The 72,089-nt window shown below is 42.2% G+C and overlaps 1 protein-coding gene across 2 annotated transcripts; it reads right to left on the bottom strand.

Annotated features, from left to right (window-relative positions):
• Positions 1-15,779: 15,779 nt before the first annotated feature.
• On the bottom strand, positions 15,780-62,937 carry RNF182 (ring finger protein 182). 2 transcript variants are annotated; one of them, XM_040249291.1, is made up of 3 exons: positions 62,892-62,937; positions 22,295-22,447; positions 15,780-19,053 (listed from the first exon to the last, which is right to left on the bottom strand). In XM_040249291.1, the coding sequence occupies exon 3, from the start codon at positions 18,841-18,843 to the stop codon at positions 18,094-18,096; it is 750 nt and encodes a 249-aa protein (XP_040105225.1). In that variant the 5' UTR covers positions 18,844-19,053; positions 22,295-22,447; positions 62,892-62,937; the 3' UTR covers positions 15,780-18,093. The 2 variants fall into 2 exon arrangements, with proteins under 2 accessions (XP_040105225.1, XP_040105224.1); XM_040249290.1 differs by lacking the exon at positions 62,892-62,937 and having other exon boundaries at positions 22,295-23,777.
• Between the last annotated feature and the right edge of the window lie 9,152 nt (positions 62,938-72,089).

Raw genomic sequence — 72,089 nt, 5'->3', positions numbered from 1 at the left:
AGCATGTGTTGTAGATACACTGACCATTTGCCCCAGAGAGAAACAACCAAGTGATGGGAGCAAATTAATCCTTGTGAGTCAACTGCAAGGAGGCGTCTGGGGACTGAGTGACTCATGATCAGAGATCAATGCCTTGGGAATAGATGGCAAACAGATTTCATTTCCAGAAAGCCTGGCTGGATGCTGATGAGAAATTCTGTCCCTCCTCTGTAAGGTGGCCTTCCTCCAACATCCAGTGATGAGATCTAGCTGTCTCCTGTAGGAGCAGATTCTGTATTTTCACCCTCCAGGCCTATGAACAATGTTATGATCCCCTTTCCCCTGGCAGCGCCAAGGGGACTCACACATTCACATAAATACTCACCGAGTGGTGCTCGTTCCAGACCAGCCCATGCTCGGCGCTGCGACTCAGTGCCCTGAAGGAACCTGGGGAGAAAGCAAGCCAAACACACTGTCTTCACCTGCTGGCATCGGCGCCTAAGCTGACAGTTCAATGCGTTTTTCGGGATTGGAGAGATCGAAGCCCATGCTCTGGCACTAGGTATTTGCTTGCCAGGGAAAACTAGGCAAAAAATTCTGGAGGAATTTCATAAAATCTGACAAACTGATTGAGAAATGTATTTGTTGTTCAGTTGCTCCGTGTCGGACTCTTTTTGACCTTATGAACTGCGGAAACCATTTTAAAGGCGATAGCTAAGGTTAGGGGTCCTTCACAGCAAGAAATGAGATCAAGAGCTGTTTGGAGCTGTTGTGATGAAAAGAATGTGGTATCATGGAACAACAGAGTCCAAGAGAAAGCCAGAAATAAACACACCAATGTGAAAAAGTGATGTAGGACAGAGATTTGTTCTTACAAATTTTGTACTGACAAAATAGATCAAGAAAGAGATTTGTTCTTACAAATCAATCAAGAAAGCATGGACTCTTCTCAAAAGCTGTTGAGAGAATTGATTATTTCAATAAAAAGTTAATTTCATTGGGACTTCCCTGGCAGTCCAGTGGTTAAGACTCTGCTTCGACGGCAGGGGGCCCAGGTTTCATATCTGGTTGGGGAACTAAGATCCCACATGCCACATGGCATGACAAATAATAATAATAGTAATAATTTTATTGATCAAATGGTCCGATTCTGTCCCCCTTCTGGATCCAGAATGGGGTTGCACTTCCCATCCCTTCTGAAGTTAGATACACAGTCACAAGACTTTACAGCCTCTGAAATATGACCAGCGGACAAGCGTTACCTTCAAGGACAGCCCTTGGTGGCCAGTGTGTGACCTGCCACGTTCCCCTCCCTGCTTCCGGGGTTCTGGATGCCCCTGTCTAGACAAGCCTCCATCAGCCTGGGTCCCTGCACACTCAAGGTGGACAACAGCATCATGAGACATAAACTGGGGATTAAACCTCTGAGATTTGGGGCATTTGTTTCTTCAATATAATCTAGCCTCCTCCCAACTAACACAAAAATAAGCCCCAAAATTAATGACCTAGGTGTGAAAACTATACAATTTTTAGAAAAAGATACAGGCAAATATTTCTCTGACCTCAGAGTACAGAAAGACTCCTTTTAAAGGTTTTTAAAAATTATAAACCATAAAGGAAAAGATCAATGTATTTGACTGAATCCAATTTAAACTCATCTGTTCGCCAATATACACCACAAATTGAAGAGATAACTAAAAACTGTTAAAGATACTTTCAGTCTATATAACCAGCAAAAGATCAGTTGTAGAACATACATAAAAATACTCCAGAGATCAACACAGAAAAGACAAACAGGCAAAATATGTGAAAAGACAATAAACATATGTAGTGACTGGGAAAATGTCCATTAAAGTGATTTAAACCACTTCACACTGGTAGTTTTGGTAAAAATTTTAAATATGACAATATCTATGATTCCCAGGAGTATAAAGAAAAACTGCACGGAGGAGCAACTAAGCCAAGTCTAGAGGCTGAAAACATGCGTACCTTTCAACCCAATAATAATTCTGCTTACTGTATTTCCCAGGAACTCTTGCACGTTTGCACAAGGAGATGTCTAATCAGAAACATTCAGGGAATTTCCTGGGGGTCCAGTGGTTAGGACTCCCTGCTCTCACTGTCGAGGGGCCAGGTTCAATCCCTGGTTGGGAAACTTAAGATCCCACAAGCCACATGTGGCAGGCTTGTGTTTAATGGCAAATAATCAGAAACAATTCAAATATCCATCATCAGCAGAGTAGAGAAGTAATTTGCTATACATGCAAAGGAATACTACACATCCGCTTGTGACAGTGTGGATAAATCTCAAAAACACAACATTAAACAACAGCGAAAACAATGAAGTCGCACAAAGTCATGTGGTATATGTGCCATTTATACACAGTTTGAAAATACACACACTTTAATAATCAAATACATAGACTGTATGTGTACATTAAGAGTTCTGAAGGGGGCACGGAAATAAACCCAATTAGAGAGGTATTGGGGTCAGGAACATAGGGGGTTTCTAATGCATATGTATCATTTTAATTATTGAGAAAAAATGAAACAAGTACAGCCCAACTTTAGACTGAACTGAAATTGGACGGAGCCGGGAGGTGGTTCACACATGTTCATTATGATATTCTCTGTACTTTTCCACTAATGAAATTTTTTTCATTTATGACTTCCTAAGGCTTCGTAATGAGCAAATGGTAGGATGAACCGCAGATCAGTGTTTTATTCACCTCCCCACACTTACGTTAATAAATGTACAGTCAGTTATCCCTAATTCTAACATTTCCATACCTCTCTCACATACGCCAGCTCTGGAAGACCCTGGGTCTCAAATTTGGCTCCACATTGGCATCAGCAGCACTCCTGGCTTCCAACCCCAGAAAGTCTGATTAAACCTGTCAAGGATGTGGCCTGGGCAATAAGAGATTTTAAGGCTTGCAGGTGATTTTAATGTGCAGCCAAAGTGGAGGAAAAAAAAATGCTTTCAGAAAAAAAAAAAAAAAATGGAGAAGAAAACTCCGAGTTTAGAGTCTGTGGGGGAGAATGGATACTTGTATATGTATGGCCGAGTCCCTTCACTTCCCCTGAAACTATTACAACATTGTTAATTGGCTATAGCCCAATACAAAATAAAAAATTTTAAAAAAAAAAAAGAATCTGTCGGGGAGAACCTCAGATCTATGACTGTTTTATAGCCTTGGGCAACTGCACTATCCATTTCTCCATCAGTATGAAGGGGATAATATCATCTATTTGGGGGGGTTGCTAGAAGGGCTTCCCAGGTGGTACAAGTGGTAAAGAATCCACCTGCCAGTGTAGGAGACACAAGAGATGTGGGTTCATTCCTGGGTTGGAAAGATCTCCTGGAGGAGGAAATGGCAACCCACTCCAGTATTCTTGCCTGGAAAATTCCATGGACAGAGGAGCCTGGCAGGCTACAGTCCATGGGGTTGCAAAGAGTCAGACAACACTGAGCATACATGCACAAACACACTCTCACACACACATACACACAAATTCACACACACACACACACACACACACACATGAAGAACTAAATAAGAATGACGTGTATAAATTACCCAATACAGTATCAGAGTAATAGCAGTAATAAGCGATTTTTCTCCTGAGGATTGAGAAATGAAATTCTAATCTATTTTATGGAGGTAGAAATTATTACCATCCCAGATGATCTTATAAGAAATGAACACCAAGCGGATCACTCAGATCCTGGGAGAGGAAGGAGCATCGTAGCACCACCCTCTGCCCCAGCTCCAGGCTTCTTCCCTCTTCTTCAAACCTGGGCCCATGCCATGAAAAAGCCTAACGTCCTATTGCTTTCTCAGCTTTTTTCATTTAAATGAGTGCTTGGAATTTTTAAAAGCCACAATTACATGTTTAGGCCCAAAATACAGCCCTTCGGCCAATGACTTGGTCTGTTGATTCCTCAACACTTCTTCTTAACTTGTATCCAATTGAACACAGGGTATATGGGAACTCTGTCTACAGTTGTCTAAGTTTTTCTAAAGGGAAAGTTTATTTAAGAAATAATTAATGCCACTCGGAAGCTTGCCATGAAACCTTTCTAAGAGTCTCCATCCCAAATCAACAAAAAGCTGAGATCTAAGAGTGTAGGGGAAAAGGAAAAGCAGCTAGTCATGGAGAAATAAGCCTGGGTGTTAAAATATATCACGGTATAAACATCATCAGTAGATTACAAATGGCACAACTAAAAAGACTGGAGAGAAGAGCAAGTAGGGGGTTGTTGTTTAGTCCCTAAACTGTGTCCAATTCTTTGCAACCGCATGGACTGTAGCTCGCCAGGCTCCTCTGTCAATGGGATTTCTCAAGCAAGAATACTTAAGTGAGTTGCCATTTCCTTCTCCAGGGGATCTTCTTGATCATCTTGGGGTGATCTTCTTGGGATCATCTTCCAAGTCTCCTGGACTACAGGTGGATTCTTAACACTGAGCCACCTAGGAAGCTCAAGTAGCAGGTAAAGGTAATACAAGCTAAATAATTCCCCTCTTATGGGAATCAAGAAGTACTGTGTAAAATAGATTTAAAAAAAATTTTTTTTTAATAGTTAAAAGGGAATACCTCTAGGAAGTGCAGGTGGATTTGGGAGAAGAAAACTTTTATATTTTACCTGGTAGCATCCTGAATTTAGCTGCTAGATAAAGATATTAGGATAATTGCTGTGGGGACTTCCCTGGTGGTCCAGTGGTTAAGAATTCACCTTGCGATGAAGGGACACGGGTTCGATCCCTGGTCTGGGAAGATCCCACTTGCTGTGGAGCAACTAAGCCTGTGCACGACAACACTGAGCCTGTACTCCAGAGCCCGGGGGCTGCGGCTGCTAAAGCCGGTGAACCCAGAGTCTGTGCTCAGCAACAAGAGAGGCCGCCGCAGCGAGAAGCCCAGGCCCCGCAGCCACCGTAGACCGCGCTCACGCCAACTAGAGAAAGCCCGAGCAGCAACAGAGATCCAGCACAGCCGAAAACAAACACAACTAATTAATTTTAAGAACAAGTCACAAGAAAATAAAATTACACACTGTAATATATTTATATATATATAAAAGCACAATGTAACTTTAAAAGTGCAGAAAATTACTTAATTGCTCAACAGAAGATCTCACCTCTGCTTTAGTACTGCTTAATATATAGCATGTTATCATTTTGCAACCCAATGTTAAGCAGTAATTGGCTGATGTACCAATGTGTCAAATGCTTTTATAGGCAACAGACTCCAGCCTCACATTTACCTGAATAATTGAAAACAAATGATGCCTGGCAAATGCTTAATTATTCCTGAATTTCATATGAGAACAATGTCAGCATCTTGCAAAATAGAGTTTGATGAATAGCCTAGCTGCAGTAAACCTTTTAAAAGAAAAATACTGACTTTGATGATCTGAGATTTTCAGTTTATGAGGTCATTAATCATGGGAAGTGTTGTGTCTCCTTTCTGCTAGAGAGTTATTTTCTACCCTTAGGGCCATAGAATGTTTATTAGACTTAAATAACAAAATGGTTTCCGCTCATGGCTATTCAAATTCTACTAAAAATAATTTCTAAACCAGCAACCATTTCCCCTATCTCTCTGTTAAACATAGGAAAGAGTAAGCTTTTTAAAAATCTACCAGGCTGCCCTGTATAATTTCTCACCCCCTAATGTAGTGAGATGATAATAACACCCATTGATTTTTTTAAAAAATCCTTTTCTTTGGTGAGACTGCTACAAGGGTGAGTGTCTCACACAGTTTTGAATTTCAAGAGGACTCATCCATCTTTCAGGAGGAATCGGTACAGGACAGTGCACGTGCTTTCTCAAAACGCTTAACCTTTATCGTGTTGTGTACCTACTTCAACCACATTGTAAGAAAAAAGTTCTAAGATTTCCAGAACCCACAGAAGTTCATTTGGAATCACCACAGCTACTAAACACAGTGAGCACTTTATTCGAAGCTTCCCCAAAGCCTGCAGTAGGAGCGAACGTCAGAGGCATCAAGGAGAAGGATGCTAAAGAAAAGAAGCCAGTTCATGCCAGAAACAGAACCTTGGAAGAGCTCAAGAACAGAGGCACCGTCTCTGAGGATGGAGTCACAGAGTTGTCTGAGAGTTAGCACACTGGAGAAGGCCATGGCACCCCACTCCAGTACTCTTGCCTGGGAAATCCCATGGACAGAGGAGCCTGGTGGGCTACAGTCCATGGGGTCGTGAAGAGTTGGACATGACTGAGCAGCTTCACTTTCACTTTTCACATTCATGCATTGATTGGAGAAGGAAATGGCAACCCACTCCAGTGTTCTTGCCTGGAGAATCCCAGGGACAGGAGCCTGGTGGGCTGTTGTCTATGGGGTTGCACAGAGTCGGACACGACTGACGTGACTTAGCAGCAGCAGCAGCACAGTGGAAACTGGCCTCCCAGGTCTTCGTCTCCTCCTCCTATTGGCTCCTCCCTGGTCTGCTGAAGACCAAAGACCGAGGCTTTCTTTCTAGAGGAGTTGCATCAGAGTTAAGTCTGTCTCTAGAGGCGCCAGGAGCACCTGAGGGTGGAGGTAAGGAGTCCTACAGAGAACAGAAGTATTAAATGATAGGCTACGTATTGAAAGCGGTGTCTGACACCCTCCTCCCCTTGCTCATCTTCCCAAACACTGGCAGCCAGCATTTCCTCTGTGGAGAAACTCATCAACTTAAAAGAAAGACCTAGATGGAGTGATAACTGAGCATCCGGAGGACCATCCCCAGAAGCCCATCAGTTGACAAGCCCCAGCCACGCCTACCGTTTCCAAACTGCGTTTTTAGCTCCTTGCTAAACTGAAAAGACAGCCGAGGTTCAGACAGAGGAAGGATGGTTCTCCATGCAAATCTGAGACCAAAGGAAACAGACAAAACTAACTTGGAAGAACCAGACAATAGGGGGAACAAAAGAACACATAAGAACTCTAGGATGGAATATTCTCTCTAAGGGAAAAAGATGCGGTGTTCATGCAATGAGAAGAGAATGCCATTTAAAAAAAGAAAAGAGACATTCAGAGACCAAGAAAGCATTCTAAGAAATTTTAAATGATGGCAAACAGAAATTAAAGAGAAAGGTTGATAGATAAAACTGAGCAAAATTCTAGGGAATTAGCTCAAAAATGAAAGAGATGTGAGAAGTAGGAGAGACAAGACACGCAAACCAGAAGATCCGATCAGGAAGGTTCAAAAGCCGACAAACATGAGTTCCAGAAACTGGAAGGGAAAAAAAAAATAGAAGGAAAGAAATTTTGTAAAGACGAATATGAAAGCATTTCTAGAACTAAGGGAATAAACTTTCATACTGAAGAGGTCTACTGAATACCTAGCACAATATATGGGGGAGAAAAAGCATATAGAACAGATTTCTCACGGTGAAATTTCAGAACAACACGAACACACACACACACAAAAGCAGCTAACGGTTGCCACAGTGGAAACAGAAAATACCACATACAAAGCCTCAAAGATTAGAATTCTTAGAACTTCTCCACAGCAAACTAGGGTTGCAAGGCAAACAAGCAGCCAGAGAGAATGATTTCAAAACAAAGCATCGATCAGGCCGAAGCCTAGAATAAGGATATTTTCAGACTATGAGGACTTTAAAAGTTATATCTTCTGCCTTTTTTCCCCCTGCAAGCTGCTGGAGAAGGTGCTTCATCAAAAAAAATGAATAAACCTGTGATGACATAAATGGAAAGGAAACCCAAAAAAGGGGGGATTTATGTATACGAATAGCCGATTCACTTCACTGCACAGCAGAAATTAACATAACATTGTAAAGCAACAATACTCCAATAAAAATTAATGGAAAAGGAATAAACCAAGAAAAAGATCCCAGGCTATTCAAGAAAAGAGGGTTCCCAGGATAAAAGGAAGTCTCTGGATGACAGCTGTGCAGAAAGCGACTTATCTAGTCACTTTCCCATCTTGATGGGATCAAGATGCTAAAGGGCTCCAGGAGAGTCAGCAGGCAGATCATCTATCCTGCTTGACAGGAAGGAAAAGAAAGTGAAGTTGCTCAGTCGTGTCCGACTCTTAGCGACCCCATGGACTGTGGCCTACCAGGCTCCTCCATCCATGGGATTTTCCAGGCAAGAGTACTGGAGTGGGTTGCTATTCCCCTCTCCAATCCTGTTTGACAGGAAGGAAAGATTTTTCAGTCTTCAGAGACTCTGGGGACGACTCAGAGAAAGTACAAGTACAGAGAAAGCAATGTAGATTTTTTAATGAGGCAGTTAATTCCAGGGAAAACTAAAAATTGAATAAGAGAGGAGTTGGTGGTTGCCAGGGACTGAGTGGTTGGGAAAACAGGGAGCTATTGGTCTATGTCCAAGATGAGTAAGAGCTACAGACCTGCCCTACCACGTGGTGTTTCAGTTAACAAGTCAGTATAATTAAGTTCATGTTAAGCGTTTCTATCACACACACACACACACAAAAGAGGTGGGACAAGAGGGAACTTCTGGAAGTGATGTTGTTGTTTAGTCGTTAAGTGGTGTCCAACTCTCTTGCAACCCCATGGACTGTAGCCTGCCAGGCTACTCTGTCCATGAGATTTTTCCAGGCAAGAATACTGGAGTGGGTTGCCATTTCCTTCTCCGAAGTGATGGACATTTTTATTACCTTGAATGTGGTAATGGTTTCATGTTGAGGTCCTTTAACGGACCGGAACCTGGTGGTCTGGAGTCAACAATAAGAAAGTAAAGGAGAGAGAAAGAGAGGCTTATATTCCTTGGTTTATGCAGAAAACCAATAAAGTTCCTGACACAGGGCTTGCTCTGTTCACAAAGGCCTCAGGCGCCCTCTCCATGGGGGAAGGCGCAGAGCACCTTCTTGAGAGGTTCTTAGAAGCCCGGGCAGGAAAGTGAAACCAGAGGGCCTCTGCACTCCAAAGAATTAGCCTGAGAGAGAGAGAGAGAGAGGGAGAGAGGGAGAGAGGGAGAGAGAGAAAGCAAGACACGGGGACCAAAGCTCTGATGGAGCAAAGGTGTTTTAATCAACATGGTGTGGGCATATACACTGTAGTTATTCTCAGCAAAGATAAAGATTAAAATTCCAGACTTACAAAACATAGGCGATCCAAATTAGAGAGAGAGAGTTGTAAACAATCACTTTTACCATATGGTTCATAAGAAGGAAGGTACTTTTATGAAAAGGAAGGTACTTTTCACCCTATTGAAAAACTAATGAAGGAAATGCCTGGATGCCTCAGCCCCGGGAGAGGCTTGCCTCTCAATTCCTGAATATTCAGGAATTAATAAAGAACAGAGGATTCCTGACAGATCCAAAACAGCACACAGGAAGCCTCCTGTTAAATGCTTCCTGACAGTTTCACATAATATTTTTCTTTGCCAGTATGGAAAGAAGAGATGGACGTGAGGGTCTCCATGCATGCATGCTGAGCAATGTCATCGCTTCAGTTGTGTCTGACTCTGTGCGACCCCACGGACTGTAGCCTGCCAGGCTCCTCTGTCCATGGGATTCTCCAGGCAAGAATACTGGAGTGGGGTGCCATGCCCTCCTCCAGGGGATCTTCCCGACCCAGGGATGGAACCCACGTTCCCTACATCTCCCGCGTTGGCAGGAGGATTCTTTACCTCTAGCGCCAGCCGGGAAGCCCATTGAGGGTCTCCAGATCCTGCTAATTTGTCACCTGTGTACTAACCTTTCACCTCAATACCCCTTCCTTTCTCCTAATGACGACAACTATCTGCTTGCTTGTGTGTGATAAAGCTCTCCGTTATCTACTTTATGGATGAGGTTTTGGTACTCAGAATGCTTTGATCTTACTCCTCCAGAACAAAGAAGGAGGTTGAATAATTCCAATGACTATTTCCTGTCTTTATTACATATTTTTAAACAACTAGATATGGCTTCTAGGAAAAAGATAATGTCTGTCCAGCTGCACATTTGTTGCCCATAATTTGATAATCCATGCGGAAAACAGAAGTTGGCTAATGCTGACTCCACAGCAGGGACATGTAGGGTAAAAAGCAGACAAACTTCAAAGGCCTTGGTTAGAACTTGGCTCTAATGCTCGTCATGTGACTCTTTCGACCTTTTCTCAAGAGTTTTACAATCTGTGAAATGAAGTAGTTGGACTGTAATCTTGGAAATCTTTCCAGCTCTAACATTCAATGATCAGAACTTTAAATCTGGTGCATGTTTTTCAAAATTTGGAACCTTAGATTCCACTCTTTGAGAATTAACTGGGGAAGTTTCATAGGCTCAAAAAAAATAACCAGTGGTTAACTATTCTGCTTGTGCCCTCCTTCGGCACATATTTAGCTGCTTCTCTACATGTAGTGTGCAGACTGATGCTGGGTTAGAGGCATAGTTTGAATGTGTCATTTCATAAAACTTTGGTAAGAATGTAAATTGTCTAATTTGGAAACAAGTTGAAATTGTGGACATTTTACTGCCCCTGCTACAACCAGCCTGTTCTTGTCCTCTGATGCATTTCATCATTCAACTTGGACCTACAGCTTAATTATGACTCTCTTCTTGACTGTTTTCATAATTCATGTACTGGCTCCATGATTTACACCTGTAGTCAGATTCCATATAACTGTTTTATCAATTTCCTCGTAAAAGTTTCACAAAATGAGCACCCATTACACACAAAATCAGTAGATGTTTGGAGGAAAAAACTTTGATGGTTTCATAAGTTTGAGAAAACATTGGATTTACTCATTAAGCAGGTTTCTTTATCTGAGTGTCTAAGACGCTTTACTGGGCTGACGCTCAGTGAGCATCTCTGAGAGGAAGATACAGGGTGCTCAGCAACTCCAACGTGCACAACCAGGAAGTCCTCCCTTCCTGGACCACCTACCTGGATATGATCCATGTCATATATTTTGAACAACTGTTTTCATAAGATACTCTTTTTAAAAACCATGCTTGTCGTAAATTTTTTTCCCATAAAGTTTGACATGCATGGATGGCACATCAAAGAATCAAGGAATATTTGTACATCACGAAGAATAGAGAGTTAATAGTATGAGTTAAATAATGAATCTTTTGGCTTCCCTTGTGGCTCAGCTGATAAAGAATCCGCTTGCAATGTGGGAGACCTGGGTTCGATCCCTGGGTTAACAAGATCCCCTGGAGAAGGGAATGGCTACCCATTCCAGTATTCTGGCCTGGAGAATTCCATGGACTACAGTCTATGGGGTGCAAAGAGTCAGACACAACTGAGGGACTTTTACTTTCACTAATGAATCTTTAGGTCATTTTATCAAGAAATTCTGACAAGGTTCCCACTTGGGATATAAAGCTATAGTATGGAAGAGGATTGGGCTTCCCTGGTGGCTCAGATGGTAAGGAATCTGCCTGCAGTGCAGGAGACCCAGCTTCGATCCCTGGGTCGAGAAGATCCCCTGGAGAAGGGAATGGCTACGCACTCCAGTATTCTTGCCTGGAGAATTCCAGGGACAGAGGAGCCTGGCAGGCTACAGTCCATAGGGTCGCAGAGAGTTGGACACAACTGAGCAACTAAGGCTTTCACACTTGCACACGTGGAAGAGGATTAAGCAACCAGCTCCTCAAGAGCTGGTGTGCTGGCGCTGCGTCACCCCACCCTCCACTGTAGGAACAGGAAACCCCACAACATTGTGGTGCGCTGTTGCTCCCTTGCAGCTAGTGATTACAGCTCGTCAAATTACGAGCTGTGAATCATTTCCTAATTTTTAAAACCCTAACTGAAAGTAATATGTGTGATGACAATATATTTAGCCATGGAAATACACAGTCCTAGCCAGAATACCCTGAAAAAAATCACATCAGATGGAAGAAGTGTCCCCAATCAGTCCATCATACAGCTCAGGATAATCTCCACTGCTTAGTAATGGCAAATACTGTCCAAGAGGAAATAATCACCCGAGACAGCTGAATCCATCATTCTTTGAGAAGTCATAAAGATAGTTGTCAGAGGTCACAAAAATATTTTTAAATGGTACTTAAATGGACAATTACCAACTGGTGGGAGACTAATGTGGTTCTCTTTCAAATCTTTTTCAAACTTCACACAATGTAAAGACTTGGTATGCATGCATGCGTGTGTGTGTGTGTGTGTGCACACACACACATGCGTGTGCAGGAGACATGGCGGGGGGGTGGGGGGGTGGCTGTGAGGAACAGTATGTCCTCCCATGAATGGCATTACAGAAATCAGAGGAAATGGGAAAAAAGGAAAAGTGCAGGAGGTTTTGGCTCAGCATGTTACAAAAACAGATGTCCATTTATTGACTAATAACGTTATTTAATATTAAAAATAACATTTCATAGCAGAAGTGTTACTTTAATTCATTTTCCACATTAGATGCTAAGCTTTCTTATCTATAGATATGAAACACCAAAGGGCTTAATTTATTCTAAACTACTCAGAAGGAATTTGAAATGTTAAGCCAGCTCTCAGAATGACCTGACCCTAGTCTAGCACAAATTTATTACCCAAGAGATAATTCATGCTTGGTTCAACCAAATTAGAACTGCATTGGCAAGAGTCAGGGAAAGATACTAAGTTTAGGATTATACAGCATGCATTTTACCTACAAATAATACTTACTAGACATTTAAAAACATTATCTATAGACTTTAGAATCTATTATGTGAACGGATAAAAGCTCTGCAGGCATTTCATCTACCACTCAAGGGGTTGAAAAATCTGAAGCCAGGAGTGACAGAGACAAAGTGCCAGAATGGTATCAAGGCTGGGAGCATTCAGGGAACTCTATGAATGAACCCACCACCTAGAGGGGTTTTAGGGAAGATGGGGATGGCCAGGGAAAAAAAACAAGAGGTTTTTGTATCTAACCAAACAAGATCATTTTGAGGAATAAACTGAGGAGTGAAATGGATTACTAGAATAACAAGAAAATGAAGAGTTCAAGAAGACCTGGTAAAGACTGAGGGAAGGGACTCAAGAAAAATCACAGGTATCGCTCAGCCAAGATGGATTCCAGCAAGAAGGATTCTGGGAGAAGTTTGCTCCAGTAACCCAACCGTCATGCACTGCACTGCCGTTTTGAGAGTGGGAAGCTGGCTAAAACCCAGAGATTTGCCCAAGGTCACATGGAGGTTATCAGGGAACTGGGATCCTGTTCTTTCTCACATCCTGGTTCTAGATTACGTTCGTGGTAGCCAGTTACTCCTCACTGCTCTGGGAACATCAGGTAAGATCAAAGGATGTTTGGGAAAGGATTCCCAAAGTCTGCAGCCTTGTCAGTTCCCACTTCTTAGAAACTTAGGCGAGTCTGCACATGGAATGTCCCGCCTTTTTTCTTCCTCTCACTTACACAGTGTTGAGAGGCTACTATGAGTCCAGCACTAGGAATACGGAGATGAATAAAACAGAATTCCCACCCACAAGCCCTCAAGAAGAGACAGAGAGGCACATGGAACAAATACCGTATGAAGGCAGAGATTGAGACTGGGGTGATGTGGCTACCAGCTAAGGAACCCCAACATTACCAGCAGCTGCCAGAAGCCAAGAGAGAGGCATGGGGCCGATCCTCCTCGCCTTCCAAAAGGGAACAGCTGTGACGACATCTTGATTTCAGATTTCTTGCCTCCAGCACTGTGAGAGAATAAACTTTTTGTTGCTTAAAGCCAAAAACAGAAAAATCACACAAACATGATTTGAAAGATAACTAGAGAGCTGGCTAAGCAACTTACTAAGTCACTTCAGTCATGTCCGACTCTGTGCAACCTCATAGACAGCAGCCCACCAGGCTTCCCCATCCCTGGGATTCTCCAGGCAAGAACACTGGAGTGGGTTGCCATTTCCTTCTCCAATGCATGAAAGTGAAAAGTCAAAGTGAAGTCGCTCAGTTTTGTCCAACTCTCGCGACCCCATGGACTGCAGCCTACCAGGCTCCTCCAACCATGGGATTTTCCAGGCAAAAGTACTGGAGTGGGGTGCCATTGCCTTCTCCAAAGCAACTTAAGTAGAGAGTAAAGACGTGTTTCAGATGGGTGGTTAAGAAACCCAAGTGGTATCATACATTGAAAGTCTGAAGTTAGAGTCAAGTGTGTTATTTACAGGTTTAAAAAATGTTGTTTCACGGACGATTTGGGTTTCTCCTATGAGCTCATAGAAAACACCTCAGGAGATAAAAGATTATTATACATTTCTGTCTCTCCCTTCAATAATTGGATGGGCTGTAAAGACACATTCCAACCTTAAGATTTACCAAAGCTTTAGACAGGCTTCCATGAATCTCTCTCCTGCACCAGACACCTGCCAAGAAGCACTGGACCAGCTTCTCTTGAAAACCTCCAGTGAGAGAGAAGTCAGTTCTCACTGGATTAGATTAGTGAGAAAAGTGAAATAATTGATTCAGGCAAGGATCCTTGCTGGATGCTAAGACCATCGGGTAAAATTTTTAGGGACAATGCCATCTGCATAGTACCAAAATTCACCACACAGATTATGTTGTGTTAATTGCACACAGGAAATGGTGAGACCTGGAGGTGACCCCCTCTTAACCGAGTGATAACTCAGCATTTCAAACGATGGGGCAACCTTCCACTCATGTCTCCTGATGGGATGCAACTCCAAGTACATGGCATCATCCTAAGACAAACTCTTGCCCCAAATCTGAATCCAATCACACTTCCAAGCCTAACTCTCAGTTTACAGAAAATACAAGTGATAGAAGTTAAATATCACCATTTGTCTGACAGTCAGTCCAATCTAGAAGGTGGGGGCATTGTCCAAGGTAACGGGCCTGCTTTTTTGAGTCAATGTCACAGGGAAAACAAGGTGGGGGACTGTTCCAGAATAAAAGAGAATAAGATACACAACCACATGCAATGTGTGGAGCTGGATGGGATTCTGGTTTGTAATTTGTGTTTCAAATGATGAAAGGTATTTTGGGAACAAATAGAAAAATTTGAGTAGGCTGTGTATTAATTGATATTAGAAAAGTATTTTTAAGTGTTTTAGATACAATAATGATATTTTAGTCAAATTAAAGTATGTCCCTTATTCTTGAGGCTTCCCTGATAGCTCAGTTGGTAAAGAATCCGCCTGCAATGCAGGAGACCCTGGTTCAATTCCTGGGTTGGGAAGATCTGCTGGAGACAGGATAGGCTACCCACTCCAGTATTCTTGGGCTTCCACTGTGGCTCAACTGGTAAAGAATCCGCCCACAATGCAAGAGACCTGGGTTCGACTTCTGGGTTGGGAAGATCCCCTGGAGAAGGGAAAGGCTACCCATCCCAGTATTCTGGCCTGGAGAATTCCATGGACTTTATTCTTAGGGGAGAGAGAGCAAAAACAAATATAACAAAAGGTTGACTGTTGATGACTCTCAGTGAGTCTCTCAGCAGATGAGCATAAATTAACATTCCTAAATTATGACAGGCACAGGTAACTGTTTCCCTTAATCTGATTCTTTCCTCATTTATGTAGAGATTTGGAAATGAATGAAACCATGACTCTAGATTAACATATGGTGCCAATTTACTAAGTATCATAAGCATAAAACTGCAACATATTCCCAAATTATCATGACCTTGCCTAACACTGGTCATATTTAAATATTAGGTAAATTTTTTAAACTTGCACTGATCACACAAGGTTAGTGAATTCCCAATCAAAATGGATTCTGTTTTGCTCAGCAGCTAGGCAGTCTGGAAAACAAATCAAGCAAATTAAAACCAAAAAATTTTATTATAAAGACAATGTTTTTATTTCATCTTTCCTACTTTTGTCCTTTGCTTTAAAAAAAAAAAAAAGCATGGAGGTCTTTTATAATGGAGTAGATCAGCTTTGTCAGAAAGTTCTAGAATCTTTATTTGTATAATAAAGGCATTAGCTTAATCAATGTCTTTGAAAGCTCAAGTTTGCGATTATCTAATGTTAAAAGAAGTCCAAAATAATTGAATTTCAACCATCAGTCAGAAAAAAATCAAACGTCTAGCTTGGAAACAATAACAATTTAATGGACAAAGAAAACATCACCACAATAAATAAAAGATTGAAGCACTGTCCTTCTTTCATTCAACATCATGAAAAGGCTTTTTGTTGTCATACATTTAAAACTGGTTAACACCAAATTAACTTACTGGAAACTGGGGGAAAAAAAGAAAAGAAAAAAAGACTACCACAATACAGAGACGCAAAGCAAGCACTGCGGACAAATATGCAAATAAGCAAAATGCACAGCGCCCACACCCAGGGCTTTCTAGAGAGCTCGCCCCATGATAACGCACCAATCTATCCGAAGTTACATTTCAGGCAACACGAGCCTTTTTAAAAAAACCTTACAAACATATAAATCCAAACCACAAAACACCTCCTAAGCATGACATTTACTCTAAGTACAAATGGGTATTTGGAAATTGCATTCACAATGCCATCTAAACTAGATTTCAGGAAATTATAAGTGTATAGCTATACTGGGGCTTAAAATAACTGGGCCACATCCCACACATACTTTCCCGTCATATTTATCCTGGGCATACATAGTCTCTAAGTTAACAGTTACAGAATTAAAAACTACTGTTCTAGAAAAGTATCGATTTTTCCTGAATAAAGAGATTGGAACTGGTCCACTGTCCTTCACCCCAAAAAATGTTTCATCACAAATAAGTAAAGTAACCTTAGTAATGCCCTTTTCTAAGAGTTATAAATATTTAAACGTTTATCATCAGCAATGAGTTTTAGGCTCAAAAACCTTTTTTTTTTTTTTGGCTTACTTTCTGTGGGCATTCTATTCCCTCAAACCTAAAATCTGCTAACCAATTTCTTCTTGTAAATATATACATTCAATGTCCCCTACCTCACGAAAAGAAGTTCATTAACTCAAGTCACATAAGCTTATGCTTTTATTTGAAATAAACTGCGTGAGAACTTGAATCCATTCTAAAAGGGACTTAACAGGGTTGGCAATATGGGAGATTGCACTCTGCCCTTCCATTTTGTTATATACTCCCTTGAAGGGCATCAGCTTGACATCTCTCTTGCCCATCCTTTTGCCTGAGCTACTGCACATAAACCTAAACCATTGTATTTTGGTACAGCTCGATAGAACACAGCAAAATACTTAGGTTCTCGGCACATCAAACCATGAGCTGGAACAGCTCCTGAATCGTTCCTGGGTTTCCATTGCCACAATTTACGCCAAATTGTTACAGGATTAAGTTAAGTGAGTCCATACTAGAATTTAAAATGAAATGGGAAAAAAATAATCAAAATCTACATATAGTTATAGCAACTAATTTAAATGGAACCCCATCCAGGATAAAGGATGGTGCTGAATGAACAATGTGGTTTAAAAAAGAAGAAACTAAACTAAAATGCTTTAAGGAAAAGCTCAAATTGGATCTCCATGAACAATAACTGCTCTGAGAGAATTTCAGAGAAAGCTAGAGAGCAGAAAATAAACATGGAGAAAAAAAAAAAAGGGTGTGTGTACAAAACGAGTGGCCACATTCTGCTTTGAGGTTTACTGATGCGGATTTCCCGGCGTTTTAAACTCTCTATAGGAATGTGAAAAAACAGGCATATAGCTGAAACCACGCAAGAGGTCGGGCTCCTCTTGGCAAGTACCATGCACGGAGGGACCAGCGTCTGAGCTGGAGAGGATCCAGGGAAGTGCCAACTGTGGGCCAGGGGCAGGGGTGTGCACTGTGCAAATGGGTGTGCCCTGGGGCTGTCCCCCTCTTGAGTCTACCCTCCGCTCCAGGCTAAGATGATGAGAAGAGGAACCAGTTCATGCCTAACCGTCCACAAAGACTCTGGCCACCACAGCACAACACGTCGGGCCCCGGGGTCCGTCTAGCAGCTCTGTGTGGCGGCTGCCCTGTCTCTGGGAAGACTCAGTAGAAAAGAGCTAGAAGGCTGAGCTGATCCCTGTCTCTTTTTTGCTAACATGTAAGTAGAAACGAACATGTTACTTCCAGCATACGGGAAAACCCACCGAGTCAACATCTGGATGGAAAACAGACCACAGACATATGCCCAGTGGCTCTGTTCACGCCATGGGTGCTGATCACAGAGACTGTGATAGAAAACAAAGGCTAAGTGACCTAACTTCACACGTGGCAAGAGACGTCTGACTTCTCGGCGCACCCATCTTGCTTAAGAGGATGGTGCCAGACAGTCTAGGAATTCGTGGCAGACGCACTGGCAGAAGCCGTACACCATCAGGATGACAAGGCTGGAGGGGACCAGGCTGACGAAGACAACCCCCAGCGTGACCTTCTTGGAGACCAGTAAGTAGATGCCCAAGGGCAGCGAGCTGAAGTACAGCAAGCCCAGCAACCACACCAGCACCCGGATGGACGTCTGAAAGACCAGGGACGTGCAGTTCCACATGGTCCAGTTGTGCGACACGGCGGTGGTCACCGAGTCGAAGCTGGAGGGCCGGTAGAACTCGACCACGGGCGTGGAGCTGAGCGAGGGCGAGCTCTCCCGCTGCACCTCCATGATGGTGATGACCAGGCAGTTGGAGGACGCGTGGGAAGGGCTGACCAGCGAGGCCAGCCGCTTGGGGGTCAGCAACAGCTCGGTGGGGTTCTCGGGCAGGCACTTCTTGCCTTTGCCACTGCCGCAGGTCAGGTTCAGCAGGATGTTGTTGTCGTCGGGCAGGCTGCTGACTTCGTCGTCCGGCAGGCATGTCTCGAACCTGCAGAAAGGGCAGACGATGACGCCGTGCGGGGAGTCCCCGAAGTCAATAATCTTGCACAGGCATTTGGCACACACGCGGTGGCAGCACTCCAGCACCTTGGGCTTCCTCTGTTTCAGGTTGTACCGGTTGTAGCAAATCTTACACTCCAGCTCGTCTGAGACCTGAGACTCGGCCGCCTCCTCTGGCGGCTGACTGGCCATCCCGGGCTCTGTGCCTCCCGTCCTGGGCCGGACGGGTCCCGCGGAAGGAAGGCTTGGATGGCGCCGTCTCTCTGAATTATCACATCGTCTGAATCAGGCAGAGATGCACACAGGCAGGAAAAGGAGGGACACAAATTGGCCGGGCGTTTTCAGTTTCTGCGTATCACACTCTGTCTCAAACAGCATATTGACAAAGGCCACGAGAGGGGTCTGCAAAGGAAAAGAGATTCTAATATGGTGAGCGGTTCGCTGAAAAGCGCTTTACGGAATTTTCTGAGCTTCCAGCGATTAGACGTGGCAGACTTGAAAGGTTAAATCCCCAGCATCTTTTCACGCGTTTCTGCCTCCAGGATATAGGAAAGCGTTATCTCCATGCTTAGCTTTTTTCAGTCCACAGACATGATAGTAAAGAAGGCACTAAGAATCTTAGCGGTGTGAAGTACACTGCAGAGCACTGTGGGTTGAGCTCAATAGAGAGATTTTTCTCTCTGAAATTGTACAAATTCTGGCCTTTCTGAAGACAGAATGGTACACTTACCAGAAATAGATACATTTGCAGTTAAACTCCATTCAGTATAAATTAACTCTTTTAGGGGCTCATTGGTAATAAACTCCGATTGTCTAAATAATCCCAATAGTGCTTCAGAACACACTAAATGAGGGAAAACTTAAGGATAGATGTTTAAAACATGTTTTCAGAAAGTAATTTATACAGATGAGAGTGTATTTAAATACAGCAGACTATTCTTACCTTCCCAGTGTAAAGAAATCTGTTACAAGTGTCTTCCTTATTTGACTATTCAATTTCAAACTTTCTGTTTCAGTACTAGTCTTGCAAACCATGGCTGTACACACACACTCACTCAAAGAAGAGTGAAGCATACAACACCTAAAATAAGCATTATATCCAAGTCAAGTCTAATTGCCAAGACAGAGAAGAAAACATAAAAATGGAGTTGCTCAGTCGTGTCCGACTCTTTGCGACCTCATGGACTGTCACCTACCAGTCTCTTTCATCCGTGGGATTTTTCAGGCAAGGATACTGGAGTGGGCTGCCATTTCCTTCTCCAAGGGATCTTCCCAACCCAGGAATCAAACCCAGGTCTCTTGCATTGCAGACAGGCGCTTAACCATCTGAGCCAAGAGTGTTTAAACACAGAACACATGTGCAGTTATGTCTCAAAACATGAAGAATCATGCACGCATGGCTATCAAAAAGTACTCAAACTCCAGCCACTTGCCTACTTTAGCTCATGTAAACTCTCTGGTGAACAGAAAGCATGACAGTTGCTATTACTGCTGACTTTGGACAAATGGCTGAAGACTGATGTCACATAAACAGTCCATTCTCAATTATTAGGACTAAAAGAAGAAGTGAAGTGAAGTGAAGTGAAGTCGCTCAGTTGTGTCCGACTCTTTGCAACCCCATGGACTGTAGCCCGTCAAGCTCCTCTGTCCATGGGATTCTCCAGGCAAGAGTACTGGAGTGGGTTGCCATTTCCTTCTCCAGGGGATCTTCCCAACCCAGGGATCAAACCCAGGTCTCCTGCATTGCAGACAGGCACTTAATCCTCTGAGCCACCAGGGAAGCCCCAGGACTAAAAGGGAGCAGCAATATGGGAACTCTCCAAATAATTTTAATTTTGCTTTAATATATGTGACTGGGGGGTAGTAGATTTGTCTTGGGCTTCCCAGGTGGCGCTAGGGGAAAAGAATCTGCCTGCCAATGCAGGAGACTTGAGAGACACAAGTTCGATACCTGGGTCTGGAAGATCTCCTGGAGGAGGGTATGGCAACCCACTCCAGTGTTCTTGCCTGGAGAATCCCATGGACAGAGGAGACTGGTGGGCTATGATCCACAGGATCGCTAAGAGCTGGACACGGCTGAGCGACTTAGCACACAGGCACGTGTGAAGATTTGTCTTAAATTATATTTTGCTTGGAAAAATATCAGAATGTATTTGAATTTCTGAGAAGACCCCCAAGGAAATAACAGCAGAGGGAGGTCATAAGAGTTCTGAGAAGTAGAATGCAACTATGCCAGCATTTTAAATTTGCTATGGACCCTACTGCCTTAACAGAGAAAAGCCAGTGTGCGGATAAACTTGGATGATTTTTTAAATCATGATTAACTGGTTTGTGAATATATATTATCTTCCTTTTAAATTATGACCTTAGTTAATTTTAAACTGACTCAATATAGTACAAGAATGTATAGTGTAATGGTTAGTAAGATGTACTCTTGGTGGGAAAAGGAAGTCAGTCAATAAAGTTAGGCTCTCACCTCTGGCATCAGCCAAAAAGTATAGGTAGAGTTTTTTTCTAATAGAGTTTACTATGGCAACCCACTCCAGTATTCTTGCCTGGAGAATCCCATGGACAGAGGAGCCTGGTGGGCTACAGTCCATGGGGTCGCAAAGAGTCGGACACAACTGAGCGACTTTCATGTCACTTCTCTTTACACTGTATATGAATGCATGTATTTCAAAACTGCTATGAAAGCTAACTTCTCTGTACTTACACTTACTGCAAAAAAGAATATATAGAACTTATTGTGATCATTTCACAATATATACATAACTGACATCATTATGCTGTACACCTTAAAGTTACAACATGCTTAGTCACTCAGTCATGTCTGACTCTGTTGCGATCCCATGGACTATATCCCACCAGGCTCCTCTGTCCATGGGATTCTCCAGGCAAGAATACTGGAGTGGGTTGCCATGCCCTCCTCCAGGGGATCTTCCCAACCCAGGGATCAAACCCAGGTCTCCTACATTGCAGGCAGATTCTTTACCAGCTGAGCTACCAGGGAAGCCCCTATAATGCTGTATGTAAATTGAATCTCAATAAAACTGAGGAAATGAAAAAAAATTTAAAGGCTGTGTGTGTGTGAGAATACATTACACTGTCAACATCTGACAGTCAGCTGGTTACTTTAATACTTTCTATACCCAAGCTTCCCACCGTTAGAGGAGTATCAGCAAAGGTCTATTAATATGTTGAGCCAAGCACAATTTTTAGTTCCTAATTCTGGGAATATAAGTTATTCACTGAGCCAATGTGTGTCTGAAAGTCACTCAGTCAGGTCCGACTCTTTGTGACCCCATGGACTATACAGTCCATGGAATTCTCCAGGCCAGAATACTAGAGTGGGTAGCCATTTGCTTCTCCAGTGGATCTTCCTGACCCAGAAATCAATCTGGGGTCTCCTGAAATTGCAGGTGGATTCTTTACCAAGTGAGCTATCAGGGAAGCCTCGCTGAGCCCATACTGAGCTATTATTTTAAATAAAGCTTACCTTTTTCACAGAACCACTCTTCATTCCTATGAACATGTTTAGAGTGTTATGATCATAACGTTCTAAAAATTCATATGGGGGCTTCTTGGTAACATGCAAAAAAAAAAAAAACTAAATGTTTGAATATCCAATCAAAAAGTTACCTACTTTATCTCTAAGGAGTTTTCTAGAAAACCTACTCCATTAGCTTGAGATACTTCAACTCCAGGCTCTGAAAGCGGCACTTCTGGGCAGGACCGGCTGACAGCCTTGAGCTCAGGTCACATCCCAGGAAATGCCGCCAGCACAAGTGTTTTCTTTCTGGAATGGCATAAACAGGGCAGTGACCGTTCCTCTTGGGAGGATGGGGTACCAAGCACTAGGATTCTTAAATACTTCACGTGTCTCATTATAATTCTAAGGTGCCCCTAAGTACTCAAGTAATAACCTAAAAGCTGTAACTTTATAGGGTTACAATTAGTGAGAGCTGCTAATTTGATCACCTAAAAGATGGACACTGCAGCTCCTCCCCCCTGCATTCACTCCATCACGGTGGGCCTCAGTTCAAATGCTGAATGGCAGAAACTAGACCCCAGAGAGCACACAGTGTATGACTCCATTTCTAGAAAGCTCAAAAAACAGGCAAAGGTAAGCCGCGGTAGGGATGCAAGTTTAAGTGGTAAAACCAAGAAGACAAGCCAGGAAGCGATTAGCATGAAAGTCAGGACAGCAGATACAGCTGGGTGTGGGCTGAGAGGCTTGACCTGGGCAGTACCTGTGAGCGTCCCTGTCGTCCTACACCATCGGGCAGCACGTTTTTCTGTACTGGCATTACTTTCATGGTAAAAGGTGGGTTTTTTTGTTGTTGTTTGTTTTTTTTTAGTCCATGGCTAAATACATTTGCTACTTTGATAGCCCAGAGTTTTCTGTCCATGGATGCTTTGGATCAACTTATTTTTTTCCTCTGTGATCTGTAAGTTCATTCATTTTTTTTTCTCATGAAATTGAGGTGCTCATTATTTATGTATCACCTAAATATCCAAGCATCGCTATAAATCAATATAAAAAAGGAGGGAGTCTTTAAAGTGAGCAAATCTGGAGCATTACTTGATGAGAAAAACTCCTAAACGCATGTCTCACCAGACACAGGGCAAAGAATCTGGCATGCTAAACTGCCTCAAAAATAAATATGTGTGGTTCTGTGAGGTGAGAGATGTGGTACCTCATCGTGTTAATCACTGCAGTACATTCGAGTATCAGATCATCACACTGTGAACTCTGAACTTACATACTATGTGTACCAATTACATCTCAATAAAGCTGGAGGGAGAATAAATACAAAAGGTAGATTTTCTTTTCCTAGAAAAATATCTATTCAAATATCTGAAGCTGATATTCCTCATTAGCCATTTTAGTCTTTAATCCTTTTATAGATTATCTAGGGTAAGTATATACAAAGAGATAATCACCTACTATAATTCTTATAAATTAATTTGAGCTTTTGGACAAAGGACTAAATATTTTCATTGCCCTAAATGTGTTAAGGTCCATATGGTTAAAGCTGCGGTTTTTCCGGTAGTTATGTACAGATGTGAAATTTGGACCATAAAGAAGGCTGAGGGCCGAAGAATTGATGCTTTCGACTGTGGTGCTGGAGAAGACTCTTGAGAGTCCCTTGTACAGCAAGGAGATAAAAACCAGTCAATCTTAAAGGAAATCAATTCTGAATATTCACTGGAAGGACTAATACTGAAGCTGAAGCTCCAATGCTTTGGCCACCTGATACAAAGAGCCGACTCACTGGAAAAGACCCTGATGCTGGGAAAGATTGAAGGCAGGAAGAGAAAGGGATGACAGAAGATAAGATGGTTGGATGGCATCATCAATTTAATGGACATGAGTTTGAGCAAACTCTGGGACATAGTGAAGGACAGGGAGGCCTGGCATGCTGCAGTCCATGGGGTCGCAAAGAGTCAGACGCAACTGAGCAACTGAACAAAAAGTGTGTGGTGGTTACTACTTGACTCAAATCCACTTTCTCCACTACTCAAGTCCTTTGCTATTAAAGATGCAAACTTGGCTTGTATTTCGAACCAAAGTCCCTCCAGTGGACATCTGTTGTCCACCCACCCAGGGTCTTTTTTTTTCCTTTAGACCACGCTGCTCCTTCCCACCTGCCACAGCTTCTTTGCGGAAGCCTTCCCCTCACTCAGATTCTGTGATGGTGACGATGCCACACTGCCTCCTTTCTCTCCCAAGGTGGGATACGTGACCCGGCCTGCCTCATCCCAGGACTCCACAAACCCCGTGCTCACGGGGACCACAGTCTGGGTAGGCATGCGACTCAAACCAGCCCTGTCACGGCGCCTTCTGAGGCTTTTTCAGTGTAAAGCTTGGAGGAAAGAAGAAACATGCTGAATGCCAGGGAGGGGGAACAGACCAGAAATAAATGTATCGAGGAACTGTCATGCCATCAAGAGGGAGAGAAGCAGAAGATGGGCCAAAAAGAGAGAGAGAGAGAAGTAAAGGAAGGCAGAGATGCAGATAAAGGCAAAAGACTTTTCCTGAGAGCTGAACTGAGCTTCTGAACCTAATCTTGTGTGAGGCTCGCGTGAGTCAGTAAATCCCCGTTTTTGCTCATGTTAGATTTTTTGGTAGGATTTCTGCTACTCACAACACAAAGAGCCAGGATATAATTACCATGCTGCATTTAACTTTGAGAATTTACTGTGTATTTATATCTAGGTTTCTGCTTAGTACTACAGAAATTATAAATAAATAATTGAGTAAAACAAGCCAAAGCCAATAGGAATTCTTTAAAAGCTTCATTTGCACATGCGTACGCATGTGCATGCATGCACACACACACACATTTATACACAAAAGCACATAAACATTATCGCTTGTGTGTGTGTGTGCTCAGTAGTGTCCGATTCCTTGAGACCCTATGGATTGTAGCTCGCCAGGCTCCTCTGTTCGTGGGATTCTCCAGGCAAGAATACTAGAGCGGGTTGCCGTTTCTTCCTCCAGGGGAATCTTCCCACCCAGGGATTGAACCCGTGTCTCCTGGGTCTCCTGCGTTGGCAGGCAGGCTCATTATGACTGAGCCACTTGGGAAGGCCCCCAAAGTCATCATTTTCAGTTTCAGTTCAGTCCAGTCACTCAGTCGTGTCTGACTCTTGGTGACTCCATGACCCAAAGCACGCCAGGCCTCCCTGTCCATCACCAACTCCCTGAGGCTACTCAAACCCATGTCCATCGAGTCAGTGCTGCCATCCAACTATCTCATCCTGTCGTCCCCGTCTCCTCCTGCCCTCAATCTTTCCCAGCATCAGGGTCTTTTCCAAGGAGTCAGCTCTTTGAATCAGGTGGCCAAAGTATTGGAGTTTCAGCTTCAACATCAGTCCTTCCAATGAACACCCAGGACTGATCTCCTTTAGGATGGAATGATTGGATCTCCCTGCAGTCCAAGGGACTCTCAAGAGTCTTCTCCAACACCACAGTTCAAAAGCATCAATTCTTCAGCACTCAGCTTTCTTTATAGTCCAACTCTCACATCCATACATGACCACTGGAAAAACCATAGCCTTGACTAGATGGACCTTTGTTGGAAAAGTCATCATACATATTGTTTATTTATTAGTAGTCTCTCTGTGTGTTCCCTTTTTATTTGGTTAATTTCTCCTCTTCACTTCCTTCACTGGTATCAGCCTGAAAGGCACTCCCTTCCTTCCAATAACTCATATTAACTACCTGCTATATTTTCTTCCATATATATTCCAATGTGCATATTATCTATCCATGTACATATAATTGGGAAGACACTATAAGCACAGTTTTTTCCATTATTTTTACTATTATATATCCAGTTTTCTGCATCTTGTTTTTCCCACTCAATAAAGACTCAGAAAATCTCTCAATTCAACCAATACAGCCCCAAATTCCTTTTTAACAGCTGTATAACATTTCACCATTGGGATGGATGTAATATAGCTTACCCTTCCTCCCCTGATAAGCATTCATGTATCTCCATTTTATCCTCCACACTAACATTACTGTGGAACACAATCTTGGAATACACACCCATGCATACAGTGTTTCATTTCTTTAAGAGAACAAGGAGCGGAATTCCTGGGTCAAACAGATATTACTCTGCACACATGCTGCTGGATTGTCTTCCAAAAAGACTGTCACACAGACTTCAAAACTCAGTAATGTAAGAGCTCTTCTCCCTTAACAACAATAGATGATATTGATGTAATTTATATGTCATGATTTGAGGATGACTGTCTTCTCATTTGTTGGCCTTCAGGATTTGTTTTTCTCTGAATTCTGTCTTCACGTTGTTTAATCGCAAAGTTGGGTCCGACTCTTTTGCAGCCCCAGGGACGGTAGCCCACCAGGCTCCTCTGTCCGTGGCATTTCCCAGGTAAGAATACTGAAGTCCGTTGTCATTTCCTTCTCCAGGGGATCTTCCTGACCCAGGGATGGAACCGGTGTCTCCTGCATTCCAGGCAGATTCTTTTCTGCTAAGCCAAGTCTAATTTGTTGGCCTTCTGCATCTGCTTGACATATATTAAATCCTCATGCATTCTGAGATCTATTTCCGATGACCTACTGTATTGCACTGATCTGTTTGTTAAGCCATCTGTTTCGACCATAGTATTTGAATACCATGGCTTTTTAGTATGTCCTGATACCTGGGAAGTTATGTCTCCTTGAGGAAATCTCCTTGATTAATTCATTCAACTATTTATTAAGTGTCTCATATGTTCCAGACACAGTTACAGGTGCTGACGATTCAACCGTGAGCAAAATCCCTTCTCTCCTGAGCTTACATTTCAGTGGTCTAGAGGGAGGCAATGGAGGAATTCTTTTCTTGGCTATTGGTGGTACCTAACCTTCTGTTATAAACTTTCATTTTATCAAATTGGAAAAAAAAACTGTTGGGATTGGAAAAACATCACATGTATAATTCAATATTAAGACTTCCAAGCAATTCCAATAGAAACTATATTAAGACTTCCAACCCAAGAACATGGTCTCTCATTTGTTCACAATCTTGATCTGTGTTCTTCAATATGATGTTTTCATTTTCTCCATGTTTCATGCCTTTCTTTTAAAATTATTCTTTAGTATTTTTAAGGTTTTGTCACTATCCCAATTTGTCCTTACTCTTCATTTCTAAGAGACTGTTGCTATTACGGGGACAAGAAGGAGGTTTTGATTTTATTTATTTTAAATTTAGCCACTTATCAAATTCTCTTATGTTTACAGGATTTACTGGGGGTGTCTTGGATTTGCAAGGTATACAATGATATCATTAGGGGGAAAAGATAGTTTTAGCTTATCTTTTCTAGTCTTTATTCCAGTTATTTCATTTTTCTTGTTTTAATGAACTTACCAGAAACTCTAAGACAATGTTCATAATTCCCACTAGAATGTAAGCTCTGTCTGTGAATCACAGCCTTTTCTCTTTTCTATTCATTCCTGAGAACACAGACCAATACCCTGACCCAGAGGAGGTGCTGAAAACATTTGTTAAATAAATAAGTGATAGCAAGGTTGTTTAGTTCCTGATACTAACTGTACAATTTTTGTGTTTTGCTGTTCGGGATGATACCATTTGTTTTGGTAAATGGTCCACTATCCTAGGGCTTATACACCAGGGCTTCAGAAACCACCTTCAGTGAGGGAGACCTAGGTTCGACCCCTGGGCTGGGAAAGTCCCCTGGAGGAGGGCATGGCACCCCACTCCAGTATTCTTGCCTGGAGAATCCCCATGGACAGAGGAGCCTGGCGGGCTGCAGTCCATGGGGTAGCAAAGAGTCGGACACGACTGAGCAACTAAGCACTACTATACTAACGTAGTTTCTTTCCATTCTTCCTGTTTCTGACTTATATTTTTTTATTAGTTGTGTCTATACATTTCATTAAACACTTTTCAGCATCTCCTGATATGACCATATGGTTTTCTAGCCCTAATTTGATCTGGTGAGGGATTTCACTGATAAGATTATCACTCTTCTGTTCTGGGAATAAACCCTATTCAAATGGTAAAGAATCCCCCTGCAATGCATGAGACCTGGGTTCAGTTCCTGGGTTGGGAAGATCCCCTAGCGGAGGGCATGGCAACCCGATCCAGTGTTCTTGCCTGGAGAACTCCATGGACAGACGAGCCTGGTGGGCATCTCAGAGTCGGACATGACTGAGCGACTAAACGTACACACGTATAAAACTCATCTATAGCTTCACATGATCCCATCGCCTTTCTAAAAATAATGTTTATTGACTTTCTATTTTTGATCGCACTGGGTGTGCACTGCTGTGAGCAGGCTTTCTCGAGCTGCAGAGCGCAGGCTTCTTGTTGTGCGGCTTCTCTGGTTGTGGAGCAAGGCGCTGGGGCACTCCGGCTTCCGTGGTCGCAGCACAGGGGCTCCTTAGCTGCGGGCTGCGGGCCCTAAGGGGGCACAGGCTTCAGCAGTTGTGGCGCTTGGCCTCAGTTGCCCAGGGCATGTAGGACCTTCCCCAGTCAGGGACCGAATCCGTGTCCCCTGCATTAGCAGGCCGACTCTCACTCACTATTCCACGAGGGAAGTCCCACCATGGCCTTTTTGAATGGAAGATCCTTAATCACTTTTCCAATGTCTTTTATGGTATTTATTGTCTTACTCAAATTTTCTACTTTTTCCTGAGTCAAATTTAGACATTTATATTTGGCAAGGAAATAACCCATTGCAGGTTTCTGAAATGTTATTGTCCTGGAGCTGAACGCAGTTATCTTTTTTAATATTTGTTTTCACTTACGCATTGGTTTGGCTGCACTGGGTCTTAGGTGCAGCAGGCCGGATCCTTTATTTCTGTTGCGGCATGCAGCAGGATCCTTGCTTGCAGCATGTGGGGTCTCGTTCCCTGACCAGGGATGAACCCTGGGCCCCCGGCACTGGGAGCACGGAGTCTTAGCCACTGGACCACCAGGGAAGTCTCAAATGCAGTTATCTTTGTTATCTTCTTTGAATTGCTCCTGTAGCTCTGATTATATCCTTTTTCTCATTTCTAGTCTGTAAATTTTTCACTCTATTCATTTCCTAATCAGACACAAATCTTTATGTCTTATCTTACTGTTTCAAAGAACCAGCTGTTTACAGCTGGATCCCAGGGACAGAGGAGCCTGGTGGGCTCTACAGTCCACAGCGTAGCAAAGAGTTGGACATGACTGAGGCAATTTAGCACATGTAAATTTAGCATATGTATTTATCCTTTCTATTATTTTTTATTTCATTAACTTCAGCTTTTATCTTTGTTATTGCCTCTTTCTGATTATTAGTTCGTTTTGTCATTCTCCTTTCTCATTTCATGACAAGGTACACTTTGTCTTTATTCTTAAATAATGAACACAGCCCAAGGCTGTAAACTTCCACTGCCTATAGCTTTCATTCTACCTCATAGCTTTTAGAATAAATCATGCCCCCTTTATTGATTTCTAGATATCATGGAAATTGACTTTTGCCTCTTCCTTTGGTACAAAGGCCATAAAGAGTGATTTTAAATTTTCAAGTAAAGTTTCTTTTTTGTTACCTTCTCTTGTTCATTTCTGATCTTACTGGATTATGATCAGGGAACAAGATCTGTAAAAATCTCTTTTCCTTTGGCTTTGTTAAGGTCTTCTTTGTGGTCACGTATATAATTAAGGTTTGTAAGTAAACCAGAAACGAATATTCTGTATTCAAAGGATGTAAGGTTCTTGCATATCTATTAAATCTAACTTTTTTACTTATTCAATTTCTCCATCTTAGAGGTCTGCACGGAGTTAAAACGGGTTGAGACAAATGAGAAAGGCTTACTAAAGTGTCTCACCATAACTGCATTTCTAATCCTCTGCTTTACAGATTTAATGGCTATGTTCTTTATATATACAGGTTTTTGTATCTTCTTCATAAACTGTGCTTTTTAAGAATCATTATATAATCTCTTTCCTTATCCTAATTATGCCTTTAAATACTAAACCTAGCATCGCTAGTTCTTCCAACTCTCTGTATTGACCTGGGATCTTTGTCTACCGTTTTTTTTTTTTTCAACTTCCATTACTTTGTTTCAAATGTTTCTTAAAAATACCATATAGCTGGGTTTTGCTTTTGAATTTAGTCTAACAGTATCAAAATTTTAATGGGAAATTTCAGTTCATTCACATTTAATGTAAAGACTGGAGAAGGCAATGGCACCCCACTCCAGTACTCTTGCCTGGGAAATCCCATGGGTGGAGGAGCCTGGTAGGCTGCAGTCCATGGGATCACTAAGGGTCAGACACGACTGAGAGACTTCACTTTCACTTTTCAGTTTCATGCATTGGAGAAGGAAATGGCAACCCACTCCAGTGTCTTGCCTGGAGAATCCCAGGGATGCGGGAGCCTGCTGGGCTACCGTCTATGAGGTTGCACAGAGTCGGACACAACTGAAGTGACTTAGCAGCAATGTAAAGACTATTTGAACTTATTCTTTCCTTTCCACTTGAATTAAATAGTTAATTTAGAAATTTTAAAAAAAGAAAAGAAAAATTTCTTCTGCTATAATCTCTGCTCACCTTGAAGTATTTCTGATTAACTTTTGTTTGGATGCTTTTCATTTGATACTCTTTTCTTGAGCACTTTTGTTAGAAAATGGGTGATGACATCTCTGAATTCTTACGTAACAGTAAATTCCTTTTACCCTAACAGAGAGATGGTAGCTTGATTGTGTATGTGATTTTCAGGCTGCTGACCTTTTGTCTCCATGGTCTACGGAAGTTACTCCACTGTCTTTAGCTTCTGGGATCGTCATTGAGAAATGGGTTGCTAGTCTGATACTCCTTAAATGGCAGGGACTTCATTCTCTCTTTCTGGAAGCTTTTAAGATTTTGCTTTGTATTCTTAAGAGTTCAAGAACTTTTCCAGTATATACAGAGAATTTAGAAATCTTGCCTGGAACTTGATGAGCCATTTGAATGTACAGACACAAGTCTTGATTTTCAAGCTCAGAAAATCCATTTCTTATATTTATTTAGTTATTGCCTTTCCTCCATCTGTCCTTTTCCTCCCTCTGGCTCTCCTGTTACTCACATGTTATATTTCTTAGATCCATTTTCTCTTGTGATTTTGATCCCTTTCTTTATATTTTTGTTCTATGCTTTCAGCTTCTTCCACTTGAGAGCCCAGGCTCTTCATTCATGTCTCCGGGAAGACTGTCATCTCCTTCCATTCATTTACTGAAATGTTTGATGGGAAAATCATGCTTTTCATCTCTAGGAAGTCTTCTTAGGCTGCATTTAAATCTCCTTATGTGCTCTTACTATATTTTGTCAGCTCGGCGTCTGTCTCCAGCTGCCACTCCACCGCATTAACCATGTGTTCATGGAACCATTCTTTCTCTCTGTTACATCCCTGGGGTTCTGGCTGGGGAGCTGGAGGACCCACGTGACTACACTTCCATGAGGGGACACAGAGGTCTCTACTCTGTGACCTTGCAGAGTGACAGCAGGCAGCCACTATTTATCATCATCCTACCTAAAAGACTTCCTTGCACACTTTGAAGCTGCCTAAGAGATTCTTGCAATTTTTGTTTGTGTTAGAAAGTTCTTGGTCAAAAGAAAGTGCCCTGTACCTTCTTCTATATATAAACTTTTATAATTTTTACTATAATTATTTCTGTTAATTGAGCTTTCTCTAAGAAACTCAAGAATTTTAGAAATATACATAACCTTCATAATAATGAAGGGCACCATCTTTCCTATTTAATAGACATATGCTGTGTGCGCTAAGTTGCTTCTGTCCGACTCTTTGCGACCCCATGGACTGTAGCCCCCCTTCCCTCCTCCCGCCCCCAGGCTCCTCTGTCCATGGGGATTCTCCAGGCAAGAGTACTCAAGTGGGTTGCCATGCCTTTCTCCAGGGGATCTTCCTGACCCAGGGATCAAACCCTTGTCTCTTATGTCTCCTGCTTTGGCAGGTGGGTTCTTTACCACTAGCACCACCTGGGAAGCCCCAAAGGATATGCAAATGGACACAAAAGGTAAGCATTTTTTCCAAGATCACATAAGAAATAAGAACAAAGGGAGCTCAAAAAATAAGCCATCAAATGTGATACTATTTTGTTGCCTGTCCAGGGCGCTATCCTCTGTCTCACTCCAGTGTCCATATAAATTATATTTATATGTCTCAGGGTGAATTTAGTTTCTTCCAATATTTCTCATACTGGTTTCATTTAGCCTGAATCATGCTCATGGAGTCCATCAACCATTTTAATTTGGCATTAACAGGACAGGTTATATTTTCTCCCCTTATGAAACAGCAACACTGCCAAGTTTCAATTCATTTCCTGGATCCTCCTCCAATCCTGGAAAATAAACTGTATTAACATTCCTTCCTACATGGGTAGACAGTATATTCTAAAGGGTTCTCTAACCGAAAAACTGATACAGATTGAGCAGCTGTCACTTTCATTACCTATGGTTCCTGTTTTTAGAGATGGTGCTAAAGACTTGCTTCTATTTTTAATTTCTTTTTGTGCAAAACTGGAACATCATTATCCAAACATTTTCGGTTTTTTATCATCAGTTTTTATGACATCTTAAATTCTTGACTAATAGCTCTAACCCACTTTTTTTCACCCAAAAAGTGAAAAGCCACATGAGAGATCCTAGCACTTGCAGCACCATCCTGCTTTGTGAATAACCAAGGTAGGACACTGATTTTAAGTTCAGCTACTAAAAATGACACATACTGGCCATATAATGCTAAATCGCATTCACAAATCCCTACACTCCAAATCTTAGTATTTACGGCTCTTGAGTCTCAAAGCAAACTTACACCATACATGTGGCATCTACCTTTAAGAATGTCCAGTCTTTCCATCCAGAGATTCATTAAGTTAGCTTCCAGTTAGAGTCTGAAAAACTCACATTACTGTTAATAATTACAAATTTCCAATAACATGCTGGTTTCAGTCTCAGTGATCATAGTACCCCCTGAGGGAACATTAACAATATCTAAGCTTTTGTATAGCATGATAAGCTCATATTGGTGAGGGTGGGGGGTTGCTGTGCCTTTTCATTAAGAACAATCCTTCTTGTTATTAAAAAAGGCTCTAACTTAGAAAACCCTGGAAGAAAACGCTCAGTAGATGGCGAACACTCATTCTTGAAGGATCACCAGCCGACTCTAAAACGAATTTAACCTCCAACACCAATAACCCTTAGTGGTTGCTTGGCAGCCTTCTGAGCACTTCCAGAAAACTTCTGTCAAAGACTGAAACTCTTACTTTACCCTTCCTCCACGACCAGGCAATTTAATTCGATGGGGAATCATAATCCATTTATTAGAATACAGCAGAATTAATGACTGAGCACTCCAGGCTTTACTTCTGGATGAGAGGCCACTGTTTATACAGATGGAGGAGGGATTTAATGATTCATCATTTGCTAACTCTCTTAAACCAGCGTGTATGTCCAGCAATGAGGGAGAAAAGTCAGGCTCTCCTCACCCTATGTATATCCACACCTGCAGTCTCAGGACATGGGGGGAGCCAGAAGCATGGCCATCTCTTGCAGGCGGTCTGAAATGAGTCAGGAGACCCAGATGTGGGGCTCAGCTCTGACACTGACAGGTTATATGACCTTGGACTAAGAGGGAACACCTGTCTCAGCAGTTGTTGTAAGGATTCAATGAAATCATACGGGTAGAAATATTTTACATAAGTAAACACTATATGGATGCTGTCAGAAATTTATAAATAATGTATCTACTGATATTTTTAAGTACTTCGGCATTCTAAACCAGTAGTGGTTATAAGAATATGTGCTGAACCAAGTTACCCAGGTTTTCTATCTATAGATAGAACACACACCAAGTAAAATGTAATCTACCAAATTTACAGGATTCTAATAATCTCCACAACCTGCTGAGTTGAAAGGGAAATTTTATTTTATTTTTTCATGAGTATTCTGTCTGTATAGGACATGAACAGATAATGTGTAAGTCTTATTAAGTTTGGGCTTCCCTGGTGGCTCAGATGGTAAAGAATCTTCCTGCAATGTGAGAGACCCAGGCTTGATCCCTGAGTCAGGAAGATCCCCTGGAGAAGGGAATGGCAATCACTCCAGCATTCTTGCCGGGAGAATTCCATGGACAGAGGAGCCTGGTGGGCTACAGTCCACAAAGAGTCAGACATGACTAGCGACTACACTTTGTTTCATTCTTTCTTTTATAAGTTTAGATTGCTTGTCTGGTGTCTTACTTTACTTGGAAGAAGCAAAAGTAGAATATAAGAAGATCAAGTGTTAATAGGAATATAGGCTGCAAATTACATTGTTAAAAGTGACTGAATCCTTTCCCATTCGACACATCTCTTTGCTATTAATCATCCTTCCCCCATAATTTCCCTTGGCCAAATTTAATAAAAACCGCTAACTATATCAAGAAAGAATAACATGATCGAAGAGACTAATGTAGGTGCTTTGCAACATTTCTACAACTTCTAACTTAGGTAGAAGTAAGTTAATTATTTTAATGCTGATTTCAAATAAAACTAATGCCACACATACACACACACTCAAATGCTCCTTCTTCTCCCAAACCAATGTAACTGCCTTTATTTTGGAAAACAGAGGAAACATACCTACTGGTCAAAAACACTACACAAGCATACTCCTGAAATCATAGCTGAAAATCAAAGACTTTCAAAACATTTTAATCAATATTTTAGTAATTGATAGGAAAGCCATCTTCAATTCCTACAGAAAATACTTAAAGGAGCAGTAGTTGGATTTTAATTCCGATAGACTCATGATGTAGCCCTCTTTTCATACCACCTCTTTCATTTAATTATTCAACAAGTATTTACCCAATGCCTATGATGTGTCAAGCTATGTGCTAGACGTTGAGGATACAAAAGCAAGTAAGATGAGATTTCTGAAGGCAGACGTCGACCATAAAGGTAATAAACGGATCCTTTTCTGCCTTCATCTCGTTTCACCTCTCTAGAGTTTCCCACCCACTGCCCACGGCCTTCCTCCCCACACCCTCTCTTCTCATCCCTGCCAGGATGCCGCGCTTGCTTCCCCAGGTCTCTTCGGGACCACGCGTTCTCTGCCAGCTCCTCCTCTACCACATCTCTGAAGGCTGGGGCACCGAGTGCTTGGTCTGGAGCCACTGTTCCTTCCTATGTGCCTCAGATCATCCCATCTGCTCCCACAGTTTTAAATGCCCCCGACAGGTCCCCCTGATTCTGGGACTACAGCTCACACCTTTCCCCCGAGTTACAGACGGCCTACTAGACCCCGCCCCTTGTCTTCTTACTAACATTTCAGACCTGAATTAAATCCAAGACCAGTTTTTGATCTTCACTTCTAACCACACCCAATACAGTTTCTCCATCAGAATGAATGGCACCACCATTCTCTGCTTTTTAAATTAATGATTAGTTACTTTGTAAATTGGGGTAAAACTGCTTTACAATGGGTGCTAGTTTCTCATTCTCTGTTTTTCAGGCCACAACCCAAGAGTCATGCTTCATCCTACCCTGCATCTCACTCCTCACATCCAACCCATTGGGGAGAAGAGTCAATTCTGCCCACAAAGTGTGTATCCAGTCTTCCAACTGCACCCACGTGTGACCTTGTCCATTACAATTGTTGTTTGACTCTTTGGGATCCCATGGTGGGACCCCGTGGGTGACCGACGTGGTCACCCCATATAGCCTGCCGGGCTTCTCTGTGTCCGTGGAATTTTCCCAGCGAGAACACTGGAGTGGGGTGCCATGCCCTCCTCCAGGGGATCTTCCTGACCCAGGGATCGCACCCACATTTCCCACGTGTCCGGCATTGGTGGGCAGATTCTTTACCACCAGGACAACCTAGAAAGCCTGTCTGTTAGGACACTGTCTCCTAAATGATCTTCCTGCTTCTATCTTGCCCCACTACAAACTATCTTCTTTGCAGCTCAAATATGAACTTCTAGAAATGTAAATTAGATTATATTTTTATAGACATCAACCTAAGGAGGTATACTTTGTCATTAAGGTTTCTATATTTTCTCTAAATATTGTTTTATATGTGAATATTAATACTAAGCAAAACAGTTACCATCACTGAATAGTTTTCCATTACACAGAAATTAGAGTCCAGACTCCCTGCCGCAGAGTGCTCACTGCACAGTCTGGCCTCTGCGTTCCCTTCAGTCTGGATTCACCACTCATATCATCTTCCTGACACATCCCCGTTTGCTAAGGTCCAGGAATAGTCCAAACTCATTCCTGCTTTAGGTTGATATCCTGCTGCTGCTAAGTCGCTTCAGTCGTGTCTGACTCTGTACACTCTGAGCCCACCAGGCTCCCCCGTCCCTGGGATTCTCCAGGCAAGAACACTGGAGTGGGTTGCCATTTCTTTCTCCAATGCATGAAAGTGAAAAGTGAAAGCAAAGTTGTTCAATCGTGTCCGACTCTTAGCGATCCCATGGACCACAGCCCACCAGGCTCCTCCATCCATGGGATTTTCCAGGCAAGAGTACTGGAGTGGGGTACCACTGCCTTCTCCGTAGGTTGATATGAGATGTCCTTAAATCATACCATCTAGAAAGCCCTCAATATATGTTGAACAAATGAATGAATTCTTTTATCTTCATCATTGAAAATCCCGTTTTCATAAATATTTATCCATAGTCAGCTTCAGGTTTAGGCTCCTAGATACTCATTAATAAAAATCAGATTACAACTTCTATAGGATTGTTTGTCTGTAAATATCAGGACATCAATCTGAAGTATGCTGCTGCTGCTGCTGCTAAGTCGCTTCAGTTGTGTCTGGCCCTGTGCGACCCCATAGACAGCAGCCCACCAGGCTCCTCTGTCCCTTGGATTCTCCAGGCAAGAACACTGGAGTGGGTTACCATTTCCTTCTCCATGAAGAGGTATACTTTGCACTTAAAGTGTTTTAAATTTTCTCTAAATGTTTCCTTATACACTAAAAAATGACCACGGCTATTCTCAAAACTCCCAACTTTCTCAAAATTATAAATAAAGTAAAAGCTAGAAAGGTATTCTTGCTATACTGTTATTCTAAAGGAAAAACAAAGTCACAAATGAAAATATTTTTCCTTTTCATCTCTCCCAAAAGTGTTTTGCTCACTTCCCATAATTCTAAGGAATATATCCTCTCTCCTCCATCCTCAACAGGAATGCCTACATATCCTGAATATTTGTACTTACCAAGGCCCACCTGTGCTCTGACTCAGTAAAATGTGATCAATCCGATGAACAAAATACTTCAATTAATAATGGGCAAAGATTTTTAAAGGAAAAAAATCACTTTCTAAATCCTACCACATTTACTGTTTGCCTTAATACAAGCTTGGTAAGCAGAAACAGAAATTAGATTAAGTGTTATTGAATTTATTTGCCCTGAAGGGCTTTTCTCAAAAGGCCTTTCAGCCTCAATCTTAATGAACGTGTCACTCTGCAACACAGTTACAGAAAGTGGCTTTATTGATCGACACATACTCAACTGTGAAGATTAGGATAAAGCAAAGAGCTTCAATGTTTTTTTAATGTGATAAAAATGATGTTTATATAGGAAAAGGAGCACATTGTTAGGAAATAAAGTTTTACATTTATTACACATTAGGGTTAAATGATTTTGTTGTGTGTCATACATAATAAATACTCACATCTTCAAAAGATAAGAAATAAAACATTGCTTCCGTTCTTGTCAGAGCAGAAAATAATGGGTTTGAGGAAGTCTTTAAGTCATGAAAAAAAAATTCCTCCTAATTTTGTGGTGTTGTTATTTAGTCATTTAAGCATCTCAGACTCTTCTGCAACCCCGTGGACTGTAGCCTGCCAGGCTACACCATCCTTGAGGTTCTCCAGGCAAGAATACTGGAGTGGGTTGCCATTTCCTTCTCCAGGGGATCTTCCCGACCCAGGGATCGAACCCTCATCTCCTGCATTAGTAGACAGGTTCTTTACCACTGAGCCACCTGCTCAAGCGCCCCAGGTGGCTCAGTGGTAAAGAATTGCCTGCCAATGCAGGAAACTCAAGAGACTGGAGTTCGATCCCTGGGTTGCCAAAAGCACACACACACACACACACACACACACATACACACACTAGTTTTATGATTGAGAGAGAAGGGGTTCAGCTTCTGGTATCTGAAGATGGTCAGAATTCATCTGGAAAATCTTTCCAGAAAAAAGGGAAACTTGTGGTGTGGCAAGATATATTAAACAGAGAAATCTCATAAAGTAGTCTAAAGCAAGGACAGCCAGCAGATAATAGAGCCAGAGCAGAGACAGGGTATAGCCGAAGACGGAAACAGAGAGGGATCCGTAGACAACTTTCAGAAGGCTTTAAACCCATCTTCAAGATCTTTTCATTGATCAGCCCAACCACAGGGACTTCAAGAGGGGCAGGACTACATTGAAAGGTAGTCAGGAACATGGCACTCTCTTTTCTTGGATTTTATCTTCAGTTGTTAAAAAAAAAAAATAGTCAATGTTTAAACATCTCATCCTTGACAATAAATATAGAAATAGAAACATCGGAGCTCAGTGTTGGAGACTGGGCTCTATCTAGAATCATGTGCAGAGCGGGGATAACTAAAATCGTGAGAGCAAGACTGGCAAACCATGAGCTTCCCAAGCAAGTCAGAGAGAAACACGGAGGTGAGGTCAGACAAGATCCGGCACATTGCTGGTGGGCTGGGAAAAGAGAGGAGAGGGAAGCAAGTAGGAAGAGGATGAGAAGGAAAACTAAAGGTCGCCCCTAAATCCAAGGAAAAGAGAGGGTGACAAGGAGCTGTCAAAAGCAGCAGCCGGGCAGCAACACCAACACTTACAGGAGACCTCACAGAACAAGTAACTGAGGGGAGACAGAGCCTGTGGGTTTAGGGTGAAAGTCTGGCCACAACAGAGAGAAAATAAGAGTGAACTCAGCACTAAAACAACAGAGAGAGGAAGCAAGAAGGAGCATCAGAACAGTCCACTGATCAAAGTGAACTCTGGATGATTCACCAGGAGAGAGCATTTCTACATTTCTCACAGTGCTAAATTTGAGCTCTTTAAATGTGTCCGTTTTTTTCCCCACTTGGCACTAATGAAAAACCAGAGGGTATTAAATCAAATTTCAGATTGCAGGCTAACTAAATAATATTGCATTGTGAACACTTAAATGTCAATCTCGCTTGAGAGCAGTGACTTAGCCATGATTAAAAACAAATGTTTTAACATAGATTAAAAACTATGGAAAGCTATGTGAAAGAATCTCACTGTTGAATTTGAAAAACGTGTTTTTCTTCCCTAATGAAACTGGAAACCAGAGCATCATGGATTCTACAGCTGCAGAAGGAGACCACTTATTCTATAACAACTGTACATCAGAGCCTTTCTGCCAGGGAGATAAAGATGCCTGGGAGGAAAGGATCCAGGACTGGGTCTGACATACAATGGACATACTCATTTAACACCTGCCAAAGGAAAATATTTGAGGACATCTGTCCTTGAGATTTGGGATTTAGATTCACTCAAAGACAAAAAATAATAATAGTAAAATAAAGACGTCTGGGAAGTGCCATACGGCTGCAGTTTGACTATCAAGACAACAGCCACGAGGCTCTTCTGAGCATGTACAGGGCCCAAGTCTAGGAGGCCTGAAACATCGACTATGTCAAAGATCTGGAATTCCATGATGGTACTTTAAAAACAAAATGATCACCTCTGGAAGATGCTAGGAAACCAACACCTTATTCTGAAGATGGATAATAAACAAAGTGAAAGACTCCAGTATTTACCCTGCTTTTCCTTTACAAACAGTTGCTTAGAGGAGCCGAATAACTGATGAGGTCAAATTCTTTATAGAAGCCTTTCAGTGAATAAACAAAGAAAGAATGATAGAATCATATTATCTTGCAACCCCTTATGAAATAATTGATGTAGGTCAGGAGTCAGCAAAAAAAAGTGGCCAACAGGCCAGAACTAATCTGGTAAGTAAAGTTTTATAGGAACACAGTTATGCCCAGTTATTTACATGTTACCTAAGGCTGCTGTGTGCAATGATGGAGACCATATGGCTCTCAAAGTCCGAAACATTCACTATCTAGCCGTTTACAGAAAGAGTCTGCCAGCCCCTGATCTAGACAATAATTACCAATGATTGCTAAAACCATCAGGCACAAAGCAGATGGGGGAGTTTATAACGGATGTGTCAGGCTGACGACACTGTTCCCAGGTCAAACTTCACCCTACAAACAGGAAGGCCAGGTAGCACGTGCCCCCTGATGTCATGCAGGAGAAAGTATGTGTGTGTGTTCAGTCAGTTGTGTCCAACTCTTTGCAACCCTGTGGACTGTAGCCCACCAGGCTCCTCTGTCCATGCGATTCTCCAGGCAAGAATGTTGGAGTGGGTTGCCATTTACTCCTCCAGACGATGTTCGAACCCATGTCTCCGGCATTGCAGGTGGATTCTTTACCGCTGAGCCACCGGGGAAGGTCACTAGAAAGTATATGCCCCCTACCCCCAAATCTTGCTCCAAAATGGAAAATCTGCCAAAGCTCCAGTTCTAATTATCAGTTTACGGGAAATACAGGGGACAGGAAAATTAAGCTACACCAGGGCAATATAATTAGCAAAAATTCATATTGTAGGAAATTCTACAGGTGAAGAATTTGGTTTCTGCAATAAATCGCAAGAGGAGGGAGAAAAGGGTGAACCTATAGATTAAAAGAGTCCTGAGACATTTACCAACTAAGTGCATGCATGGTCCTTATTTGGATCTGATTCCAACAGACCAACTGAGAAAACATTTACAAGACAATCAGGGAAATCTGAACATTCATCAGATATTTGATGACAGCAAAGAATGCTGCTTTCTGGTGTGCTAATAGCATTGTGGTTATTTTTATTTTTATTTTTTACAAAGGCAAGTCTCCTTATTGTTTTAAAGATACACTCTGGCATAGTCACAGATGAAATAATAAGACATCTGGGCTTTGTTTAAACTAATCCAGTGGGGAGGGGCAGATAAAAGATGCTAGATTGGCCATATGTTGACCATTGTTAAGCCTTCATGATTAGTAAAATAGGGATTCATTCTACCATTTTCTCTACTTTTGAATACATTTAAAGTTTTTCCATAATAAAAAGACAAAAATAAAAACCACTAGCCAAGCTTTCTGTCCCTACTTGCCAGTGTTTGTGTTCAGGGATACTTACTCTGTCCTGCTGCCCATCCACCACGGATGTGGGCTTAGTCGCTCAGTCGTGTCCGACACTTTGCAACCCCATGGACAGTAGCCCGCCAGGCTTCTCTGTCCACGGGGATTCTCCAAGCAAGAAGGCTGAAGTGGGTTGCCATTTCCTTCTCCAGGAGATATTCCCAAGCCAGTAATTGAACCTGCATCTCCTACACTGTAGATGGATTCTTAACCACTGAGCCACCAGGGAAGCCCAATTAATACCTAAAACAGCATAAATGAAAAGATTTGACATAAGTAACAAAAATGGTGCATTTTAATCTTTGAAATTTTTTAAATGCTCTAATGATCACATTTAGGCAAAATAAATAAATAAATAAATAAATAAAAGGTTTGGGTATTTTTGTTTTTTAGATGTGTGTTGGGTTTTTTTGGACTTCCCAGGTGGCGCTGGTGGTAAAGAACCCACCTGCCAATGCAGGAGACATAAGAGATGCGGATTCAATCCCCTAGGTCGGGAAGATGCCCTGGAGGAGGGCCTGGCAACCCACTCCAGTATCCCTGCCTGGAGAAGCCCATGGACAGAAGAGCCTGGCGGGCTACAGTCCACGGGGTCACAAAGAGCCGGACAGGACTGAAGCGACTTATCACGCGTGCATGTTGGCTGTTTCGTTGTTATTGTCACGTTACTGTTCCTTTATTTTTGCCGAAGCTATAGCACTGGGGCTAGGGTGGAGGGGGAGGGTCACTAAAAGCGATCTGGCAGATGGAGGCAGAAGTGTCTATACACAAGGCTCTGCTAAGTCATTAACGGGCTCAAGGACACTGCTGAGTCACTTGTCATCTCCACCCACGGACAACTTCACCTTTTAAGGTTATTTTTCTAAAGGAATGCCGTGGAGAAGCTGTGGCAGTTTGACATTTGATAAATATGCTCTGTGATAAGGACAGCTTAGGGTAAATTTCCAAATTGGGCCACAATAACTTGTCTATTCCAATCCCAGCTCTGTCTAATGAGCAGACTCTGGGATCTTGGAGTAAATCATTTGGAGAAATCATTTACCCTTTCTGGGTCATGATGTTTCATCCAAGAAATTAAGATTCTGGACTTGATGGGTAAAGACCTCCCTGTTCCAACATTACAAGGATCTAGGATTAGGGCTGGCCTTTCCATAGGTATTAGGGTGTCGGCAGTCATTCAAATGACAGCTGAGAGCATTTGAACAGTCTAACTTTCTCGCTATTCAGAGTTTATTAGACCTTACTAAATTTTCCCCTTAGGATCTGACACCTAGTAAGCAGCTTATCGATATTAACTGCTACTAATGTAAATTACTTCCAAGAAAAGTAGATTGCTGTATAACAATATAACACTGGTATATCAGAGTAGGTGAATGTAATTTCTGTGTCTCTAACAATTTTTTGGAGACTTTATTTTTTTTTAGAGCAGTTTAAGATTCACAACAAAATTGAGAGTAAGGTACAAAGATTTCCCACATCCCTTTCCCATCACACCTGTACAGCCCCCCAACATAATCCGTATCATTCATTTGTTACAACCGACGAATCTTACCTGATAATTTTTAAAAGCTATTCTCAAAATTGATTTTTACTTTTTATAATATAAAGAAAAGTATTAGATCCAAAATAAACTAGCTCTAAACGTTAAGCATTCTGTGTTGTTTCACTTAAAAAAAAAAAAAACTAAACAATAATTTGATACTATAATTTAAATATTTGTGTTTTCCAAATCGTAAACTCAAACAATATGATTCTTTGCTGTTGTTCAGTTACTCAGTCGTGTCCAACTCTTTGAGACTCCCTGGACATGCCGGGCCTCCCTGTCCTTCACTATGTCCCGGAGTTTGCTCAAACTCATGTCCCTTGAGTTGATGATGCCATCTACTCATCTCATCCTCTGTCATCCACTTTTCCTCCTGCCTCTAATCTTTCCCAGTATCAGGGTCTTTTCCAAAGAGTCAGCTCTCTGCATCAGGTGGCCAAAGTATCAGAGCTTTAGCCTCAACAATAGTCTTCCCAATGAATATTCAGGGTTGATTTCCTTTAGGAATGACTGGTTTAATCCCCTTGCTGTCCAAAGGACTCTCAAGAGTCTTCTCCAGCACCGCAGTTGGAAAGCAGAAATTTTTTGGTGCTCAGCCTTCATTATGGTCCAACTTGCACATGTATACATGACTACTGGAAAAACCATAGCTTTGACTGTACAGACCTTTGTCAGCAAAGTGATCTCTCTGCTTTTTAATACACTGTCTAGGTTGGTCATAGCTTTTCTTTCAAGAAGCAAGCGCCTTTTAATTTCATGGTTGCAGTCACCAAATGCAGTGATTTTGGAGCCCAAGAAAATAAAGTCTGTCACCGTTTCCATTGTTTCCCCATCTATTTGCCATGAAGTGATGCATATTAAAAAGCAGAGACATTACTTTGTCAACAAAGGTCCGTCTAGTCAAGGCTATGGTTTTTCCAGTGGTCCTATATGGATGTGAGAGTTGGACTATAAAGAAAGCTGAATGCAGAATTGATGCTTTTGAACTGTGGTGTTGGGGAAGACTCTTGAGAGTCCCTTGGACTGCAAGGAGATCCAACCAGTCCATCCTAAAGGGGATCCGTCCTGGATGTTCATTGGAAGGACTGATGTTGAAGCTGAAAGTTCAATACTTTGGCCACCTGATGCAAAAAGCTGACTCACTGGAAAAGACCCTGATGCTGGGAAAGATTGAGGGCAGGAGGAGAAGGGGAAGACAGAGGATAAGATGGTTAGATGGCATCACCGACTCAATGGACATGGGTTTGGGTAGACTCCAGGAGTTGGTGATGGACAGGGAGGCCTGGCGTGCTGCGGTTCATGGGGTTGCAAAGAGTCAGACACAACTGAGTGACTAAATTGAACTGAACTGAACTGATAGGACTGGATGCCATGATCTTCGTTTTTTGAATGTTGAGTTTTAAGCCAGCTTTTTCACTCTCCTCTTTTACCTTCATCAAGAGGCTCTTTAGTTCTTCTGTGTTTCTGCCATTAGGGTGTGTCATCTGCATATCTGAGGTTATTGATATTTATCCTGGCAATCCTGATTCCAACTTGAGATTCATCCAGCCTGGCATTTCGCATGATGTACTCTGTATGTAAGTTAAATAAGCAGGGTGACAATATACAGTCTTGACATTCTCCTTTCCCAATCTGGACCCATGTCCAATTCTAACTGTTGTTCCATGTCTGCTGTTCCATGTCTGATTCTAACTGCTGCTTCTTGACCCGCAAACAGGTTTCTCAAGAGGTAGGTAAGGTGGTCTGGTATTCTCATCTCTTTCGGAATTTTCCATAGTTTGCTGTGACCCACACACTAAAAGTCATTATCAAATTTTTGTAAAATTTCCTTATATAGTCATGATTGATTTTACTGTAAGAAATAATTCAAAATAAAGCATTCATAAGACCAAAATTATAATAACACTGCAGGTCAGTTTATGCAAAACAGTTTTGTCTCTTAGCTACTGATATATTTTAAGTAAAATTTCCCTAGTTCAAATTTTGCAAGATGATTTTTCAGTCTTTCCAGTCTAGTTATTGTATCTTTAAGAGACTCCTTGATTATTCCAAGATTCTAATCTAGAGAAAAAAGATTGCATGATCATACATCTGTCAACTTAGATCAAATAAAGTAATGACACTGATAATACTTTTGTGGAACTCCACTTCCATAAAGAGTGCAGTACTTGCTATCAGACCAGTAATCCCATGAAGAAAGAGAGGATACAATTTTAAAAAGCAAAAAGCTGTTCAAGTCCTTAAACAGCAACCCAAGCAACCAGGACTTGAGAAACAAGTTGCTGGAGAGAAGGGAAAAGCACTGACGTGGGTAACTTGCCATGATCTGCCACGTCGATGGTCAAGTGTACACAATTTCTGGGGGCCAGTAGACCATGAAGAAAGTGGTCGTTCAAATATTTTGGTTCAGCAGTATGTGCTCAAGAATTAGAGTTCAGGTTTACCAAAGTAAGTAGGACTGGATGAGCCACGACGCCAAAGAAAAGACATGTGCAAAGAGCGAGATTAACATTCTACAAAACATTTCCCTTCAGGATTCCTAAACTGCACATTCTGAGAAGCCAGAAAACCAGAGAAAGTGGCACACGTGATTAAAATACTTAGCAGAGATTTTGGTAGATTTGTAGGACTGAAGAAAAAAAAGTGGGGCTCAGGCTCACCAAGGAGGAAGCCCCCAGCAAACACCTTAGGTTTCAGCTGGGATCTCTAAAAGCTTGTGCCCCAGGAATAAAAGACTATCAATGTAAGATATTCCTCAAAAAGAATAAAACTCTGGCGTGGTGGACAGGAATCCACCTGCCAATGCAGGGGACACAGGTTCAATCCCTGGTGGGGTAAGATTCCACATGCCTCGGGGCAAATAAGCCCGTGTGCTATGACTACTGAAGCCTGCACTCCTAGAGCCCGTGCTCCCCAACAAGAAAAGCCACCGCAAGGAGCGCCCCGAGCACCACAAGGAAGAAAAGCCTCATCTGTCACAACTAGAGAAAGCCTGCGCAAAAGCAGTGAAGACTCAGTGCAGCCAGAAAAACAAACGAAACTCAGAATCACATCCTCTCAATTCTTGACCGAATCAAAACAAGCAGCCCCCTAACTCTGTCTTCCAGAAGAAAACTTACTGCACTCTGAAGAAAGACAGCATCATTCAGAGCTTCTTACAATTTTTACAAATACATGCTCTGACATTCTAGCAAAAATATCGTGTGAGGGGACAAGACCAAATGTCTAAAATCAGGGCAGAGGAGTGGGGCGGGGAAACATGAGATAAAGCGACCCACTGGTGATCCAAATACTGGAAGTTATCTGACATGGACATTAAAAGAACTATGATTAATATGTCTAAAAAAAAATAAAATGACAAGTGAAGAATTACACTGGAGAACTGGGACCTGTTTTAAAGAAAAAAAGGAAAGGTAAAAATCAACTAAAGATTGTAAATCTCAAAAATACAATAGCTAGAACAGATTCACTTTGGCATGATGAAGAGGTTGATAAATCACCTCCCCACAAAGCAACTATAAAGCCAGTCAGAACTGTCAAATACAATCATTTCAGCATTCTGAAAATTCCAGCATACAACAAACAGAAGGAGAACTCTGGTGAGCTTACGCTAAGTACTGTAGTGCTTTTGCCTGGGGCCCCTCCCATCACCCCCCTGCCCAGCAGTACGCTGCTTCACCCAGGGCATCACCAATTGCGAGAAACAGCAGCACCACTCCCACTGTCACGGAAGCTCACTTGATATGAAACAGTGTTGTTCAAGGTGGTGATCTCAGTTACAAGCTAATAGAGACAGCGTTTCTACTAGCCCAAGAAAACAATTATTTGAGACAAGGCATAGACAGGGTGTTCCGGAAGTTAAGACGGCAAAGACAGGCTTGAAAAATTTTCCACGTAGCCTGGGGTTAACCAGAGGCTGAGCACATACATCCCAGAGACTAACGTGTAACATACAAACACATTCACAGCCAACAGAGTCTGAATACCTGCACAGAGAAGACATGAGTGCCTGTGGAAGTAAAAACAAGAGCAGCCTTGAAAATCCCCTGAACTCGAATGGACTTCCCAGGCCACATGCAACTCTGCCCATAGAAAGGGGAAGCCTTCCTGGCTTGAGAAAATTGCGCACAACCTCTGTCTCTGGCTGAACCTACAGCTATGCAGACACAGGAAAGATCCCCAGGAAGCCAAGCTTTAAAAATAAAAGACGAGGAAAAAAAATTCAGCAGAGACATCAGTGTGTAGACTCATCATGGGGAGACAGACTTCATAGCAAGTGTCTAAGTTACCTAAAGGTCAAAGGAAAAAAGCACCATGACCATTTTAAAACATCTTGAGCAGAAAAACTAAAATACGACATCAAAACTTCTAGGATCCTATTAAAACCATGGTTTAAAGGAAAACGTAGAGTTTTGAATGCATACGTTAGAAATGGAGACTGAAAATCAATAACCTAAGTATCTTTCTCAAAAAAGGTAGACAACACCTAATTATAGTCCAAAAAAAGTTAAACTGGACACAAGAAATGGTATATAGAAATATGTCTAGGCCTGTACTTAATATAATTACATCCATAATACAAAACTTTACTACAAAGAAAACTCCAGTCTCAGATGCCTTCACTAATAAATTTTCTATCAAACACTGAAGACAGAAGTAATACCAATCTCTTCCAGAGAACTGAACAAAAGAGGGAAACACTTCCCCACTGATTTTATAAGACGAGCATATCCTTGATGCCAAAACAAGGCAAGTTCATTACACAAAAGGAAAACCACAAGCTAACCTCCCCCCTAAACATAGAAGCAAAATTCTTAAAATATTAGCAAACTGAATCCAATAAAACACAAAAATGATAGCACATCTGTTGGGTTTATGACAGGAACACAAGGTTGTGTTAACGTTTTTTAATATGATTACCATGTTGACAAAATAAAGGAGAAACAAATTATATGACAATCTCAGTAGCTGCATAAAAAGCATTTGATACAAGTCAACACATGTTCATAGTTAACTGCCTATCAAATTAGAAATTAGAGAGTTTTCTTTAACAAAAAAGTTTTCAATCAGACTCCTAAGTAAATGCCATACTTTACTGAAAGCTCTCCTTCCTGATTTTGGGAACCAGAAATATATGCCATCATCACTACTATACAAAATTATAACTGAGGCCCTAGTGCAACAAGGCAATAAAAAATAAATAAATGGAAAGTATAAGAACTGGACAATAAAAAATAAAACTCTTCCCTACATAAAATGATCATGCACAAAGAAAATCCAAATGAATCTATGGGCAAACTATTAAGACTAAGAAGTGAATGGAGCAAAATCCTTGGAAACGAGGTCAATACAACAAAATCTATCACACTGCAACAGATTTGTACAGGCAACAAAAATTAGAAGATGAAATGGTAAAAGATGTCATTTGTAATAACAACAAAAAGAATATAAGTTAATGAAAGATATACAAGAATGCTACCAATAGAACTTGAACACATTGAAGACAACCTGTAACATTCATTGATTAGAAGAGTCAATATCGTAAAGACAGTAAACTCTCCCAAACTGATCTACAAATTCAATGCAGTCCCAACCCAAACCTCGGCCAGGTCTCGTGTGTGTGGAAATTGATAGGGTGATTCTAGAATTTTTATGTAAATGCTAAACACCAAGAAAAAGACAAAAAAAAAAAGAAGAAAGACAAAAATGAAAGACTTACTCAACCTGATATCAGAACGACAATAATTTAAGGCATTTTATTAAACAAACATCCCAACAGAACAGAATACAGAGAGTCCAGAAACAGATTCACAAACATTACATGATTATTTGATTGATGAAAGAAAGGCCACTGCAATTTAGGGGAGAAAGCATGATCTTTATAATAGATAATGCTGAGTCAACAGGATATTTACATAGATATAAATAACCTTCACCCCTACCTCACACCATATACAAAACTCAATTCCAAGAGGAATATAGATCTAAATGTGAAAGGTAAAACATGGTTACACAGGTGAAAATGCTACTGACTTAGTGAAAATGCATGGAGCTATAACCTCGTATACCTTTCTGGCTGCATGCTAACTATCAATGACAAAAGTTTACTTAAAAAGAAAAACAATGCTTCCTTAAGTCTCTACATGACACATAAAACACAAAACAGATAAAAGAAAGTGAGTCTGAAAAGTCTACACACAGCAACCAGAGAGATTTTCTAGAACTCAAATACGACCACTTATGCTCCTGCTGAAAATACCGTGCTGTTGTTTAGTCACTAAGTCGTGTCCAACTCTTTGCAGCTCCAGGGGCTGTAGCGCACCAGGCTCCTCTGTCCTCCACTGTCTCCCAGAGTTGGCTCAAATTCACGTCCACTGAGTCAGGGATGCCATCTAGCCATCTCATCTTCTGCCACTTCCTTCTCCTGTTGACTTCACTCTTTCACAATATCAGGGTCTTTTCCAAAGGGTCAGCTTTTCAAATCAGGTGGCTGAAGTATTAAGCTTCAGCTTCAGTCCTTCCAATGAATGTTCAGGGTTGATTTCCTCTAGGACTGGCTGGTTTGATGTCTTTGCAGTCCAAGGGACTCTCAAGAGTTTTCTCCTGCACTACAATTCGAAATCATCAGTTCTTTGGGGCTCAGCCTTCTTTATGGTCCAACTTTCACATCTGTGAAGAATCTGCCTGTCAGCTCAGGAGATATGGGTTTGATCCCGGGGTTGGGAAGATCCTCTGGAGAAGGAAATGGCAACTCACTCCAGTATTCTTGCTTGGAAAATTCCATGGACAGAGGAGCCTTGTGGGTTACAGTCCATGGGGTCACAAAGACTCGGACATGGCTGAGTTCACACACATACACTCACATCTGTACATGACTACTGGAAAAACCATAGCTTTGACTATACAGACCTTTGTCAGCAAAGTGCCATCTCTGCCTTTTAATACACTTTCTAGACTTGTCATCGCTTTCCTTCCCAGGAGCAAGTGTCTTTTAATTTCACGGCTGCAGGAACCATAGAAGATAAAATCTGTCACTGCTTCCCCTTTTACCCCTTCTATTTGCCATGAAGAGATGGAACTGGATGATATGATCATCCTTTTTTGAATGTCAAATTTCAAGTCAGCTTTTTTCACTTTCCTCTTTCACCCTCATCAAGATGCTCTTTAGTTCCTCCTAACTTTCTGCCATTAGAATGCTATCATCTGCATATTTGAGGTTGTTGATCTTTCTCCCCGAAATCTTGATTCCAGCTTGAAAATATTTTAATGTCTTCCTAATCTGATTTCCGCTTCCTCACCAGCCACTCCCTCATCCCCTTCCCACTTCCCGCCATCCCCTCCCCAACTCTACCTATTCAAGAAGCCATATTCTCCCTAGAATAGATTCTAGGATTTCAATATGCAAAGTCCCCTCCTTTTAGCTCTTGCCTACTCTCACCAACCTGGCCAGTTTGTTTTCTATGTTTGTGAGTCTGTTTCTGTTTTGTAAAAGTTTATTTGTATCATATTTTAGTGTCCACATGTGATATCATATGATATTTCCCTTTGCCTGACTTACGTCACTTAGTATAAACCTTCGGTCCGTCCATGTTGCTGCAAGTGGCATTATTTCAATCATTTTCAGGACTGAGTAGTCCTGGGTGTTCACTGGAAGGACTGATGTTGAAGCTGAAACTCTAATACTTTTGCCACCCGATGCAAAGAGCTGACTCATTTGAAAAGACCCCTGATGCTGGGAAAGATTGAGGGCAGGAGGAGAAGGGGACAACAGAGGATGAGATGGCTGGATGGCATCACCGACTCAATGGACATAGGTTTGGATGGACTCCGGGAGATGGTGATGGACAGGGATGCCTGGTGTGCTGCGGTTCAAGGGGTCACAAAGAGTCAGACACGACTGAGCAACCGAACTGAACTGAACTGACGTTTCCCACTGTCTATATATATATATACATATATACATATACCATATCTTTATCCATTCATCTGTCAATGGATATTTAGGTTGCTTCCATGTCTTGGTTATGTAAACAGTGCTTCTATGAACACTGGGATGCATGTATCTTTTCAATCTTGAGAGTTTTCTCTAGATGCATGCCCAGGAGTAGGACGGCTGGATCATATGGTAGCTCTTACTTTTTTTTAAGGAACCTTCAGTAAAACTTTTTAAAAAGGCACTACCACAATATATTTAACCTAAATCCCACAATTTAACCACAGTTATTTTTATTTTTCTATCCTGATTTCAAAAGATGGCTCCATCTAAAAAAAATAACTGCTACATGAAATATGTCTTATAAAACACATCAATTGATGAAAATGTATTTGTAGAATCAGTTTAATAAGAAACTCCAATTATATTCATGGAAATATCATTGATGCTGTAGTTAGTATGTCTGACATTTTAATATGCTAAACTATTAAACAGTATATATATATCATTTATTTTACCTATGTAAATGAATATATTCTCTTATAAAACCAAAAAATTCATGGGCCAAATAAAGGGTTGACACCTTCAAAAGTAAAAATATGCTTACCTGAAGCTTAAAATTACATATTGGACAGCATCAGTCTAAAGATTAAAATGCCAATACTATATCTAAAGAGTATGGTTTGGAATCACCGGTTGTCATGGTGACTATAAAAAAAATGGGTGAAAAATAAATAAATAAAAATTAAAAAATTAAAAAATGGGTGAAGCCTGTGCATGAAGGTCACAGGAAGTATTACTCGGGATGTACGTAGCCCAGGTGCAGTATCTAAGCCTTGAATCTGTGATCCATAAGGAGCTGTATTTTAATGAAAAACAGTCAAACAGTAACTTGAAATCAATGTGGAATGGGATGATAACAAAAGTTCACCTAAAATGCTACCTCCAACTTACCTGAAATAATACACTTCTTTCTAATGGGTAAGTGCTTCTCCAGTCTAGAGAAGGTTTAGAATTAAACAGAGACTCTCAGGTGGCACAGGAGTAAAGAACCCCCCTGCCAATGCAGGAGATTCAAGAGACTCAAGTTGGATCCTGGGTCAGGAAGAATCCTTGAAGTAGGAAATGGCAACCCACTCCAGTATTCTTGCCTGGAAAATTCCACGGACAGAGGAGTGTGGTGGGCTCCGGTTCACAGGATTGAAGAGAGTCAGACTGGGCGTGCACAGCAGCATAGAGACGACAAGGAAAATGAGACTCATGTTAATACTTTTTAGAATATTTTAGAAATATGTTTTATATTAACTGGAACAGTTTGTGCATAATTATTACGTTTTTAATGTTTAAAGGAATCTGACATAAACTGACATGTGATTCTCCTTAAAATGTGAGCTATATTTAGACATATGATTTATTTAGATTGAAGTGTTTAAAAGGATTTGGCTGTCTATAAAATATTAATTTTGTAAGTGATGGAATAGTCAAAGGAAACTGAGCTAAGTATTTGGAAAGGCTTCACTCATTTGAATCATACATTTGCCCATTGAGCATCTGATTTGTTTAAAAAGAAAATCAAATATATTAAATAAATATATACAATTGAAAATATTTTAGGGTTTAAATTTAACTAAGTTTACAAGTGAGACTGATAGTTTAAGGAACTCAATCTGTTCAATTTGAACTAAAGTTTCATCAAAGAAAAAGAGATGGTGATTGCTCACATTTAGCAGACTTATAAGCGGAATAAGAAGATATGTAACTTAAACGCTTAAAGGCAACTCGATATTTATTTTTACCTGTAAAAACATCAAATATTACCGAAATTGTCCTTTCTGCAGACAAAATTTACTCTTAACAGCTAATAAGACTTTACAAATATTAATTCACTTAACCCTCACAACCCAACGAAGTAAGTAATATTCTCCCCATTTTATAAGTCAAGAAATGAAGGCACAGCATTTTTAAGCCACCACCCTAAGGTCATAGAGCTAGACGGTAGCACAGCCAGAGTTCAAATACAAGCTGTCTGGCATCAAAATTCACACTCTTAACCATTGTGCTTTGCTGACTCTCAGACTGCCCTTGAACATGAAAGAGAAAGCTCATCCTGACAAAAATAACTAGTTGTTCAAAAAGGTGAGCTTTTACATGCTGTTAAGATGTTAACGAAAAATCTCGTTTCTCTTTTTTTCCCAGTAACTATCAAGAAAGGTTTGCGCTAGGAATTCCAGGAAAAACCCATGATGCACAAGGGAGTGACCCAAATGAGAACAGTTTCCAAGGCTTCTAACTTCATCCTGACCCTGCGACTCCAGGCCGCTGGCGTTCTAAGACCAGGAACTCTCCCGCAGCGACAGAGAACATGTTGCTCTGACTCTCAAAGAAGTCCAGCCTGAGGAAAATGATACTTATTGAGTTACTTTTCATTGCATTTCTTTTCATCCTGTAATATCTCATCTGGCCTCTTTTTGGGTGTGTGTTGCAGGGAGGGGGCGGCGTTAATTCTCAATCCAGGGCACAGTACAAAATAAAACAAAATAAATTCAGGAAAGAGAAGATAATTCCTTTTAATTTTGTTTTTAATTCTAAAAATACACTTGGGCGGGGGGAGACTTCGACCCCTCCTTCTACACCAAAACCCCATCTGGGAGTCTGTGGCAAAGAGCATAAACAAGGACTATGGTTTTGATTACCTCCTGAGAATCATCTCCCCCTTCAACACTGACCACACCTACCACCCTGAATCTTTCCTACCAAGCAGCCACTCTTTCCAAAGCAAAGGTAATTAAAATGCATGTTCACTGCAGCAGGAAGCTGTTCTTTGTTGACTGGCAATTAACAAAGCAAGCATAGTCAATTTCAGATTGTGATTTATCACACAGAGGATGGTTTTAAATTTACCAACCCTGTGTGATCTTGGATAAGCTATTTATTAGCATTTTTATAGATGCAGAAAGAAAAGTGATTGTGAAGATCAAGAGATAACTAAATGGACTCCTGGGGTGCCAGGTAAGTGATCAATAAATGATAGCTGTCACAATATCTATTATTAAAAGAACCTACAGAGCTGTGTTTCCTTGCTTGCTTTTTTGGACACCTGTCTTTTGTTTAATTTTGCTTTTCATATAGCTTAAATAAGAAAAGCCCCCTGAAATTAAAACACTTGATCACTCTTCTATGGAGACAGTGAGAACATGAGTTTATAATGGGGTGGGGCAGATAGAAGATAAAATAGCAAAAGCAATGTAAAGACAGATGTAAATCATTTTTAAAGATCCATTTTTTGCTCTCTTGACTTGAATAATCAAAGATTATGCATAACTGCGAGTATAAACTTAAGCTCAGTTCACTCAGCCGTGTCTAACTCTTTGCAACCCCACGGACTGCAGCAAGTCAGGCTTCCCTGTCCATAACCAGCTCCCGGAACTTGCTCAAACTCATGTCCATCGAATCGGTGATGCCATCCAACCATCTCATCCTCTGTCGTCCCCTTTTCCTCTCACCTTCAATCTTTTCCAGCACCAGGGTCTTCTCTAATGAGTTACTTCTTCACATCAGGTGGCCAAAGTACTGGGGTTTCAGCTTCAGCATCAGTCCTTCCAGCGACTATTCAGGATTGATTTCCTTTAGGATGGACTGGTTGGATCTTCTTGCAGTCCAAGGGACTCTCAAGAGTCTTCTCCAGCACCACAGTTCAAAAGCATCAATTCTTCGGCACTCAGCTTTCTTTATAGTTCAACTCTCACATCCAGACATGACTACTGGAAAAACCATAGCTTTGAATAGATGGACCTTTGTCAGCAAAGTAATGTCTCTGCTTTTCAATATGCTGTCTGGGTTGGTCATAGCTTTTCTTCCAAGAAGCAAGAGTCTTTTAATTTCATGGCTGCAGTCACCATCTGCAGTGATTTTGGAGCCCCCCAAAAATAAAGTCTCACTGTTTCCATTGTTTCCCCATCTATTTGCCATGAAGTGATGGGACTGGATACCATGATCTTCGTTTTCTGAATGTGGAGTTTTAAGACAGCTTTTTCACTCTCCTCTTTCACTTTCATCAAGAGGCTCTTTAGTTCTTCTTCACTTTCTGCCATAAGGGTGGTGTCATCTGCATATCTGAGATTATTGATATTTCTCCCGGCAATCTTGATTCCAGCTTGTGCTTCAAAATTAAGCTAGCTAGAGTTTTTTATAATTTATACACACACACACACACACACACACACACATAACCTTTTAAGATATGACCATCAGGAATCCAAATAAATTGAAAATGAAACTGTGATCTTTGATTTCTTATGTTGTATTTCAAATAACTAAAAGTGAAAGTGATTTTGTGGTGCCCTGATGATACATTTTGGAGCTTGGATAACTGAAGGAATGCTACTCTGTTTCCTCGGTGGTGTTAGTGGTCTCTCTGCCAATGCAGGAGACAAGAGAGGCGAGTTCCACCCCTGGGTGGGGAAGATCCCCTGGAGGAGGGCATGGCAACCCACTTCACTATTCTTGCCTGGAGAATCTCATGGACAGAGGAGCCTGGCAGGCTACAGTCCATAGGGTCGCCCAGACTTGAACATGACTGAAACGACTTAGGATGCACGCATGCAGGAAACCTGAGTCACTTTCCTAAGACCCTAACATTGACACTTTTAAGGTCCTCAATACTGACTTTGGAACTAGGTTTTAAAATAATCATTTTATATCACATAAAAAAATCTTTTAGGCATTCATTTAAAGAAAGCACATTTGTATTTATCTTATCTTTGGAAATGAATAAGGCATAGTTCTTGTTTACAGTCTGGCACACATTTCGTAAAGAATCCACCTGCAATGCAGAAGACCCTGGTTCGATTCCTGGGTTAGGAAGGTCCACTGGAGAAGGGACAGGCTACCCACTTCAGTATTCCTTGACTTCCCCTGTGGCTCAGCTGGTAAAGAATCCACCTGCAATGCAGGAGACCTGGGTTCAATCCCTGGGTTGGGAAGATCCCCTGGAGAAGGAAAAGGCAGTCCACTCCAGTATTCTGGCCTGGAGAATTCCATGGACTGTATAGTCCACGGGCTTGCAAAGAGTTGGACAGGACTAAGCGACATTCACTTTCATTTCACACACACACACACACACACAAAATATATATGTGTATGTTTTCAAACAACATGCTAAGTTGTTTTTCGGTTTTGGTTTGGTTTTTAAATAGGTATAGACAGAATTCTCTTGCAAGAGAATGAGTGAGAAGGGAACATTACCTGGTCCTCAGGACAAGACAGAGCTACTGAGAAAAGACCAGACAAGCCTACAGCACAGGCAATGATAGCCATTATCTTGTAGTCGCTTACGATTATGCTGCTGCTGCTAAGTCGCTTCAGTTGTGTCTGACTCTGTGTGACCCCATAGACGACAGCCCACCTGGCTCCTCTGTCCCTGGGATCCTCCAGGCAAGAACACTGGAGTGGGTTGCCATTTCCTTCTCCAGGGCATGCGTGCATGCTAAGTCGCTTCAGTCATGTCCAACTCTCTGTATGCCATGGACAGCAGCCCACCAGGCTCCTCTGTTCACAGGATACTCTAGGCAAGAATACCGGAGTGGGTTGCCATTTCCTTCTCCATACCATGATTATAACCTGCAAAAATACTGAATCACTGTGCTGTCCACCTGAAAACTAATATAATACTGCAAATCAACTACACTTCATTCTTTTAAAAAGGTGAGCCCAGACTGATGATACTCCACATAAGGCAATCCCAAATAGACAAATGTAAAAGATACCTTTACATGTATATAGCAAAGCTAACACCCCTGAAAATATACATTCTTTTAATATATGAATACAAATAAGAAGTGAAAGAACAACTATCTTTGAAAGTATCTTTTCCATAAATTAGTCTGTTCTAGTTTTTAAGTAAGGAAAATACTGACATAGGTCACAATATGCTATGAAGAAATAATTCTTGCTTTATTCTTGAAGAAATAATTCTGGCTTTAGGTTTTGTTCCTTTTTATTAAAATAAGGGGGAATAAAAACAAAGTACCATTACAATTGACGCCTTTATTTCCACACTTGATATCAGTTAATTAAAAAGCATTCCCTGACATAAAGAAGCCAGGATTCTGGTACCTTTTTGCCTGCGTGCTTGTATGTGCTCAGTCATGTCCAACTCTTATGACCCCGCAAACTGTAGCCCACCAGGCTCCTCCATCCATGGAATTCTCTAGGCAAGAATACTGGAGTAAGTTGCCATTTCCTCCTCCAGGGAATCTTCCCAACCCAGGAGTCGAACCCGTGTCTCCCGTGTCTCCTGCTCTGGCAGGTGGATTCTGTACCACTGAGCCACCTGGGAAGCCTCTGCACTTTTAGAATAATATAACAGAAAGATCACATCAGTTTCCTCCTTCTTAAAATGGGGATCATAGTAGTACCTACTTCACAGAGTTCTTAAGAAGATTAAATAGATTAATATTTGTGAAGTATTCAGAAAAGCGCCTGGCCACTAAGAAGCACTTGCAAGGGTTTGACTGATAGAAAAATGATGGAACTGCAATCATGCTAACCAGGGTCTGAGGAAACCATATGAAACAAGACAAAATGCCAGATGAGACCACACAGAAACCTTTCATTAGAGATTTACAATTCAAGAGTTTGAGTAATCATCTGTCCTTCAATTCAACTATGCCTGACACATCACGTCGTAATAAAATTGTGTAAAATGCCATGTCTTCCTTGAAGGAGCTACGACTGTAATAGACGGAAGATGGTTCACAATAGACTGATACTCAGAGAAACAATTTCTCATTTAAACGCCCCCAAATACGTGGGACAAACCCATAGTTTTCTTTTAAAGCTCCATTACTGTCTTGGCTATTTAACTGGTCTCCCTGACCAATTATGAGCTTCCCCGGTGGCTCAGATGATAAAGCGTCTGCCTGCAATGCGTGAGACCCGGGTTTGATCCCTGGGTCAGGAAGATCCCCTGGAAAAGGAAATGGCAATCCACTCCAGTACTCTTGCCTGGAAAATTCCATGGACGGAGGAGCCTGGCAGGCTACAGTCCATGAGGTCGCAAAGAATCGGGCACGACTGGGTGACTTCACTTTTCCTGACCAGTTATACAATATAACCATGTGGAAAATCTTTATTCTTATGTCCTAACTTGTGGTTTATAATATTCAAAGTGTGCTTACATCCCAGTTCAGGGGAGTCACTTTTTACTCAGTTGGGAGGAAAAGTAGGGGTAAGTGACCAGAACAGCCTCTCTGCTGTAGGAGTGACCAGTCTCTGGAAACCATGTAAATACTCGCTGGGGAGTTGCTTTAGGATTCTGGACCACAAGGTGCTGAAGAGATGATCTGTGCCATCCATCTTTTTCCACCCCCTCACCCCAAGCCCTGAAAGGTCTCAGTATACATTAATCTCAAATCCCTTGGACAGCAAGGAGATCAAACAACTCAGTCCTAAAGGAATTCAATCCTAAATATTCATTGGAAGGATTGATGCTGAAGCTGAAGCTCCAATACTTTGGCTACCTGATGTGACTCATTGGAAAAGACCCTGATGCTGGGAAAGATAGAGGGCAGGAGGAGAAGAGGGTGACAGAGGATGAGATGGTTGGATTGCACATGAGTTTGAGCAAACTCCAGGAGATAGTGATGGACAGGGAAGCCTGGCGTGCAGCAGTCCATGAGGTTGCAGAGAGTCAGACATGACTTAGCGACTGAACAATACTTTTTAACTCACTGAACGCTCCACCTTGAGATTCTTTGGCTTTCACTTCAACTGGTTATGAGGTATAAAGCAGAGATCTAGATCTAGGCAGTTAGGGAAAATAGCACTTCATCACCTAACAGGATTCCAGATTTTCCTATCCACCACACGACCTCTGTACATGTCCAAATGTAAAATTAAAGATTATAACATGGCCTGGATGGGAGGGGAGTTTGGGAGAGAATGGATACATGCATATGTATGGCTGAGTCCCTTTGCTATCCACCTGAAATTCTTACAACATTGTTAATCAGCTATACTCCAATGTAAAATAAAGAAAGCTTAAGAAGAAAAAAAAAGATTATAACATGAAGTATGAGTTTTTAATACACACCATTATAAAGTAAGTTTTCTAATATTCTAGTTGAAAAACATGTTAACCAACTTATATTTTCTAAAAGCCCTGGAGGGTATAAAATTACTTACAAAGCATTAAAGAATTAACTGGTAACTTTTCCCCATAAGAAAAGGAAGGCAAACATAGAATATTTGGGTATTAGGTATCATAAACAATGAGTTACACATATAATAAGAAAATTTGTAATAGTCGGAAAACAAGTAATTCCTCAACTATAAGATCTCAGATGACTTTATCAAGCAATACAGAATAAAGAAAAGGAATCAGCTGATAAACATTTGCTGACTGATGTCCAAAACTATTCTATATAATTGCTGCAAAGAACTGGTACATATGGAAATCAAGCGTTGATCTCGAACTATGTTTATAACACTCCAATTCTGTGCCAGACTGAATAAATATATGCATTTCCCATTTTGTAAAGTGGTTTACAAAATGGCTTAAGAGATCTTATCCTCATTTTAACTGAGAGCAGGAAAAAAATGAAACACACGCCCACAAAAGTTTCTCAGCCTCCGTCAATCTCTACTAACTGTCCATAGCACAAACACCCCTTCCTATTACCACAGGCATGGGTTTCCCATGCCTCTTCTCAGCACTGTGGTTACAATCAACACTCACCACACACAGCAGGTCAGCTGACAATACCTTACATTTACAGCATTTTTTCTTGAAGTCCCAGGGCTAACATTATTCTCCCCAGCCACAAATCCAAATCCAAGTGTTTTGGCAATGAAGAAATCATGTTTTAAAAAACTATCATCTTTTTCACAAATACACTTTTACAAATGCTACAGCACACTGTACGAGATGCTAAATTACCAGCCAGTCATCACGTTATCACAGAGCTAGAAATTGCTAGCGAACACTGACCCAGAAACAGCCAACAAAGCCTCCAATGGTCTGATGTTGCCCATGCAGGCTCATATGGTTAAAAATATGACTTTCAGTCACACAAGAACAATGTTAATCTGACTTAAATGAGAACATTTCTTGACTCCTTTTATCTCTTTGGACATGCTCCCTAAGTCAAGTTACAGAATACTTCAGGCTGTGTTTATAATTATCAGACCAAATTTTATAACGTATACCAAAAATTAGGACCAGGGTTTTATTTTAATTATTAAATTAAGACTATAAAATTATGATGTTACAAAATTATAAAATAACTTTACAAAATTAAGACTTTTCTAATTTTAAGGCTCTGAAGCTTAGAAATGCAAAAGACTTCTACTACTGTGAATGAGCCAGTGACAACTGGTATATTACACCTAAGGGTGCTCTGTGCTGTTCCCTACTTCCACCAGGTGGCCAATCTCAACCATGGACCTACTCCACACTCCCACCTGCATTTTCTAAGGGGGTTCTATAGATATCACAGCATTTTTTTTTTTTTTGGCTTTCATTATTTGGTCATGCACATACCTCGTGATGCTAGTAACACATATAAATATGCCAAATTATTGTTCTTCACTGACAAAAGCTTCATTTCTTGCTTCAGAGCTTGTGTAAATAAACCACTAGGACAAAGCTGTGCTTGCAATACGTGCCTGTTTATTTCTGATGTTTACTGACTTTATTTTCTTGGCAGAAAGTGATCCAGCTTTAAAGATGCCAAACTATATTGAATCCTGTACCTTGGGTGAGCTAGTAGCAAAGGCAAAACACGAGTTATCACTGTGCTGAATTAACATTGGCTATCTCCAATCTTCAGAATCCAAACTAAGGACCACAGACTAGAAATCATAGTGAGGGGTCCATGTAGCTGAAAAGCAGGTCCAGAATCCTTGCACTTGAATCTTGGATTTGCTAACAAAGATGTGAATAACGCTGTACTGTTGCTGCCTCAGAAAGAACACAAAACTAACTATTTTTAGTAAAAAAATGAAACGATATTCTGTCTATAGAATAGGACAAGGCCTCAATGTTCATCCTAGTTGCCTTTCATGCTTAAATGAAAAAATGCTTATTTTTCCTCTCCTGGTTATCTTCTGAAAACAGATCAACTTCATTTTAATCAATGGACCATTTCACTACCATCACTGCAGTGTCTGTGAATAACTCTACAGGTTAAGATTCAGTTTAATAACAAAACCAACTATGAAATAATCTGCAAATTATTGCTGCAACTCAATTCTTTATAGTTTCCAATACAATCTTCTAATGAAGTGACATCACTTAAAATTACTAGGAAATATGAACAGACTCAGAAACCTAGTAATCAGTCAGCTAACAGGTGCTGAAATCCCAAAAGAGAGAAGTATCAGATAATCACTTTATGTCTGACACCTCAAGTAGCTTTAATATCCATAATTCTAATCAACTTAACTGCAATTCAAAATGATCAGTGCCAATGGTTTCTTCTCTTTAACTACCTTTAAACAAAAATACAATTTCTTGCTTTCCATAAAATTTTCTCTGACCTCTTCCAACTTAAAGATTATTTTGCTAAGTTGGGTATACAATTCAATATCTTCCTATTATCCCCTATTTCAAAAAAATTAACAAATACCTTATTTCCTTCTGCACTGATCAGCTTATTTCTTAAAAATGAAAACTGTCTTCTTTCACAGGAGTACACCTAAAGATGATACCTGCTGCTGCTGCTAAGTCGCTTCAGTCATGTCCAACTCTGTGTGACCCCATAGACGGCAGCCCACCAGGCTTCCCCATCCCTGGGATTCTCCAAGCAAGAACACTGGAGTGGGTTGCCATTTCCTTCTCCAATGCATAAAAGTGAAAAGTGAAAGTGAAGTCGCTCTGTCCTGTCCGACTCTTCGCGACCCCATGGACTGCAGCCCACCAGGCTCCTCTGTCCATGGGATTTTCCAGCCAAGAGTACTAGAGTGGGGTACCATCACCTTCTCCAAAGATGGTATCTAAGTCTTCACAAATCTATTTTTAATCTACTCTATGTCTGCTACAAACTAAATATCACGAAATGATGGCAGGGTTGGGGCCCACTGAGAAAGGAGAACACTACCCATAACTTGAGCAGGTCTCCATCCAGTAACCCTATGCCCTTGGCAACGGATCGTAACCCTCTCACCACACTCATAAACAGATACAAACACCGCCCAGACACCTGCCCTCAGAGGAGCTTTGGTTTGCTTCCTCACCTATAGAAACCAAAAAAAGGCATTTCCAGTTCCTTAAAGCACGAACACATTACCTTCCAGAAACAAAAGCGCTGACATGGGTGCCAAGCATCTAATCTACAAAAGTACTGGTCCTGTTAACTCTCGTAATGCCGGAGGGAATCCCAAGCTACCTCTCCCATTTAGTTACAGGTGCCAGCACCCATTCCAAAGATAAAGGTGCTGATGTTCAAAAGCCCAGGGAACTTCAAAAGCGCCTCAAAATGCTCCCGTCCCAGGCATCGAAACCTGGGCTCACTTTTCAGAGATTGTTAAAAACAATAATAATAATGAAGTCTCATTTGTTCCCTTGGCGACCCATAGCATCATCCCTCCCTCAAAGACGATCAACTCGGCAACATCAAAGTCGCAGAGGGAAATATTTTCATATCTTTTTGTCTCCCCCCGCCCCCCTCCCGCCAAAAAAGCCTCGATAACACTCCAAAAGAGACAGAGAAGGACGGATAACGTAGCCAGGTACCACCCCCGCCTCTCCGCACGGCCTCACCCCGCGCACCCCGCTGGCTCTGGTCACCCCAGCGCCCTGCACTCGATCGAGCGGAACCGGGACGGGCCGGGCCCGTCGGGCGCGCCGGCCGCGAAGTTTGCCGCCCGCCGCCGCGCCCTGGGGCGCCGTCCGGAATTGCGGGGCGGCCCGGCGGAGAGACCGTGTCCGGCGGGGGCGCACCCCTCCCCGGAGACCCGCTCCCCGCGGCGGGTGGACGCCCCCCGTCCCCACCCCCCGGCGCCGGGCCCGAGCCTCCGCCCCCCCAACCCCCGGGCGGCGGGCGCGCTCGCCTCACCTGACCCGCGGGCGGCCGCGGCAGCGGGTGTGTGAGCGGCGGCGGCGGCGGGCGGCGCGGGCCCGGGAGCCGCTCCGGCGGCAGCGGCGGCGGCGCCTGGGAGGGGAGGGAGGCGCCGGCGGAGGAGGAGCTCGGGCGAGGAGCGGGCGGACGGCTTTGTTTCCACGGCGCGGAGCCGCCGACCCTGCGTCACCATGGCAACCGCCGGGGGGGCGGGCCCCCATCCCGGGCCCAGCGAGGACCCCTGGGCATCCGGGGTCCGGGACCCCCGCCCTTCCTCTTCCCAGTCTGGCTGCTCCGAGGGGACAAGGACCACCACCACCACCACCCCCACCACCACCTCCTCCAAGGAGCCGCCACCAGCGCACACGCCCCTCTCTCAAGGGCCCAAAGCGTTCGTCTGGCCCCAGCAAGAGGGGAAGAGGGGGCGAGAGGAGCCCACCCTGGCCCCGATGCCTACTGGCATCCCCCGTAGGCACCCTCTTTGGCTTCGCGCACCGGACATTCCCAAAGCCCACCACCACCAACCACACCACCACCACCCCACCTTTCTCCTCTCTGGCGCTGTGCCCTCAACGTGGAAATTCACTGAAGAGAGGAGAAAGCGGTGCAAACTGAGAAAGTGTGGAGCAACTGGTCCCGGTGCATCTGTTGCGAGCTGCCGCAGAAGCCCGGCGCTGCCAAGAGGCTCCGGCGCCCCGCCGCCTCCCGCCCTGACCGAGCTGCGCCTCGACGGGTCTGGGCTCGCTCCACCCAAATTCGTATGTTTCGTGGGGGTTCCAATAAGAGAGAGAGAAGGGGGCTTCTTGTTTTTTTTTTTTTTTAATTTTTATTTAAACACTGGATATACTTGTAACCTCACCCTAAAACAACTTGGAGGCTGTCCTTGTGAATCTCTGCTGCTGCTACTGTTCGGCTACTGGCCGTGACCGCTAAGCGCCTACCTTGAGCGCGGGCTCGCTCGCTCTGTCTGTGCCAAGCCCCGGAGCCGTGCACTGCAGGTCGTGGTGCTCCGGGGAAGATAAAAGGGTGAGGCTGACCTTGGCACACGGTAGGCATCCTCTCCTAAGGAAATTCTTGGAGAGGGAGGGAAAAGTACCAGCACAGTCACAGTAATACTTCCTCTGAAGGACAGAGCTGGAGGACAGCTACCACCGGGGTGAGTCATCACCCCATCCTATGTTTTCTTGAAAGATCAGTGATTGAACCTAGGACCTACAATGTCTTCATTTAGACCCCGGGGAACGTGGCATTTATTTTCTGGCACTTGTGAATCACCAAAGGAATGTCAATAACATAATAAAACCCCAGGGTAGCTGATGTTTTCTGGATTTGCTCCCTATCTGAGAAGCCATAAAGCAAAACAAGGTTATTACCAATGGAAGCCACACATTTTAATTAATGAAAATAGAAGATTCATTTTAGGGTGAAGAGAAACAGCCTGTTCCTCAGAACAACTGGCCTCTTTCCTGTACTGGGAACATTGGTGCTTCCAGACAAAGTCCAGAGACAAGGACTTCTCACACGCTGTTAAGCAGTCTGACAGTATTTGTCAAAATTTTAAATGTACATCCCTTTCTCCTGGCTAGCTCATTTCTCAGAAATTTGTCATGTGGAAATACACAAGTGTACAATGATAGATTTACAAGGATGTGCATTCCAGCAATTATTTATTAGCAAAAATTTGAAACAACTTGTTTGTCCATCAGGTAAATAAGTTTGGCACACACATACCATGTAGTCCAAAGTGACATGTTCAGTAAGTGCAAAATGCTCACCAGATTCCAAACACTTGGAACAATAACCCCCCAAAAGTATAATATCTCATTAATAATCCTTATATTGATCTCATGGTGAAATAACATTTTTAATATATAGGGTCAAATAAAACATATTAATAAAATTAGTACAGTTTCTTTTCACTTTAACATGCTTACTAAAAATTTTTAAATTATGTAAGTGGCATATTGGGCTGCTCTGTTTTAGAGCTAGTTTTTATGCTAAAAATTAGCAGGAACTCCAAAGTTAACTTTTAGTTAAAACAAGATATAATTATCACATTAATGTTTTCATACATGTGTCATAATATAGCAATTTATGTTAAATATTTTTTACTTATTGAAAATGTTAAACATAGACAAATGTTAGAGATAAAACTAGCTCATTTGTTTATATTTTAGAAAGACTTTACCACAAGCACTAAAGTTAAATTACCTGGGCCTGAATCCCAGCTCTACAATGTACCAGCTATATGACCCAGGCAAGCAGTTTAATACATCTGGTCCTCAGTTTCCACATTTGTTAAATGGGTCCCATAATAGTACTTACCTCATTGAGTTATTTTGAGAATGAGGTAAGTGAATGTGTGGAAAACTCTAATTATGATGTCTGATCATATACAATGCTGAATAAATTTTAACTATTATTTTTATTATACTTTGTCAGATCTGTCACTTATTCTATTAATCTTCAATTCTGGTTAGTCTAAATTTGTCTGATTAGTCATAACAAATCTTTTCGTCTTCCTTTAAGTAAGCTGATTGGCACTGTGACTGAGACATGAAATTTAACTCTCCTCACCCCTGAACTGGCTATAAAATTACTATCAAAATCAAGGAGATATTTTAGCCCATTTAAAAATAAACAAAAATTTTCAGTTACATCATCAGTCATATGTTTCAGAGTCTCCAAAAGATGCTCAATTAACATTCTCAATTCCTTTATCAGAGTGACTCTCTCGGAGAAAGAAAGATCCAGCCAGATGACAAGAATGTCACCTAACTTGAAATGAGCTCTGTGCATCAATTCCTTCATCACTGGGAATTTCTTGGAGACATGAAAAAAAAATCCAGCAAGCAACAGGAATGTCACCCAGCATGAAATGAGCATTTTGCGTTAAAGTGTTGGTTGACAAAAGGCTATGCATCCCCAAATGGCTCTAGTCAGCTTTCCTACCAATGCCAAAGTAAAAGTGTTAGTCACTTAGTCACATCCAACTCTTTGTGACTCCGTGAACTGTAGCTCGCCAGGCTCCTCTGTCCATGGAATTCTCCAGGCAAGTATACTGGAGTGGGTAGCCATTCTGTTCTCCAGAGGATCTTCCTAACCCAGGGATTGAACTTGGGTGTCCCACACTGCAGGCAGATTCTTTATCATCTGAGCCACCAGAAAGGCCCATCAAATGCCAAACAGATCCATAACTGCTTATAGGAGGACTAATTTTTCATTGCAATCCATTCCACAAAGATAAAATTAATTTTGAAATTCAGTACTTGAAAGTAGCAATATATTTACTGAGCTATCTGACATATCAATCTCAGTGTGAGAAACTGGCTGCTGATTAAAGAAATGTATCCTGTAAAAATCCTGGAGGATACAGGCAAAAGTAGATAAGATTGAGAAGTACTGTCCATCTTATCATTTCTTAGCCACTGGTATGTATTGTGCAGCCCAATTAAAAATATATACATATTCTGTGCCAGTGGGGAAATTGGCAGGGAAACAGGGAGTTAAACAAACAAATACATCACAGTTCTTTGCCAAGAGCTCCCTATGGAGAGATTCCACATGATATCTCAGCCAAAAGTATAATTTGATATCGACCAGATCCCATTAAAGTTAACTTTTGATGTGCTTTAATCTGGCTTAAATAAGTTTTGTTTTAAATCAATTAATTTGGGGCTGTATTCAAAAATGTCACAGTTTAAAGATGTTGCTTCCTTTTTTTGAGTCATTAATAGAGCCTCAGACCTTTTTCCAGGGTTCTCTGGTGTCAGACTTTCCCCACACTCATAGCTTATCTCATTCCAGTGGCAAAAAGTATGTCAGAATATTAACCAGTTCAACATGATGCTTTAAATTCATAGGTCATTTACTTATTGATCCCTGACATAGCTCTCAGCAGACTGGAAATGATTTGTTTCTGGTTTTCTCGCCTATAAAATGAGGGCACTGAAGGCTGCTCTTGTTAACAGCAAAGGATTTCCTAAGTCTGAATTAGATCGTTCAGTTAAAGCTCATTGATCAAAGCTTCTGTGGAACTCTAGTGCTGTAACACTTTTGAAGTGAAAGACTAGAATTGGTGTCAAAAAGAAACCACGTGCTGTACACATCATTATCATAGTAAAACGATGTGAAAGGCCTTCTTTGTGACTATTCTTTTGAACATTATAAACGAAGAACTCTGTGCCACCAAAGCCATGGGTATTGTGACCAGACAGGCTCTCTGTGGATGAGGCACACAACTCAGGGAAGGGAAGATGGCTTGGGACCCTTCCACTGAAACCTCACCATCACTCTGAGAGCTTTCCTTGCTCTGCTAGACAGGCATAGATGACCGGAAGTACCCAAATGTAGGCTTGTTTACTGTGGCCAGACGGGGTCGTTCAAGCAGAGGGGAGAGAGACAAACTGTGCTCAGTAGGGTGGGAGAAGTCCAGACAAAGGGCAGGATAGAGTGACCAGGTAAAATACAGGACACGAAATTTGGGGGACATACCAATACTTTACTCCTTGGAAGGAAAGCTATGACCAGCCTAGAGTGCATATTAAAAAGCAGAGACATTACTTTGCCAACAAAGGTCCGTCTAGTCAAGGCTATGATTTTTCCAGTAATCATGGATGTGACAGTTGGACTATAAAGAAAGCTGAGTGCCAGAAACTGATGCCTTTGAACTGTGGTGTTGGGGAAGACTCTTGAGAGTCCCTTGGACTGCAAGGAGATCCAACCAGTCCATCCTAAAGGAAATCAGCCCTGAATATTCATTGGAAGGACTGATGCTGAAGCTGAAGCTCCAATACTTTGGCCACCTGATGCGAAGAGCTGACTCATTGGAAAAGACCCTGATGCTGAGAAAGATTGAAGGCAGGAGGAGAAGGGGATGACAGAGGATGAGATGATTGGATGGCATCACTGACTTGATGGACTTGCGCTGGGGTAAACTCTGGGAATTGGTGATGGACAGGGAGGCCAGGCGTGCTGCAGTCCATGGGGTCGCAAAGAGTCAGACATTACTGAGCGACTGAACTGAACTGAACCAATACGAAAACATTTTGATGTGTTTATCTTAAGTTCAAATCTAACGGGGTCCTCTATCTGTATTTGCTAAATCAGGCAACATCAGGTACAGGAACAGCTCTGGGAAAGAATCTATTCTAGTGCGCAAAGCAAGATCTCTCAGTGACACCATGGTCAGTGACTGCTAATAGCGGTGCCCATGAGTCGTCCACGAAGGAAGTGAGGGCCGATGTGAGGGCGCTCACGGAGAGGAAGAACAGTTATTAGAACAGGGAACAAGATCAAGCCTACACTAAAAAGAGTGAGCTGACTGTGAGTTCCAAAATAGTGGGCGGCAAGTGTGGTTCTCCATGTTTCTGCCTCCATACCATTCCCAGAACCAGACAGTCCAGAGAACCCGGAGGTGTATCAAATTTCCCAACAGGAGATAGAGTCTTTAAAAAGCCACCCTTCAGCTTCTAACCGTAAATGAGGCTATCTCCCCAGTTAGCAGTTTTTTGCACATCCCTCTGGTTGGTGGAGAATGGATTTGTGATGAGCAAGATGAAAACAGGGAAACTCACATGTGTATCAGTTTACTAGATCAAGTGGCAGATGATTTTGAGTTGGACTGGGTGGGTGGTGACAGATGAAATGGAGAAAAGTAAAAAGATTAAAGAGGCATTTTGGAGGAAGAACAGAAACCTCTTCAGAAGGTCTCCTCCAGGTCATGGAGGAGAGGACTGTGCCAAGAATGCCTTCTAGGCTTCTGGCCATGAAAGGTTCTGTGCTGAGGGAGGTCACCTGAGCCAATTAGATTCTCTCTCTTGAAAGAAGAGAGGGGGACGAATGGATGGAAGTGGACAAAGCTGGGATATATGATGCGCGGCCAATGTGGACCGCCATGTTCATCCCAGGGCCAGAGGAGGACAAGCAACTGCAAACAGAGAAACAGACATCACTGTGTGACCCACTAAGAGACCTAAAGCCTCATGGGCTTGCTTTCTGTTGTCTGAATACATCAAGTCTATTCCTGTCTGAGTCCCTTGCCCAGATCTCCTTCCCTCGTGTCTTTCAGCCACCCACTAAAATGTCACCCACTCAAAGACGGCTTTCCCGACCAATCTGCAAGAACACCCAGTTTCTCATTATCATATCAGCATCCTCTTTTAATATTTTCAAAACGCCACCTTCTAAAACTGTTGTTCATTCATATGTGTGTCGTCCACCACCTCTGCCTCTAGAATGCAAGCTTCCAGACCACAGGGACTTGTCTGGCCCTTTCAGGCTGACCACCCTCCATCTCTAGAACAACCTCTGGCGTGGCCAGACACTCAGTGAACACCTGGTGAGTCAGTTCTGATCTGGCTGGCCTCCCAGTGCCAGGTTCTAGCTCACAGAGATCCAGCCATAAATTACTTTCTACCTTTGGCTGCTGTAAAATCGCCACGTCCTCATAAGAATCTTTTCTTTTCCTTGATCTTATTTGAGTGACTTCTTGACCTTACCAACAAAAGAGCTGTACCAGAATACACATAGAAATCTAAATCAGTAGAGGGGCTGGACAAAGGCCTGGAAAGGTGCCAAAAAGATCAACCTCTAATAAAAAGAAAGGCCACAGCTTTTTTGAAAAAAAAAATTAGGACAGATACATCAAGGGAAAAATACTCTGCTAAGTAAGACACTAGCCTGTCTTACTGCTGATGAATATTAGCTAACTCAAAGGTTTTATTCCTTCCATGTGCAATCTCTGAGCAAGGCCAGGGATCCAGTGATGAAGAAGGGGCAGCCCAGCTGTGAGGGAAGGCAGTGTGCAGAGGGCAGATAAGAGTCTCAGTAATGGTAGCACGGGAGATTCCCAGGTGGCGCTAGTGGTAAAAAAAAACCTGCCTGCCAATGCAGGAGACACAAGAGACTGGGTTTCCATCCCTGGGTCGGGAAGATCCCCTGGAGTAGGAAATAGCAACCCACCATAGCAACCCGCTCCAGTCTCCTTGCCTAGGGAAATCCCAAGGACAGAGGAGTCTGGCAGGCTCCAGTGCATGGGGTCCCAAAGAGGCAAACACGACTGAGCGCACCCGTAGCACAGGTGGTGAGCCTTCTGTAGCAGTCTGCAGATCAGGCTTCAGGTATTAACAGCCACCAAGGAGGTAAGTTTCCCATTATCTTGAGATAATGGAGGAAGGAGGTCATTCCAGGTAGAGGAAACAGCAGATGCGAGGCGTTAAAGATGTTGAGCCAGGATATCAAGTTCTGAGCCCTTGATTCAGTGTGGCCAGAATTCAGGGTGTCTAAGAGCCAATGACAGAAATGATACTGAGACAGTAGCAAAGACCAGACTGGATGGACTTTTGTAAGGAAAAATCATTTTCTTTAGTAAATAAAACCCAAGACAACAAAATCTGGTCCTGGAAAAAAGTCTTGCCTGGTGAACAAGAACTCGCAGAGCCTCTGTTCCCTCCTGAATTTTTCCCATCTCCTGGTGACTCAATACTAACAAGCCTCAGGGGGACCCTTGTTCTTCCAAGCTGGAGAGCTGGGACTTTATTTTCTAGCTGACCACACACACATACACACACACACATCCTTTCTTGAATGCTGTTTGACATTCTCCATGAGTCTGCCTTCAAAAGAGCTGAGCAAATATTAAAGCCGCGTGTGATTAATAATGAAGTGCATTGGAAGTTAAGAGGCCGGCTGGTCCCAGTCCAGGTTCCCATGGATGGATATCCAGTGCCGCCAAGGCCAGCACCATCGTCACCCTCGTCAATGACAGCTTGCCAGGGGAAGGCGGCGAGCCAGGAATCCTCCAAAAGCTGCCTGTTGTGTAGGCTGCCGGGCATCACAGCATCACAAGGGGCTTCAGTTCACTCATTTAACAGGAAAGACATTCATTAGAACAGTTTGATTTTCATGAAAACAAAACCTGTTGCCTGGGAGGTACTCTGTCCTCTCAGAAACATTAGGGAGGAAACCCGGGGTAAACTTTTTCCTCTGCTTTCTGGCAATTTGTCACATTCTGTCAATTCCATCTTTTTATTTAAATTTCAAACCCACCCTCCTGCTTCACTTTCATTCTCATAATTGTAGTAAGGACTTTAGTATATTTCTATCTGAAATAGCACAATAGCGGTTTCACTGGTCACGTGATCGTCAGTCTCCGCTTAGCATCGGACTCATTGTTTCTGGCTCCCTCTTCCTAAAGCAGTGCTTTGAACATGCCGTGCTCTGCCCCTGAACACTCTGTAACTCCCCGTTGTCTACAGAGAGACATCCTTGCCCAACTCTTTCACTCTCTGTGCTCTGACGCTAACTCACCTTTCCCACTGTAATGCCTACTACTTTGTCTTCATGCCGCAGCTGAACTAAAACATTCTGTCCTTCTGTAGTGACAGGTTTATTCAGCTTAAAGTGCCCTTTTCTCCAACTTTCCCCACCCTTCAATGCTGGCTTCAGATGCCCACTCTTCACTGAAGCAATCTCTCATCCTTTGGGTGGGATGGACTCACCTAGTAGCTCCCATAGCCCGTGACCTCACATCTCTCTTATAGAGCAAATCACCTAGCATTTTGTGATACGCGCCTGTGTATGCGTGTGTGGGTGCGTGAGCATGCTCAGTCGCTAAGTCATGTCCTACTTGTTTGCGATCCCATAGACTCTAGCCCACCAGGCTCCTCTGTCCATGGGATTTCCCAGGCAAGAATACTGGAGCGGGTTGCCATTTCCTTCTCCAGAGGATCTTCCCAATCCAGGGATCAAACCCACATCGCCTGCATCGGCAGGAGGATTCTGTAACACTAAGCCAGAAGGGAAGCCCGGTATTTGCATACGTCAAGAATAAAAACTCCCAAACCACAAAGTGCCTGTCTTCTCTTTGAATCCCTCATAGCCCCTAGAAAGGCCTGTCTCTCCCTCGCCTAGTGTCTTGCCCTTGCTGGCAGTTTGTCTGTTGATTTAACGACATAAGTATTTGATCCCACATAGAACTCCCAGCCCAGGTGTAACTTCATGTGGCATTGTGTTTAGTTGTCAGACAAGAGTGCCCGTCGAGGATTTGTTTCATTTTTCTGTTTTGTGTAGGAGGTAGTGGTTGGCTGTTGGGGGTTTGGGGCAAAAGCAAACTGAAGAGGTGCCCATTTGTAAAACATGGCCTGGAAATCAACTAAACCCCTGCCCTGAAGGGCCTCTTACTGGCACAGAAGC

This window comes from Oryx dammah, unplaced genomic scaffold, assembly GCF_014754425.2.
Source record: "Oryx dammah isolate SB20612 unplaced genomic scaffold, SCBI_Odam_1.1 HiC_scaffold_11, whole genome shotgun sequence".
Taxonomy (NCBI): Eukaryota; Metazoa; Chordata; class Mammalia; order Artiodactyla; family Bovidae; genus Oryx; species Oryx dammah.
The sequence above is the reverse complement of the archived record's forward strand: the minus strand, read 5'-3'. Positions and strand labels throughout refer to the sequence as shown.

Coding starts and splice junctions, on each gene's coding strand:
- RNF182 (XM_040249291.1), bottom strand. CDS start 18,843: ATGGCCAGTCAGCCGCCAGAGGAGGCGGCCGAGTCTCAGGTCTCAGAC.